At 35.6% G+C, this 60948-nt stretch overlaps 3 protein-coding genes across 6 annotated transcripts; 1 reads left to right on the top strand and 2 right to left on the bottom strand.

Annotated features, from left to right (window-relative positions):
- Positions 1-4382: 4382 nt before the first annotated feature.
- LOC131161974 (THO complex subunit 5A) lies at positions 4383-23892 on the top strand. 2 transcript variants are annotated; one of them, XM_058118053.1, is made up of 8 exons: positions 4383-4699; positions 7738-8028; positions 19682-20018; positions 20736-21103; positions 21202-21461; positions 21744-22341; positions 22420-22554; positions 22944-23892. In XM_058118053.1, the coding sequence occupies exons 1-8, from the start codon at positions 4484-4486 to the stop codon at positions 23208-23210; spliced, it is 2472 nt and encodes an 823-aa protein (XP_057974036.1). In that variant the 5' UTR covers positions 4383-4483; the 3' UTR covers positions 23211-23892. The 2 variants fall into 2 exon arrangements, with proteins under 2 accessions (XP_057974036.1, XP_057974037.1); XM_058118054.1 differs by having other exon boundaries at positions 20736-21073.
- A 791-nt stretch (positions 23893-24683) lies between these two features.
- On the bottom strand, positions 24684-35381 carry LOC131161328 (bZIP transcription factor 46-like). Of its 2 annotated transcripts, XM_058117017.1 has the most exons (5): positions 34476-35381; positions 33034-34357; positions 30122-30193; positions 29986-30015; positions 24684-25176 (listed from the first exon to the last, which is right to left on the bottom strand). In XM_058117017.1, the coding sequence occupies exons 2-5, from the start codon at positions 34171-34173 to the stop codon at positions 25102-25104; spliced, it is 1317 nt and encodes a 438-aa protein (XP_057973000.1). In that variant the 5' UTR covers positions 34174-34357; positions 34476-35381; the 3' UTR covers positions 24684-25101. The 2 variants fall into 2 exon arrangements, with proteins under 2 accessions (XP_057973000.1, XP_057973001.1); XM_058117018.1 differs by lacking the exon at positions 29986-30015 and having other exon boundaries at positions 30095-30193; positions 34476-35375.
- Positions 35382-48561: 13180 nt separating this feature from the next.
- Positions 48562-55587, bottom strand: LOC131161329 (protein DCL homolog, chloroplastic). 2 transcript variants are annotated; one of them, XM_058117019.1, is made up of 3 exons: positions 54884-55587; positions 53823-53937; positions 48562-48932 (listed from the first exon to the last, which is right to left on the bottom strand). In XM_058117019.1, the coding sequence occupies exons 1-3, from the start codon at positions 55294-55296 to the stop codon at positions 48756-48758; spliced, it is 705 nt and encodes a 234-aa protein (XP_057973002.1). In that variant the 5' UTR covers positions 55297-55587; the 3' UTR covers positions 48562-48755. The 2 variants fall into 2 exon arrangements, with proteins under 2 accessions (XP_057973002.1, XP_057973004.1); XM_058117021.1 differs by lacking the exon at positions 48562-48932 and adding an exon at positions 50124-50605 and having other exon boundaries at positions 54884-55447.
- Between the last annotated feature and the right edge of the window lie 5361 nt (positions 55588-60948).

Genomic DNA, 60948 nt, shown 5'->3' on the forward strand with positions numbered 1-60948 from the left:
TAGCCAAAACATATATATGATCGTAGCCTATAGGCTTACCGATCTTGATTTCAAAAATGGACTGATATAAACAGAATCCCCTTACCTTAACCCGAAATCCAACTATGAACTCTATGGTCCTCAAAACTACGAACCAAGACTCTGAAACCTACAAACCATAGTATAGTGCATACTTACAATCCGTACCTCTACACATGTACAGAATCAGAAATGAAAATCGAGCCTTACCTCGATTTTGGCCCGAAACCCGAAAACGCTCGAATCGAGATTTCGATCGGCTAGAAACATAGAGAATCCTTCGCTAATCCTCACAGTAACTTTGGATTTGCGATTCCGGCAACAAACAACAAAGTAATCGAGGAGAGAGAGAGAAAGCTTCAATCCTAGAGAGAAAGAGAGAGGAAAACCAAAACTTAGCCAAGAAGCAACCGAAAATATCCTTATAAAGACCTTTGACCCAGAGGATTTCATCGACGAATTGGTGTCCTCATCGACGAAGTCATCAGAGATTTCATCGACAAGGTAGAGATTTCGTTGACGAACTTTGATATTTAAATTTTCCTAAACCTCTCGGCTTTTTCTCCTCGACGAACCTCTAAATTTCGTCGACGAGAAGCCTTCTACCTTCGTCGACGAATTATGGCCTCGTCGACGAAGTCTGCAGAATTCCATTTCCATCCCTTTTTTACATATAAACCCACCTCACACGATTCGGGTTCTTACACCGCTTACTATAGGATTAGGCCTGGGAGAGATTCCCCTCTTTAGCTCCTACACGCCTCGGTACGCTACAGATTGAGAGGCATGAGGACGATTGTCTGATTGACCCAGTCCCTCTCGCTTTCCAATTAGTAACAACTTCATTTACAATGCATTTGTGCTATAAATACTACGAATTCTAATTCGCAATACTTACTAGTCGCTACATGTGACAACTTACGTTTTATTTTGTATAGATGGAGGGATGATTTGAGGGGGCCATTGGTTGTGCAACACACATTGCCCTGGTATAGAATCGAGTTGAACATGCACTGCCCGTATGAGGTATAGTTCGGTTAAAGTGTAGCACATCATAGTTTTTTTTTCTATAAGCTATGTATAGTTCACTTATATATTACTTCTTTATCAGTAGTTCATTTGGACGCCCTACACGAATGACATCATTGATGACCTACCCACCGATTATGCAGTCGAGAGTGACTTGTGGGTAGCCCGAGTGTCACTCATATGCTTTAATATTATCAAGTGGTATCTCCCTGACCAAGTTATGCGGCAGTTTGGCTATCGACAAGGCATTCCTGACCGCTTTTTGACTTCTGAGGTAGATGTACATGGGCAAGACCTACATGACAGCAATCGAGGGTTCACGAACTGGGCCACCGAGCCCGACATGCATGTGACTATGTGGGAGCATCAACGACATTATATTCGAAGGGGGGATCTAATGCGTTTGGATGACCCATACTTTACCTGGTATAGGTCCATCACATGACGCTTCGTCGACATGATCGCTGTTATATATATGAGCCTCGTAAAAAGACTTTAACCCACACTTGGATTTTTTAATTTGTATGTTACAATGTCAAATGACTAACAATTTTTTTCGTATACTGTAGGCTGACACACTACGCGAGGTTGATATACTCTCTCCAGATCCCACTGTTTAGAGTTTATTAAGAGCTGGATTGGACCTTGTCCATGAGGACGACTGATAGATCCATATACCTTGACAGGCCCCGCCTACACGAGGAGGTTGACCAACTCCAGTATGAGGAGGTCGAGCAGCTTCCTCTAGTCGTCTATTGAGTCCGGCCTTCTCGCAGCCCATTGTAGAGGTGGAGTACGTGTTCAGCCCGTCCACACCGTATGCGCCTTCGACAGGGGCCGATATTGTGGGTTCGTCTAGTAGACAGATAGACGCCTTATATGACACCATCTGACTTTGCTGCCACCCCATTGATGTCATACCTATTCGATGACATTCTCGATGTAGAGGAGGTGGATGCACCTGTTATTCACCTCGGTCTCTTCCAGAGCCTTCATATGCGTTATCTCCCCATCCGCTTTGCATGGATGTAGATGATGCAGTACCTATTAGCGGAAATGCTAGATATACAACACGTCGATGGGACTAGACAACAGACGCAGATGAGCAGTTAGGAGAGGGCAGACGCAGACGACAGCCACCTCGAAATTGGAGATGACCTCTATATGGCACGAAGTAGTAGGATCGATTATTTTTATTTCATTTGTATAACATCTATTTTTTTTTTCATTTGTATAGCCTTGTTGCATTATTTATGTATAATTAGGAATATTTATTCATTTTCCACCGCATGTATATGTGAATGAAAGTTGTGTATGACAGGTGTGAATGAAAGTTGTAAATGAATGTTGTGACCATTCCCACCTTCCCGATTAAAATTATTTTCTTTTAATAGTTGCATGGATTTGAACAGGTGCTCTTATGTGTTGTTTCATACGGACTTGTACATGAAACTTTTGAATGAAATTTGTGAACATACTAGTATCGATTGCCAAGGATAAATGTTTTCTTTGAACATGTGCATGAATGGATATGATCATTTTTAAAATGATACTTTGTTGAAATTTTTACATTAATTTGATACTTTGAATGTGTATGAAAGTTGTGAATGAAATTTGTGAACATACTGATATCGATTGTTTATGAAAAATGTTTTATTTGAACAGGTGCATGAATGAGATATGGTCATTTTTTAAAAGGAGACTGCGCCAAAAGTTTTATAATAATGATTCTTTATATAATTGGATGCCCACACCACGCTAAATGATATTATTCATATTATAGAATATGGGTTCAACAACAAATAAAAATTATAATTTAAGTTTTGTAACAACCATTGATAATAAAATTAAAATATTCTACAATTTTTTCTATTAATTATTATGAGTATACATTTATTCATAATTATTATCTCAAGATCACCTTTGGTCGTAAATAAAATGGATGTATTTTGAAATCGTCTCATGACTTTATTATTTAATTTTTGAAATTGTATGATAAATTTATAATTTAATTTTTGTACATTAATGATACATTAATTATATTTTAAGAATTAGTTAATTAGAACATGAGCTTGTAAGTTGTAAGGTGGATATGTATATCAAATTTTAAGCTCCAATACTTATTTGATATTATTCATATTATATAACATTAGTTCAACAAAAAATAAACAATTCAAAGTGCATTGCTGAATATGGGCAATGGGAGTCACTAGTCAACAAATTTATTAAAATAAATATTTTTTAATAAAGAGTGATAAAATTGTGATGACCTTATGAGAGGAGGGAATTTTGGGGGTTGGGAGGTCTAACATGGTCTACAAGGCTAGTGTAGTGACGTTAGGGTTCCAAAGTTCAGCCACTACAAAGTCAAAGAACCTCACTCTCGATCTCTTGACATATCCCTATTTTTTTAAAAATTTTGTTAATAGAATTAAAGGAAACATAAGTATAGTGTCTCGGTACAATAAGTGTCCTGAAGGTGTCCTTGCCGTATCGAAAGTGCCTCAGTCGTCTTCATAAATAAAAATAAATTAATACAATTTTTATACGTGTTCAATATATATCACGGTGTGTTGGGTATGTTTTAATATCTAATTCAACACCGATATTTTAGACTTCAAAAAGTGCCCTTAGAAGATACAACACTACAACTGTAAAAAAAAATCAAATATTTTGTCACCTGCACTTTTAAGATTGGTATCCCAGCAGCCCTTCTAATATTAAGTTCAGTATTGTCATAAAAGCTTGTCTATCAAGCTATCATATGTGGTAAATGACAGAAGACAAGAACCACAAATTTCATCAATTGAGATTATTTTTCAGTGTGGCAAGCAAATCTCGCAGCTTGGTCCAACGAGATTTGACTGGAAAATAAGCTGGTCCTAACGCGTGACAAATCTCGTTGCTTAGGCAAATCTTGTTAGACCAAGCAGCAAGATTACGTCAGCATCAAATTGAGAAATTTTTTCCCAAACATAATATTATTTTATATTTTATTATAAAATAATAATAAACCGAGAAAAAACTCGATAGGAGATCCTCTCTATAATTTCTTCTTGAAAATGTCATTTTTTTTTAATTCAAATTTACATCTAAAATAAAAAAATATTCAAACAGTAAGCAATAAATAATTTAATAAATTTAACATAAGCTTAAGTGGTAATGAGGTTCACCGGATGACTTTGGATAAAGGTAAAGTCTGGGATTCGAACCTTACCCGCTAAGGGCATAATTGTCGTAGTCGTGAGATTAGTCTGGCGTGCAAGCCGAGGAAACTCAAAAACAAATAAAAATTCAATAAATTTATAAATAGCTGCATATTTATTTTTATATTTTTAACGAGTTTTTTCCCATTAACCGGAAAACTCCTGCTTGTAAATCGCTCATAGGAAGGCCGGGAAGCAAACGCTCCGCAGTAACAGGGAGAAGCGGAAAAATGGAAGTGCAGATGGAGGCTGCAATGGTGGAAGATGCAGCAGCAGGCCCCCAAGGCAAGACAGAGAAGTCGGCGTACGAACAGCTGCAACATAGTAGGACTTCAATCGAGGATATTGTGGCCGAGATGCTCTCCATAAAGAAGGAGGGCAAACCTAAGTCCGAGCTGAGAGAGCTCGTCACTCAGATGTTCATTCATTTCGTTATTCTCCGGCAGGTCCTCTTCGCACATAACCGCTCTCTTTGTCTCTCCCTTTATGTTTTTATTTTTTTTATTTTTTTATTTTTTTGGTTCTCGGTTAAACTAGGGCTTTGTTTACTTTTGATTTCTTATAAATATATAGATTTAGACGCTATACTACCCCTTGTGAATTGTCTTGTATGGTTGAAATTAAATAATCCAACTAATTAAGCTGAGAAAATTGGATGCAAAAAATTTCCTGGTTTTGAAGGTAAGTAGTTGTAATTTGCGGGAATCTATCAGATTACAATTGAAATGAAATTGCACAACTAATTAAACTGAGCCAATTGGGTGTAAAAAAATTCCTGGCTTTGAACGTATGCGGTAGTAATTTACCAGAAACGTATCAGACTTGTACAATAATAGCGATGAATTTGTGAGCTGCAAATCATCTCTAATTTATTTGAGCATTAAATGAGTTTGTAGAGAGGCTCTGAAATGGGTCTTGTGGAAATACGGGGAACCAGAGTAGATATTGTGCTGCGGGAGACTTTCTGCTCAGGAAGTTAATCTTGGGATTATTGTATTTGAGGTCGTGTTAGTTTTGTTTTGATTTTTAATCACTTAATTAGTGATTGTTTTTTAAACAAATTCCTTATGATGAATCAGAAGGAAAATAGAGCAACATAATGTATTTCATGTCATCTTCTTGTTTTCTGGTATTGGATAAAAAATATGGCATTTATTCTTCCATGATCCATCTCTTTGTATCTTCCTTGTCAAATCTATCGGGATTAAAGGTCTAAAACTAGCATGGTAATTCCAGTAAAAAAAAAAATATCCTCAACATTGGATGCTAGAATATTGACAATGTTTTTGCGCAATGTTTGATACCATGGAGTTCAAGTCTTGGATTTATAACCGTTTGGAATTTGGCAAAAAACAATGCAGCTCAAATAATGTGAGAGTGAGGAGTGAGAAAATTAATTTATGGTCAACTTTTATTGTCTCTAGCTATTTTGTTTAAGGAATGGGTTTATTCCATTCAAATTTCTTTAAGGAATTGTTTGGAACTACTTATAGGAAAGTAATTTGTTTGGAAAAGTGCTTATTGAAAAATTACTCATTTAAAAATAGTATGAGATTACTTATTTTAAGTACTTTTTTAGATAATTTATTTTTTCCAATAAATATTTTTTAGAAGATACTTATTTTCTTAAAAAAATAATTGGAAAAGTATTTTTTGAAATAAGTACTCATTCAAGTGTAAACCAAACATAACACTACTGTTGACATAAGTAAAAGTACTTTTCTGAAGAAGTATTTATTTTTTAGGATGTTCCAAACATGGGCCAAATGCTTTTGTTTAAATATCTCTCCAGCCTTGGTCTAAAAAGCTCTCGCACTTCTTTTGGGCTTTTAGTGATCAAATTTTGAGATAGTAGAGCAAGTCAGCAAGATAGAGACAATACTCAGTTGATGGCGAAAAAGTTTGGCAGTAGAAGGGGTAGGGATAGACATAGGAGAACCTGAAATATGATAATAAGGATTTAACACACCTTCATTTGTCAGAGTATGTTGCTCAACATTGTGTAAATTGATGAAAATGGATTCATTTTAGCTGATCCCACCAATAAGTACTCATTCAAGTGTAAACCAAACATAACACTACTGTTGACATAAGTAAAAGTACTTTTCTAAAGAAGTATTTATTTTTTAGGATGTTCCAAACATGGGTCAAATGCTTTTGTGTAAATATCTCCCCAGCCTTGGTCTAAAAAGCTCTCGCACTTCTGTTGGGCTTTTAGTGATCAAATTTTGAGATAGTAGAGCAAGTCAGCAAGATAGAGACAATACTCAGTTGATGGCAAAAAAGTTTGGCAGTAGAAGGGGTAGGGATAGACATAGGAGAACCTGAAATATGATAATAAGGATTTAATACACCTTCATTTGTCAGAGTATGTTGCTCAACATTGTGTAAATTGATGAAAATGGATTCATTTTAGCTGATCCCACCTAGTGGGACACTAGGACTAAGACGTAAGTCTTGGTTATTGTAGTTGTGTATATGCATCCGTACAATTTCAAATCCAAGGCTTGAACTCTATTTCCCAAAACTCACCATTAGTTTTTGAAAATAGTGAAGTACGAATCATGTGCAAGCTTTGTCAGCTTCTGAGAAGTTTTTAATGTGCAAAACTATTTTTAAAAATTCTCCTTTCCAAAGCATGCTGCTGTTACAAATAGGCAAATGCTCCTTCCATTGTGATAACAATGGTATGGTATTCTAGGTATAATGATAGATGTCTGGGACCAGGTCATTTTTATTTATTATTCTTTCTGATTTTGTGCTGAGATTGTAATTTTTATAATAAATGACTTGGTACAGATGAATTGTTTTGGTGAATGTGTCCTAGTCTCTTTTTTTTTTAATAGTTTTGCTCATTTTTATCTTTTGTTTCTGCAAAGAAAGAAACCCAATATCAAAATTGAGGAAGGCATGTAAAATTTGTTAGTGCAAGCTGCGTTAATAGATTCCTTTCCAAGCATACCAATGGCATATAGGTATCCACTAATTGCAGTCATGCAATAGTACCTGAACAGACATGTCTCTGGATATTGTTCTTCAAAGAGATGCCTTATTTCTTAGGCTCTGCTTGTGCCACTTTTTCTTCATTTTTTATTTTTATTCCACAATGCCTCTCACTTTTAAAATATTGTTTTTATCATTTTCATTTTTGAATGGACATATCCATGGAATTGGATCTTCTAAGAGGTGCCTTTTTGCTGCTAGTTGCACTTGCACCTGTCTTTTATTTCTCCTGTTGTTCTAATTCACATCTCTAAACTCTCAATTTTTTTTAATATAAAATTTAAAGCCGCGCTTTTTGTTTCTAACAATTGTGTTTAATAGGCACCTCTACATGATTTGATGTTTCTAAGCCTTCATTAAATTGACCTTTTTACACTGATATTATAAATTGATCTGTTTGAATATTTCAGAATATGAACCTCGACTCTTAATCTAGTTTTGCTCAGTTTGATTCATATGGCTTAATATTGTGCTCATGCAGACAAATCGATCTATCTTGCTCGAAGAAGACCATGTAAAAGCAGAAACAGAACGCGCAAAGGCACCAGTGGACTTTACAACCCTGCAGCTTCACAATTTGATGTATGAGAAAAATCACTATGTGAAAGCAATAAAGGCTTGCAAAGATTTCAAGTCAAAGTATCCTGACATTGAACTTGTGCCCGAGGAGGAATATTTCAGAGATGCCCCTGAAGAGATTAAAGGTACCAATCTGTCCAGTGATAGTGCACATGATCTGATGCTTAAGAGGCTCAACTATGAGTTGTTTCAGGTAACCAGTGTTCCTTATTCTAAGAATGAAATCAACACTAATTTGAAATTTTTTCTTGTTGAGTTATTGATGATATTTTAATGGCTGCCCCTAACTTAACTTGCTGTCATTTTTTGTTTTCATAAATAATAAAGAAGGTTAGACCTAATTCCATCCTACTTCTGGTGCCTCTGTCCATATTGTCATGCACATGGACTAGGATAATTATTAATGATGGAAAAGGTGCAGCATAATTTAGGGCTAAATAACTTAGAAGTAATATTTATTTATATATATTCATGTATTTGAAACATGTTTGTTATTTGTTTTAGTCAAGGCTTTCCAGAAGTAGGCATCAATCCTTATGATCAAGACTTGCTGATCTCTCTCATTTTGTGTGATTCATTCCATTCATCACTCCATATTGTGATGAAGTGGTAAAAATCCCTATGTTCCTATCATCATTTGTTTATTGAAATTAAGATGTGTATTATTGTTCTGTTTTTCATCCCAGGCAATGGATAAGGTGTTACAAAAATAACGGATAATTATTGATGGTGCCTTTGGTAACTTCTAGAAGTTGATTTGGACTCTGTTCTTTCCTGCTTTTCTATGAAATCCATATTTGAGGTTTGAAAATTGTAGATAATATGTGTAAGTAGCAACATCACATTTTTTACTCCCAAAGATGTTCACCTAATTACTACCATGAGGTATCAGTTACTTTGTCCGAGGGCTACAAGGAAGAATGAAAATTATCTACTTAATTTATGTAAAAGAGAAAAGGGAAGCCCTGTTTCATCATTGATTGTCACCTTGTTCTTGTGATGGAGGAGAGAGGCTAACTTGATGTGTCATTTTATAATGTTTTGCATGTGATAATTTCCCAGTTATCTATTGCTAAAGGTTTTAGATAATATGCTACTACACAGTGCATGTTGTCTTCCTATCCTTTTCTCAAAACCTTAGGGGGAGAAAATATTTTGAAGATGGTGACCTGTATTCGTGTTTGTATATTTCTTTTCCGAATGCAAAATAAAGGTGCATTCTTATGTTGCTATCCAAAATACTTGCTTTGGAGCAAGTTGCAACAGTTGGAGACAAGTTTTTTTTTTCCCTGACTAGGGGAGATGATTATGAGACTAAATTTGATAAACTCTCGAGGTTTGCTCTTGCTTTGGTTGCTGATATTGAGAGCAAGGCTACAAGAATCAAGGACAACTTGAATACCCGTAACCATGGGAGTTTTATATTGTTGCTTTTGAATTGTTATGACGAGGTTGCTACTTACAAGTAAGGTTGAATTCATGGACTCAATGTGGGGGTAGATACATGATCTTAAAAAGGAAATTTGAAGAAGAGTGGCAAAGATTTAGATGTTCAAACTAGACAGATTTTTGGGAATCTAAGATCTCTAAAGGACCCACAAAATGAGATCCAAGTTTCCCAATCAGGTGTAATGTGCTGAAATTCCTTCACAGCCTTTGCATCCAAATTCCCTGCATAGAATCCAAAAGTTTTGCTAAATTACCTTTACAGTCTACATCCATTTCTAGCTTGGGAAGTATAAATAACCCAAGAAGAGTGTGGTACTAACAAAAAAAAAATAAATTTTGGCTCTCCAGGAACATTAAAATCTTCCCTTTTCCCACAACAATCAACTGTAGCAAATGAAAAGCTAAGCTGTCCATTCCCAAAATCACATAAAAGTCAATACACATCCATTACAGGCAGATTTACAAGCAATTCTTTGCCATCAATTTTCAAAGCACACCACTTTCAAATTCTTGTGGCAACAACTCCACTCCCAAATGGGGTGTCTACACAACTCACACTCCAGAGGCATATTAAGTAAAACGTATCTGCCCAAAAAAAAAAAAAGCAAATGAATGCATACCTCGAGGATCAAATAAAACATATGCATAAGCAGAAGCAACAATTAAAAATTTAAAATACAGAACAGCACTGCGTTAGATGCCTGCTTGTTCTCTTGAATCAAAGTATACACACACCCTTGACTGTCTCCCCCTTTTAGCTATACTGTGGTATCTAATCACAAGAAGTTGTGTATGAAATCTGGGGTTTCTGCTCTGTCTGTGATTCCTGAGCCTTAGTGGTCTAGGACTTCTGCATCGACTTTGATTCTTGTGCCATGAGAGGGCAGTGAACAATTCAATGTCTGGAGTCACTGCGCCTGTAACAAGCGTCAATAACTCTCCAAAATTCTTAGTCCAATGTAAGCCCAGAGCGTGCAGAATAATTGGCATGACCATGCCGAGGAGCTTTAGCATGTTGTTTCCCTTGATGCACTTTTTTATCTCGAAAGCTAGATAAAGATTGTGATTCTATGGGGGGCAAAAGAATAGTGGGAAATGCCTTGAAGCTTGAAATCAAGTAGACTTCTCACACCTCTGTCCATTGGCAACATTTGAATATCTGATCCTCTTCTTCAATTTCCTTCTGAACATTCTATATCCTCCTCCATACTTAATCTATAAATTTAGTCGTACTTACCACATCATCATAGCATTCAAGGGTAATGGTGCAAGATTCCCATGTGTGGGCATCCCTACTCATACATCAGCAACCAGAGTGGAAGCAAAGTTCAACAAGTTATCAAACTGAACCTCATGTGAGTCCTAGGAAGAAAATCCTTTTCAAATTTCAACTGCTGCAGGTTACTCCTATGGAAATATTTTGTGGGGAAAACTTAATGAAACCTCTCCACAGTGGAATTTTGGGTCAACTCCATGAATATACGTCTCAATCTTCCACTAGTTATTAGTGTCAAAGTATTGTGTGAATGGTCGAATGGTTTGACCTTGAGTTCTGTATATTATATATAGACTTTACAAGAATGCTATACATGGAAAGCAAATAAGTTCCAGCATGATTCTCACCCTATACATGTAAACTATAATCTGTCAAGCCCTATACATGTAAACTATAATCTGTCAAAAATATATGCTAACTGTACAGAATAATGAATAGAGAAATAAGTAAATAATTGTGGGCTGAAATAAGGAAAGAAATGTGGACAGCAAGGCTGAAAGAAGTGTGGACAGCAAGGCTTTTGCTGTTTGCTATTCCATTGACAGCCCCGTTCAAATTGATGCGGATTGATCAACGAGCATCAATTTGCTACTTAGGAAACAATGTTGATGATGAGGGAGAGCCTTAGTGAAGATATCAGCAATTTGTAATTCAGTGGAAATTTGTGGAAGAGTGATAACACGAGCTTCAAATGCTTCACGGATAGAGTGACCATTGACTTCAATATGCTTCGTGCGCTCATGATAGACAAGATCGGTCGTGATCAGGATAGCACTCATATTATCGGCATGTAGAGGTATTGGATCGGTCTCAGAAAAATCTAGCTCAGCAAGCAAACCTCGAAGCCAAATAATTTCAGAACAAGCAAGACACATCGCCCGGTATTTAGATTTCGTAGATGACTTAAAAACTCTGTCTTGCTTCTTACTCTTCCAAGAGATCAATGCATCACCTAAGAACACACACCAACCAGTGATTGAGCGACATGTATCTGCACAACCAGCCTAATCAGCATCACTATAAGCAGCAAGGTAAGTAGAATTGCCTGCAGGGAAGAATAAATCAGGGGCAAAAGTGCCCTGGACATAGCGTATGATCCTACAGACAGCAGCCAAATGAAGATGACGAGGAGTCTGAAGAAAATGGTTGACTTGTTGTACAACAAAAGAAATGTCCGGTCTAGTAATGGTGAGATAAACAAGGCTACCCACCAACTTTCGGTATAAATTGGGATTAGCAAGTAAGTCACCCTCCTCTTTGCGAAGCTTGACATTTAATTCCATGGGAGTATCAATGAAAGTGCCCTCTTGGAGGCCAGTTGTAGCCACCAAGTCACTAGCATACTTATGTTGATCGAGTGAAATACCAGAGGGACTACGATACACCTCAAGACCAAGAAAATATGTGAGACACCCTAGATTTTTCATAAAGGACTCTGAGAGATGACTCTTGAGTTGAGCAAGTAAAGCAGAATCGGAACCAGTGATCACAATATCATCAACATAAACTAAAAGAACAACAATACCCATTTCTGATTTCCGAAGAAACAATGAAGTGTCATACTTGCTCTTCTTGAATGAAAATTGTAATAAAGTCATGCGGAATTTATCAAACCAAGCCCTCAGAGCTTGTTTGAGACCATAAAGAGAGCGACGAAGCTTACACACATGTGAAGTCAGAGAGGGAAACAAGCCCGGGGGTGGCTTCATATAAATACACTCTTTAAGATCCTTGTGAAGAAAAGCATTTTTGACATCAATTTGATGTAGTGACCAATCACTGGAATCAGTAATAGCCAAAATCGTACGAATAGTAGTTATGTTAGCCACAAGAGCAAAGGTTTCTTCATAATTGACACCATATTCCTGATCTGATTCCCAAGTGCAACAAGGCGAGCTTTGTAACAATCCAAACTTCCATCAGATCGAACCTTGACTTAGTAAACCCATTTGCACCCAGAGGAACAATGGTGGGAGGACAAGGCTCACTATCCCAGGTGTGATTTGCCTCTAGAGCGGCAATTTCGTCTTACATAGCTTGTCGCCAACAATCATGCTTGGTAGTGTGTGAGTAGGATGTGGGAATATCTAAATTGGACAATGCAGCAGCAAGAGCTAAAACAGAATTGCCAGAACTGGAAGAGGGAAACTCATACCTATCTGGGGGTATAGACAGTCGAGGAGAGCGACTTACTAAAGGCTCTAGAGGTGCTGCAACCGATTGAATCTGGAGTGTGGTAGGATTACATATCGGATGAGCAACCGAAAGACACTGTGGGTGGGAGCATCGCGTATACACAATTTCTGTTTTAAAACGAGAACTGACTTGATGGCGATCCAAGAACTGCTCCTCAAAGGAGGGGAGAATCATAGTAGAAGAGGAGGGCACAAGAAAGAAATGTTGATTTTCAAAGAAAATAACATTCCTAGAAATGCGTGTACGAATAGGATCATAGCAAACAAATCCCTTTTGACACACATTATGTCGCAAGAATGCACATCGAACAGATTGGGCAGATAATTTATGTCGCTCATGATGAGGTAAATGAACAAAACATACACAACCAAAGGTACGGAGGTTATCATAACTAGGTTACTAGGCAAATAAGCGAAAACAGGGAGACTCCATGAGTAGGACTTGGGAAGGTAAACGATTAATCAAGTAGCAGTTTTCAGAGCCTCAACCCAGAACTTGGAAGGAACAGAGGATTTCAGCAAGAGAGTACGTATCACATCTAGGAGATGACAATTTTTGCGTTCAGCTACTCCATTCTATTAGGTAGTAAGCAGGACATGAATGTTGATGAATAATACCTTAGAGGCCAAAAATGCCTGAAACTCAATAGACAAATATTCACTATTGGAATCTGTGCGTAATGTCTTAATAGAAGCAGAAAATTGATTGTCAATGTACGCTAAAAACTCAGTGAAAGTACGAAAAACCTTAGATTTATAGCGAAGAAAGTAGTCCCAAGTAAATCTGCTATGATTATCAATGAAAGTCACATAATATTTAAATTTTTTATGTGAACTAACCGGGGAAGGTCCCCAAACATCACTATGGATAAGATCAAAGCACTGAGAAGCTCTACCAGCATGCAAAGGGAAGGGAAGAGTTTTGTTTTTACCAAGTTTGCAAGAGGCACTCTCAAGGGATAAAGAAGAACGTTCTTTATTACCAAGTAAACCAGAGTTCAATACATGAGATAAGATCTAAGTATTGGGATGGCCTAAACGACGGTGCCACACCATACTAAGATTTGAAACATTATTACAAGAAAAAAACTTAATAGAAGAAATTGGAGAAAGTGCTGGAATAGGCAAAAGTAGTGGAAACAAGCACCCCACTTTAGGTCCCTTCGCGATCGGCTCCCCCGTTACCTAGTCGTGCACAACACAACCATCACCAGAAAAATTAACGGCACAATTGTTATCAACTAATTGACCAACAGAAATAAGATTCGTGGAAAGCTGAGAACAAGAAACACATCAGTGAACTTAGAAGAGGCATCTCCGACAGCAGCTATTGGCAAAGAACTGCCATTGGCAGTCTGAATAGCAGATTGATCAGCATAGGGCCGAACATGACACAGAGTAGTGGGATTATTCGTCATGTGATTAGAGGCACCCGAGTCCACATGTAGAATTGTTGCCTTGGAGCCCCATTGTTGATAATGCTGAAATTAGCATCTATTGCACCATTTTAGGTGTGCAGTAATTCGTTGCAGGAGGTGCATGAATGGAGGAGTTAGCTGAAGAAAAGCCAGGGGCTGCAAAAGAAACTGATCACGACGACTAGTCTCATGAAGACGTTAATAATGGAAAGAGAGGCAACAGGAACATCCATGGTAACCAAATCAGAATATTCGTTCGAAAGAGTTAGAAACCCGGAATAATAGTCTTGGATGGAACGATTGTCATGTTGAAGCATGGCAATCGCATGCTCTAACTAAAAACGACGGGCACCGTCATCTTGATGATATACTATTTTTAAGTAAGTCCACATGGATTGAATAGTGCGATAAGGCCGCAAGTTGGGGACAATATGTGGCTCAACTGAGCCAAGAAGCCAAGACGTAATCTGAGCATCAAGCGTAGCCCATGAAGGACAAGCCATTGAATCCTTGGATTTATCAGGATTGGGTGCACAATCTGTGCCATCAATATGATCCCAAAGATCTTTTCCCTTAAGGAAAAGTTCAAATTGAAAAGCCCACGTAGAATAATTGTTGCCCGTAAACTTGGCACACACAGGTGCGGAGTCCATGCTAAATAAATGAGAAAATTGAGAAGCCCCAAAAAAACAAACTGTGTCGAAAGAAAAATACTACCAAAAAATTGAGAAGCCCAAAAATAAATCAACGCAGGTACAAAGAAAACCAAGATCAACCTGCCTCCACTAAAAATAAATCGTGAACCAAGAAACCTGCTTTGCCGAGAATCACAAGGATAGAGAAGCACCAGAAACAGCAACAGAAAGCTGTTCCGATTGACCTACCTGCACTAAAAATAAATCGCGAACCAAGAACCTGCTGTGCCGAGAATCATAAGGACAGAGAAGCATCGGAACAGCAGTAGAAAGCTGTTCTGACAGCCACTCAGTCACAGAAATACCAAAAAATTTCAGAAGAGAATAGACCCACGACAGCCACAGAAGCGAGAGACACCTCCAAAACCGAGAAGACAAAAAAAATTCGAGGGAAAAAAAATTAGCATTCGGTTGGCTTTGATACCATGTCAAAGTATTGTGTGAATGGCCGAATGGTTTGGCCTTGAGTTCTGTATATTATATATAGACTTTACAAGAATGCTATACATGGGAAGCAAATAAGTTCTAGCATGATTCTAGGCCTATACATGTAAACTGTAATCGGTCAATCCCTATACATGTAAACTATAATCTGTCAAAAATATATGCTAACTGTACAAAATAATGAATAGAGAAATAAGGAAATAATTGTGGGCTGAAATAAGGAAAGAAGTGTGGACTGCAAGGCTTTTGCTGTTTGTTGTTCCGTTGACAATTAGATCTACCTATGACATATAAATTGCAAACCATGACCTTCTTTATATATGAGCAGTGCACAGCTTCAAAGGATTTCTCTATCTCCTTAACCACAAGTCATCCTCATCTAATCAGTAGGGCCCTTAAGAGTAGGCTTCTTCTTGAACTTAGCTATGGTCTTACCATGCGTAGCTTGGTCGTCACCTTGTATTGGAGTTGGTGGCTGTCTGCTGCTTCCATTGATTTCTAACCAACCCAACGGCCTTTAAAGTCGGATCAATTGTCCTGTCCTGATTGCAGATGACATTGCTTTGAGGTACAACTGGTGGCAGGGTAGAGGGTTGGGAGCCCTTTCCCTTTGCCCATGATTTTGCTGCCTAGAACCATCAGTGAAGGGATCTGCAACAAGGCACCATTTTGATTTGAATAACAATATAAAACACAATGGTCAAATATCAGAAAAATAAGATCAAATACTCATGGAGGAATGTAAAGGACATCTCTGAAATTTAATGTCTACTCCACTCTTTCTACAACAACAACAAAACCAAGTCTTAGTCCACTAAGTGGGGTCGGCTATATGAATCCTTTTCCGCCAATTTATGTGATCATGGACCATTTCTTTTGATAGATTCAAGGATACTAAATCCTTACTTACTATCTCCTCCCAAGTTATTTTAGGTCTAATCCTACCCCTTCTACTACCCCCCATAGTAACTAAGTCACTCTTCCTCACAGGTGCACTATAAGGCTTACGTTGCAAGTGTCCATACCATCTGAGTCGTCCCTCCCTTATCTTATCTTCTATAGGAGTTACACCTAACTTACCATGAATATGTTCATTTCTTAATTTATCTTTCAATGTTATACCACTCATCCATCTAAGCATTCTCATCTCAGCAACTTTTACTTTTTGGTTATTATGTTTCTTCGTCGCCCAACATTCCGATCCATATAGCATAGCTGGTCTTATAGATGTCCTATAAAACTTCCCTTTCAATTTTAAGGGTATTCTACGATCACATAGCACACTTGAAGCACTTCTCCATTTTAACCATCCTGCTTTAACTCTATGCATTACATCATCTTCAATTTTTCCTTCAGCTTGCATAACAGATCCAAGGTATCAAAATCTACAAGTGCTATTTATTTCTTTATCATCAAGTTTAACTTTGTCTTCAATATTCCTCCTATCATTACTAAAATTACATTTCATATATTCTGTTTTATTTCTACTTATCCTAAAGCCTTTAGATTCCAAAGCTTCTCTCCATAATTCTAACTCAGCCTCTACTCCATCCCTAGTTTCGTCAATTAATACAGTATTATCTACAAACAACACCATGGAACCTCCTTTTGAATACTCTTAGTCAATTGGTCCATCACTAAAGCAAAAAGATAAGGACTCAAAGCAAATCCTTGATGTATACCTATGGCAATTGGAAATTCTCTAGTTTCTCCATCTATAGTCCTTACACTAGTCATTACTCCATCGTACATATCCTTAATGACATCGGTATAACTACAACATACACCCTTTTTTTCTAAAACCCACCGTAGAACTTCCTTAGGTATCCTATCGTATGCTTTCTCAAGGTCAATAAATATCATATGCAAGTCCCTCTTCTTTCCCCTAAACTTTTCCATTAATCTTCTTAAAAGATATATAGCTTCTGTGGTAGATCTCCCAGGCATAAAACCAAATTGATTTTCTGAGATCTTCGTTTCTAACCTTAATCTCTGTTCAACTACCCTTTCCCATAGTTTCATCGTATGACTCATAAGTTTAATTCCACGATAGTTATTACAATTTTGGATATCTTTTTTATTTTTGTATATAGGTATTAAAGTGCTTTTCCTCCATTCATCTGGCATTTTCCTAGTTTTTACAATTGTATTAAATAAATTAGTTAACCATATAATTCTGTTATCACTCAAGCATTTCCAAACTTCAATTGGGATGTTATCTAGTCCTATAGCTTTCCCATTTTTCATCTTTTTAGTGCAAACTTAACTTTGTTAACTCTAATTTTGTGAATAAATCTTATATTTTTAGTCTTTTCCTCATTAGACAATTCTAAGTTTAAGCCTTCTATTTGGTTAAACAACTTACTAAAGTAACTTCGCCATCTTTCTTAAATATCTTCATCCTTAACCAAGACAATATCATCCTCACTTTTTACACATTTTACATTCCTAAGTCCTTGCTCTTCCTTTCTCTAGCTTTAGCAAGTTTAAATATATCTTTTTCCTCTTCTTTGTACCTAATCTATCATACAAACTATTAAATGAACTATATTTAGCTTCACTAACAGCCCTTTTTGCATCTTTTCTTGCCTCCTTATATTTTTCAAAGTTATCTTTGTTTCTACATGTTTGCCACGTTTTATACCAAATTCTTTTTGTCTTTATGATTTTTTGTACATCTTTATCCCACCACCAACTCTCTTTGCTATTCGAGAATCTTCCACTTGATTCACCTAAAATCTCTTTTGCTATCTTTTTAATAGAGTTAGCTAATCTATTCCAAAGAGTATTTGTATCTATCCCATCCTCTAAGGTCCAATCCCCATCTTTGATCATTTTATCTTTAAATTTTATTATATTTTCTCCTTTTAGGTCCCACCATCTAGTTCTCCTACACTGGTTTATTTTATCCTTTTTCTTCCATTTTTTAATACATATATCTAACACTAAGACTCTATGTTGTGTGGTAAGGCTTTCACGTGGAATAACTTTACAATCCTTGCATGATAAACGATTTACCCTCCTAGTTAAAAAAAAAATCTATTTGACTTCTATTTTGTCCACTTTTAAAGGTTATTAAATGTTCTTCTCTTTTCTTAAAGCAAGTATTCATTATACTAAAATAATATGACATAGCAAAGTCTAAGATCATCTCCCCAGACTCATTTTTGTCTCCATATCCATATCCTCTATGTATCCTCTCATAATTTTTATTATCTCTTCCAACGTGTCCATTCAGATCTCCTCCTATAAATATTTTCTCAGTCCTTGGTATGCCTTGTATAATACTATCCATATCTTCCCAAAATTGCCTCTTAAGATTTTCTACTAAGCCAACTTGAGGAGCGCACTAATGATATTTATTATCTCTTGTCTTAATACCATCTTGATTTTTATAATTCTATCCCTTACTCTAGTTACATCCATAACGCTATGTTTTAAGTTTTTGTTTATAATAATGCCTACTCCATTCTTATGTTTTTTTTTTCCAGTGTACCAAAGTTTAAATCCTGATTTATCGATTTCTTTAGCTTTCTCCCCCACCCACTTAGTTTCTTGAAGGCAAATTATATTAATTCTTCTTCTAATCATTGTATCCACAATTTCCATACTTTTACCCATAAGTGTCCCTATATTTCAAGTTGCTAATCTAATCCTAATTTCCTGAACTAATATCTTTACTTGCCCACGTCTAGAATGATGCTAGAACCCTCGCATATTTGACACCGTACCCGGGCACCGACATGGCGCGTCGCTTCAGGGCGACGACCTAGCCCACCCTCGCCGACTTTTCGCTACACCCGGATGGTTCAAGTGCAACGCGTCGCTCATAGGGGACGCCCCAACAAATATTTGGTAAGGACTCATATCATAGTGATCTGACAAATTTTACGCTGGCTGTGAGCTACCTAACGCAACCCTCCTCCTTAACCCGGGCTTGGGACCGGCTGTGTGTGAAAAAATTAGGACATTAAGTGCATCACAGGCGGAGTTTAATTCCACTCTTTCTTTCTATTAGAAAAGTTAAGGATCAAATGGGCCCCAAATCCTGTGCATCATGTAAACTTAAGCTTTAACACCTTCAAAAAATAAGCTAACTAATTTGATTCTAATACTTTTGTACTAACTTAAAAAAAATAAAAAACAAAAAAAAAACAAATTACCTCTAATATAGTTGGACAATGGGTTACTGTGGTTGTTGCCTTCAGTGGTCTCAGTGTGCAGTGCTGTCGTTTGTTTATCTTGCTTGCTGAAATTTAATATATTTCAGATTATTGTAATTGTTTGTGGGGTTCTTTCTTTCACTTCATTTGATGGAGTCTTTTTAGATTATTGCTGGGGATTGAGATTGAATTATTCTTTCTGTCAGCGCAAAGAACTATGCAAGCTTCGCGAGAAACTAGAACAACACAAGAAAAGTTTGTTGGAGACCATTGCAAATCGAAAGAAGTTTCTGTCGAGTCTCCCCTCACACCTCAAGGCTCTTAAGAAGGCATCCTTACCAGTGCAGCACCAATTAGGTGTCTTGCATACAAAGAAGCTAAAGCAGCAGCACTCAGCTGAGTTGCTTCCCCCTCCTCTCTATGTGATTTACTCACAGTTCTTGGCCCAAAAGGAAGCATTTGGTGAAAGTATTGATCTGGAGGTAGTAGGAAGTGTGAAGGATGCTCATGCTTTTGCCCGCCAGCTAGCACATAAGGACATGGGTAATTGAATATAACTTGTGCACTGCTTATAAATTATTACTTAATTTTTGATGAATTCTCTGGTTCTTAATTTTCCATATTCTGGTTTCTGCACTGATGATATAAATTGGAGGCAGGTTTGTCTGAAACTATGCTAGTATTTTGATATGCTTGTGTCTGTTTGTGTACCATTTATATCTTCACCTTTCATGTTGGAACATATCGTCCTTAACTAAACAATTTGGTTTGTTAATTGAATTGAATTCACTAAACCACCATTTTCCCCGCTCAAAAAACTAAAATAAAAGAAATAAAATAGAATGACCTTCAATTTTAAGGCTCACTGACCCAAGCTTATTTCATTCATCTGGCGACTAGACCGTTGACCTGAAGTAGTAGAGTTTTTTATAGATGTTTGAGAAGTAGTGGGGTTAGTTTTAGGTTGATCAGTTCTCAGTGCCTGAAGCAAACCCCATCAAATTTGTCTTGACTGGATGGGAGGGTCATGGTGGATTTTCCATCTTGTTGATGGAGTGTTTAACCCTGCTGTTTGACTAGATTTTCTATATGATAGCCCCATTTTGGTTCGTAAAATGAACATTGAGTTGTATGCTTCTGGTCTACAAAAATTGGCCCCAACACTGCCCTCCCCCCAAAACAATCGGCAGCCTCAGAAAAAAATAAATTTTTAAAGAAAATATGAGAAAGATGAAGAATACTAATGCAGATTGTTGACAGGCACTCCTTCCAATATAGAGAGTTCCAGATTGGAGGATGATGCACCTGATGAGGAGGATGATGGTCAAAGAAGGAGAAAGCGGCCAAAGAAGGTTCCGAGCAAGCAGGGTGTTGATCATGCTGGACTATATCAAGTTCATCCACTTAAAATCATACTCCATGTATATGATGATGAGGTTTCAGATCCTAAGTTGGCCAAACTTATCACACTGAAATTTGAATACGTATTGAAGATGAATGCTGTGTGTGTTGGTATTGAAGGTTCTCCTGAAGGACCTGAGAATAGCATCTTGTGCAACTTATTTCCCAACGACACTGGCCTTGAGTTTCCCCACCAGGTATCAGTATTCAGTCGAAGTGCAGTCATGGTGATTTCATGTTTCCACCACTCACGTTTTTTATCCTCTTTTATTTTTTATATTTCTTTGCCAATTTTTTTAATTATAATTTCTAAACAATGTTGCAGTCAGCTAAGCTATTTGTTGGTGACAAGCCTGCATTTGATGAGAGGAGAACTTCTCGACCTTATAAATGGGCTCAGCATTTGGCAGGAATTGACTTTTTGCCAGAGGTGTCACCATTGCTCACAGATTATGAAACTCTACACAGTGAAACATCTAAAAGCACTGCTGTAATTTCTGGACTTTCGAAATATCGCCAGCAGAATCGAGTGCATACAGTAGTGCAGAGAATTCGTTCTCGGAAAAAGGCTCAGATGGCTCTTGTGTGAGTCACTGCTCTGTATGTTGGAATCTTGGAGTGTTCCCAAATCTGAATATTAACTATTTTTCTCTCACTTGGCTGGAACAGCTATTTATATTTGTTCACAGTAATACATGGATGTTCTTAAGGTTGTCAAGGGATTTCAAAATGTGCCTTTATATTAATTTTAAGTTCGCACAAGAATCTTTATTTTTGGGAAATTTTCATTTTGGGCTCTCAAACAACTTGTGCTGTGCTAATGTGTGTTTTATGTTGAAAATTTTGAAATCTTTGGTTGGCTTACAGGGAACAACTTGATTCACTTATGAAGCTTAAATGGCCCTCTCTGACCTGTGAAAGTGTTCCATGGGCCTTGCACACCCCTTTGTGCAATTTGCATTGCTGGTCATCTGTGGGCCCCCAACCTAATGAGGTTTTATCTTTGCCTGTTGCTGAAACAGAGCAAATTCAGGATCCTTTGGACATTGATAATGGCCGGTTGGGTGCTTCAAAAGAAGAGGTGGAGAGTGCAAGGGAAGATGGGGAGCTTATATCTTTAGTTCCAGCTGCTGCTGCTGTTAATGATGTTAAGCTCCCTCCATCAAAAGGATCTGAGCTTGAACATTCCAGACACCTGGCCTTAATTTCAAAGATCATGATGCCTCCAGTCAGCAAGACTAAGTCACTCAGTTTCAGAAAATATGGTGAGGATTCTGATTTCATGCTGGATGTTGAGAGTGATCAGGATGAGCCTGTGCGGAGTGAGACAGAGATAGGAAATACAGCTGTTGGATGTTATGGGCTTGTTGAGAAGTCATGGGTGGATTATGGGGTCAGGGAGTTCTGCCTTGTTTTAACTAGAAGAATGGAAGCCAAGGAGAGAAATGTGATGTTAGAAGCCAAGGTAGCTGAAATTAGTTGTTTTGCTTTAGTCTTTGTTTATTAACTTCTTCATGGTTTGTTTCATTCTCTTTCACATCAGATCAGAATCAGCATGGAGTATCCTCTGAGGCCACCTCTTTTTGCATTGAAGCTTGCTGCTTTTTCTTCTGTAGAAAGCAATTCAGATGGCGATGATTCTAAGTGGTACAATGAACTTCGTGCCATGGAAGCAGAGGTAAGCAATTGAAGGCCTTCATTGTATACCGGCTTGTTGCAAGAAAATTTGTTCGGACACAGGAGATATGACATGCCGTTACTCTCCAGTTTATCAAACATAGTATCTCCCTCCAATTTGATGACAACGCTCAAAATTTCAAGCAGTATTTGGGAAATGAATTTGGATAAATCCATTTGTTCTTTGCAATTTTATGGAGTTTTCCTTCCAAGAAGAACTATTTTCAAGTTGTTTTGTTAATTGTTTGTTTAATATCCTGATAATTTAGTCTACACAGTAAAAATGATGCATTTGACAGTATACTTAAAATTGTTTTGTTTATGTTTGTCCATGTTGCATAGACGTTCTAAACATTTCTGTATTCACATTCTCCCTTTTGCATCTTGTAGGTCAACCTTCACATTTTAAAGATGCTTCCTGCTGATCAAGAGAAGTATATCTTAGCTCATCAAGTTTGTTGTCTCGCAATGCTGTTTGACTTCTACATGGATGATGCATCTTCACCCCCTGAAAATAGAAAGAGCACTTCCGTGGTTGATGTTGGTTTATGTAAGCCTGTTGGTGGTAGTCTTCTTGCTAGATCTTTTAGGGGAAGAGATCGCAGGAAGATGCTCTCCTGGAAGGACATAGAGTGCACTCCTGGCTATCCTTACTAAGTATTGGTTTTGTGGGTTGCAAAGGTGGTGAATTTAGTGCTGGCACTCCCTGGGAAAGTTTTAACTTAATTAGAAGGATTTTATTGGGTGCAAGATGATTGGGACACTGATGTGACGATGACTAACTGCCTGAATGCTTGGAACGCAATGCTACCGTTACGGCTCCGAATCTATGTATTACAGACATTGAGCTGAAGTTTTTAACAGTAGGACTTGTCACCTTGATATATTCAATTTGAGGATATGAAGTGTTCTACTCTCTCACTGCCGCTTGTTTTGGCCATGAATTTGAGGCCATCAAATGTTCCAAGCATGGAACTCGCATTGGATGCTCTTACCTGGTGTGATTAGTTCTTTTAGTGAAGATTTTAGGGTGCTTATCTTGAATGCCAAGGAACTGTTAAACTGTCTTGGGAAATCTCATAAAAACAGGAAGTTTGCTGCCCTTTTAGTAGGATCATGCATATCATCAAGTATGGTAAATGAATTCGAGCCAATGTTATGCATGTTGTAGGACTAATTACTCTTAGTGTGTACTGTAAAAATTTTGGGTATCCATTTCAAATTTTGGGCGATTCTATCAATCTATGCTTGCAAAGCTAGGTTAGAATTGTGATATGTTTCTATGCATACACGAACATTATTCTGAATTGCAAAACAATTACCAACAGTTGTAGCCTCATGGATCTAGTATTGTCTGTGCTTGCTTGATTAATACGAGTACTTTTTCTTTTGAAATTTGTTTTTCAAGTGTTCGGTTACTCTAGGAAAAAAAAAACTAGGTAAAAAACACCTTCACAAACTCCAGTTGCAATGTAACGGGGTGCATACAAAGCAAGTTTAAATGCCACAAAGAGAAGGCCCATTCATTTTTGCCACATAACTCATTGTTGTTTTTCATCATCATATTGGATGTTGAAATTATTTTTATATTTGAGTGAAAAAATAAGTTGTTTTTGTACTGTAAAATCTATTTTAATTTCTATATTTTAATTAGTATAATCAAAGATTTATACTAATTAATTTTATTTATTCGAAGTTCTCATCCAAACTAATTAAACGATTATGAAATAGAAGACAGAAATTTGAAAAGAAGAAAAACTTTTCTGCCTTACGTATTATCCTACCTACAAAATTTATATTATTTTAAAATTACTTTAAGCTAACTGTGCACTTGAAGCCATATTCGCATTGCTGAACAATTTTTTTGAGATTTTTTAAGAAATAGCCTCTTAACAAATAATTATTAATACAGCCTAAAATGCCAATTCAACTTTTCATATATATATATATAATGGAAATTTACTAATATTTTAAAAATTAATTAGGATGACAAATAATTGCATAAAATCAATAAATAAAAGTCTTAAATTATATTAATTAAAAGTATAGAGATTAAAATAAATTTTGCTTAATAATATAGGTACTAATTTATAATTTCACTCTTTAAATATCAAAGAATGCAGCACATCATTAGGAAAATCTGAAAATGTAAGTGCAATTTACATCTCTATATCAAATGTCCAATGGAGAATAGTGATGCTCGACCATTTGGCTAATACCTGTTCCTGCCTAATCACAATTTAGGGCAGAGCAGGCAGAATGGAGCGAGGTGGAAATATTATTTTTGACCAATAATGTTAAGAGAATGGGACACATCTCTGAAATTTATATCAAACAATAACATATAAACCACAAGTTTCTTCCCTGCCCTGCCCACTAGCTGGAACAGAAGCAACCTGTGATTACAGAAACTGGAAAGTTTAATCTATGACACACTAAAGCTCTTCCTGATCTACAGCTCAAGGACGCATTGCCTCTAAAATATGTACAGCCACCTGCTATGCTTGTAATTTGATCTCGGTCGTGGAATAACGATGCTGCTAAAACTTTACCATGGCCCAGTTTGTGTTCGTCTCAAGCATCGTCTTTTACCTCCTTGTTGCATGTTCATCATCTCCAAGACCTGCATCCCCAACCAAATGCAAGAGAATAGAGGATTAGTGGGTAACATTTCCAATGTTGAAGTTTCTCCAAGAAGAAATGTAATTTTGTGTTTCTGAATCTCAAAAAAGCATTAGAAGAAGCAAACCCAACAAGCCAAACCCGATTCCATTTTACATCAATGATTCTACCATTCATTCACACAAATTTTCTCAGAAACTAGAACCTTATATTAAATTGAAAAATGACAAAACAGATGACATTTGTACTGCCATTACTTCTGACTCCCTATTTTGCAAAAAATGAGTACTTTCTCAGATGCAGATGAAACCTTGATTCATTCACACAAATTTTCTCAGAAACTAGAACCTTATATTAAATTGAAAAATGACAAAACAGATGACATTTGTACTGCCATTACTTCTGACTCCGTATTTTGCAAAAAATGAGTACTTCTCAGATGCAGATGAAACCTTGATTTTGGTTTATTTAATGTTCATTGACCAAATCAAATTGTTAAAGAGGTTGATAGTTTTTAATACAATCCAGCTGGAGAAGTAGTCTCCAACATTGGGTAACGGTGAGGTTCTTCAAACTAGTTGTTCAAGGGATGCATTCCAATCATGACCCATTGCCAGAATAGTTGGCTATGGGTTACAAATTTGTGACCTTGGTCATTTTATATTTTTCTCCAAACAGAACTTTTATCCAGTTATTTTATTTTTTGATCCTTTATAGATGACTCCGCTACAGGTTTAAGGTGGATGCAAGTCTCTAGGTATTGTACGGTGAATAATATTCAAAACCTCGTACTAGCTCCCAATTAAGGCTAACCAACAAGAAGTCAAAACTTGTGGAAATAATGCCCTAAGGCAAACGAAAAACCCAAGCAAGTCCAGGATCAGGCTAATCAAGTGTCCTAGCTACAAGGCAAACACACAACATAAAATAAGTTAACTGACATCATGAATGAGGGATGAGAACTCTCTTTTTGAATTAATAACTTTGACTCTGGATCACTTCAGAAATTCCAATAAAACAGGCTGGTTGCCATTAGAAATTCTATGACGGATTGCCCTAACACTGTTGTAGTCTATATATTGCATCTTATATTTATACATCAAAAGTGAAGGATGGTGATAGACATAACAGGAAATGTGCACAGATATGGAATGCCATAAACCTTCAATGTCGGACACATACGGAGGAGAAGTTTCTGACAAAAGAAAGGAGAAACACAATCCTAGCTTACTAGAAGTTCCCCATGCTCTTATCTTTTTGATTTGTTCCTCCATTACAAGAGAATTTGTTAAAAGAAAAAAGTGTAATTCAAATATCTAACAATTTACGTTACACAGGAACATCATTAGTATTTAATATACAAGTGACAAAAAATCTGGACACTTCAATAATTCAACCATTTACTATGACCTTTTTGAATGCCTAACCCAGCATCTTTTTTTTCAATGATACTTTATATGTTTAGCTAACCAGAGAAAAGAAATCTACCATATTGCTGCACCCCAAATATGATGATTATCAAATTCCCATACACATGTATCCTACAATCATGCCCAAATTCATGTAACAAGCATTACACAGATATAAAAAGGGAACGTTGGAAAGTATTAGTCTCGAAATTAAACTCATTAAATAGGTAATCTGGCCACTGGGTGGATAAAGACGACTGGACCTCAAAATGGGTGTATAAACACAATGGCATTGTTCAAGACTTTGAAACCCCTGGCAAGTTCCTACTGATTTCATTTTATAGTTTACCTTCCATTCTGTAAACTAGCTTCAGAATAGCAGAACATAGTCTATATTAACCACACCCTAGGTTCTTGTTGTACATTAACACCTTCCTTCCTTTCATAATAAGAGCCAGTTTGACAGGAAGCTTTTGAAACACAGTGCATACAGGTAAATAAGGAACAAGATGAATACAAAGGTTAAATTAAACAAGCATCCCACACCCAAAAGTTGATCCATATAGATCTTTCCTGCAACTCCTTAAGCACTTATTAAACGATACAAACATTTCCAATGAATTTGCCCCAAAGCATTGACAAAAAATTAACATAGGCAAATGCAGGAAACAACCTCCTTAATCTGAAATAATAAAAGATGAGGGATTTGCACATGGTTTTATTGTAGCTAGGGAAGTTCTATGGTAGATTCTAGAAAAAAACACGGAAGGTGTAGTATGTATATGAATTTCATTAGGGATACGTACGTTAAGAGTAATGACTAGTGTTAGCACTAAAAGTGGGGAGTCTAGGGAATTTTCTATCACAATAAGCATACATTAAAGGTCGACTTTGAGTCCTTATCTTTTTACATTAGTGATGGATGAACTTACTAGCAGCATCCAAAATGAAGTTTCATGATGTATTTTGTTTCAAATGATATTGTCTTGATTGATGAAACTAGATGTTGAAAAAAATCTAAGTTAGAATTATGGAAAAGCAATACTTACACCCCCTAGATATCAAAGGTGTAACAAAGTTAACATTTGCTAACTAAAGTAATAAAAATACTTCTATATCCTTTCGTTCTAATTGCACTCCATCTTACTTGGTAGCAAGTAGCAACTTCTTGATGACAAAAATCAAACAACTGTAGGATTGTCAAGATTTGTTGAGAAGTTTCAAATATCATTTAAATTCCCTATGTATAAAATGCATTAAATTTTATGAATATATAAAAAATTATTTTATTTATTAAAATTAAATTATTTCTTTAGTTAAGTTCTTTTGGATAGTACAATGCTATTCATAAGATATATATTATGTGAATAAGTAAAAATTACAATGTAATGAATATATAGTATATGCTATTTTATTAATGTGTATTATACTACCCATGTAATGCGGATATAGCATAAAATTTATTAATAATATTATTCCTTAGGTTTATAGGGGTAATTTTCTTTAAAAAAAAATTTAATCATTCATATGCCATATGCATTACAATATCCGTTAGATTAAACTATTTTTTGTTAACAGAATGAGTTCTTTACAACTATGAATATAGTTTTTTTTTTGGTGGGGGGGGGGGGGGGGGGGGTTGTAAGTGTCACTTTTAGAAGTTTAAGGGAGTATTTGTAGTGAATGTATAGTTTAGGGGGTGTAAGTATATTTTCTCCTTAGATTTTAAGATAAGAAAAAATATGATAGAATATATGAAATGTAATTTTAATCATAATAGGAGGTGATGGGGATCAAAATGCACCTCGAATATCTTTCGTGGATATTATGACACGTGGACGACCACCCGAAATCCACCATCGGATGTGAAATTTATTTGCAGCAATTGAAGCTTCTCTTGGACGCTAACTTGAAAAGAGGGAGACAACTTGCAAGTCAAAGAGTCTTGGTTTTTCAAGAAGCATGACAACTTGCAAGTCAAAGAGTCTTAGGTTTTCAAGAAGCATTTATTTCATTTTAAGTTCCTAGACTCCACAATTATAATTATTCTAGTTCCTAGGCACCTATTTCCTATGACAAACTATTTCCTAGGAACCTCATTATGTATGCTTGAAATGTTTTATTTTACTTTTGCATTTTCTTTAATATCTTAAGAAGCCATGTGCAAGTCATGCGCATGCTCATGTAAGGCTATAAATATGTCATCACTTGTTGTAAAAGGAGACTTTGAATTATCAAATTAAAGAAGCCTTTGCTTAAGCTTGTGAAGCTTGCTCCTATCCTTGTGAGTGAGTAGTGTGAGGCTACATTCTGTCTCTCCGGAGATTGGGTGGTGAGAGACCACGACAACATCAGCATCATCATCAACACTACACGTTCACCACTCTTTCACAGCTCACAGCCACAACCTTCCTCATGCTTCATTCTTGTCTCTAGATTCCTAAGGATCAACAAGCTTGTTCGTGGTGCGATCGAGTACTCATGTGTCTTGGTGTTTGTCATTCCGAACATTTTAGTAAGCTCATTTCAATTCCTTGTTTGTGACCATCTAAAACAGCCCCTACAGGTACCTTGTAAACCTTGAAACTCTACCCAAATCTTTGATTGAAAAACCTTGCTCATTCCTAGATTTTCAACATGAAAATGCTTCCTAGTACCGTGCTTAGGGATATTTGATTCGTATGTTACGACTTGTGATCTAAGACTTTTAATATAACATCTTTTAAGTGAACTTGATTACTTGAATGAAATGACCAACTAAAGGCTTTTAACCAAATCATATACGTTTTCAAAATATCAACAACTTGTAATTATTAGAATATGTTTGTAATGTTCATGCTTGGATAATTCAATTCTTCCATAGATTATGATATTGTGTGTGTGCTACAAAAAGGGTCAACTGCAGGACTAGGGCTACTTAGAACCGTCCTACATTAGGAGGAATATGGAGTAAAAATTAAACTTTGATGGTCAACAAATTAATAGTAATAGTAGATCTTAATACCTTGGATCAGGCATACATGTGCATGCCTGCGCACATTATAAAATTAAAAAAAAAAAAAATGAAGACAACTTCATGACAGTTCTAGAAAGTGCACCATTTTTAAGGAAACAATTTAAAAACTCTTTCAGGATGTGCTCATCCAAGCAGCTATTCAGCATCTACGATTTTCTATAGTTGTAAATAACAGTGTTCATCTCTTAAATCAAATACGTAAAAGTAAGAGCAAGAAATCCAGGTCACAAAGTGAATGCAGGAAAACTTAAAAGCATGATAGAAATATGTCTTCATTCGCATTAACCATGGGACACTAGTCATGACAAGTTTATCAAAATATCAATTTTGTTGTGTTCGACTATATTGATTTGTCATAATTTGTCGAAAGGCAAATCTATAATACCTGATTTTTCTGCATTTCCATAATTTCTTCCTGCAGAAACCAGAATACAGTCAATGAGGATTCACTGCTATCCCTTGAAAAAAATGAACTAAAGACAAAATTTTCATACATGTGCAAGCCATATCCATAAAAATACCTGTTTCTTTTGCAATTCTTGGTTCTCCTCCTTTAGTTTTGCAACTTCTGCCTCCAATTCCATTGTATAAGCCTTGCAAAAGCAAAAAATGAACAATAAAGAGAGAGAAAGACTTACCAAGAAAGTTACCATTGAACGCACAGCTAGAATACCATAACTATTCTATTGTTTCAAGGTTGACATTATAAAGATTGAGCTAGTCAAATGTTTATAATGGTATTGAAATGTGGCTGTGTTTTTAGACAACAAGAAATTTTATTAAGAAGAAAGAGAGAAATTATGAACTAAAAGAGACAAGATATAATCAAAGGCGAGATGAATAAAGGGATAGAGAAAATCAAAACAACTTGCTCAAAAAACCCTTCTTCAGACCCACGGCGTCCTACTTGATGGAGCATTACAATTGTCCACTTCTCTCTGCTGCCTTGTTTCCTGACCTCCAGAACTAGTCATGTCCATACCAGAAGTTATTAGGCCTCAAATTTTCCTCATTTACCTCCTCCCTGGTGTAAACAGGTATTGGTAAAATACCATCTCCTTAACACAATAACACCATTATCTTGATCCCTCTGAGCTTGATAGGAGCCTTCAACAGAGACCTTCCACTGTCATCTATCAAAAAATGGGAACCCGTCCGACTCTACAGTATACATTTCCGATGCATGAAAAACAATCTAATAATAAACCATTGCTGCACCCAAAGTCGCTATCATTTAACTTCCCACCTTCAACTCATCTCTTCAACTTTTGCTAACAGTCCTAACACCACCTTCACTCCCTAGAACCATTCACTGAAACCAGCTCGTAGTCCACAAGAGAAAAATCCCATCACCATTTCTCGCATGAAATTTTTTCGTGCACAGCTCAGAATTACTTCCTCATTTCACAGCTCAGAATTACTTCCTCATTTCTTAAGAAATTTACACACTTCAATACCCAACCAGCATCTTGCACACCTAAACCCTAAACTTATGAACCACCACCAATGTGCCTGGCAATGTCCAGGGAACTCTTTTATACGCCCACCCTCCCCTCCCTCCAAATAGCTACCTGACATCCTCATCCTGTACAACATGATTCACTGTATACTTCCTGAAATTATTATGATCAGTCTCTCTTTGTGTGAACATGAACATCCTTTTTCCCCAGTAGGCAAGCTGTTCAGACGGAGATTGTTGCCAAAACTCATAAGCATTTGATCTCTCACTGAAGAATCTCATAGCCACCATCATGATTTTTTTTTTATTTTTTTTATTTTCTTAAACTAGATTTTCCATCATCTCAAAACAAACTGGTTTGTTACAACTTCTCACAAGCTGTAACTTATTATAATATTTCATCTCTTGCCATATCAGAATGTTATCATATAGTTACCATTCCGTCACATAAGGAAACCAACCTTTCATGTAGGTTGGATTACATCATGCCTGGGGATGACCAAAGCTGAATATTAGTGATGAGTAAACTCTATAAAGTGACAAAAGGATGGCACTCATTACTATTTTCATTTGCATCCTTGGTGTTGAATTGTAGGATTTGAAGCCCTTCTTCAAACAAAGCAAAGCTGTGAAGCAACCTTGATGTGGAACAAGGTTTCACAAAACAATGACCATGGCAAAAAAAAAAAAAAAACTCAAATTTAAGAACTTTCTGCTCCTAAAATTTCCAGCACAAGTTTCTTTGTTATCATGGAATTTAAATGGCCCCTCTCATAATGCCCTTAACCCAATGTAAACAATCCTTCGCAGCAGCATAGAATCCAATGTCACAGCAGTAGCAGTATTTGCATGCACTAACATTCTCACCCTTCCACATCATGCAGTACATCCCCGATGAAGCTGCTCAAGAACACCTGTTTTCAGACGAAATCATTTGTGGAATGCCAGATCTTTGTGCAGTCTCATGGATTTTTTTATTGGAGGAAGAAACCTAGACATTCATACAGAAGACAGTCAATAATAAGTCATCCAGAAGGTTACTGCAAGGTAAATCCAGAGTGACTATCACAATTCAGTGTCTGCACTACTTGCTGTCAATAGCAAGTGCAAGAAAAGAAACTTTTGCAGTCTTCCTTTTGTTTGTGCATCCTACTTCATTCAGGAACTTAAATTATATGTTCAGTATTTGCAGGATCCATGCTCAATAGAAAATATTGGCCCTATAGCATGCAAAGTTACTGATAAATGAGATTCTTCAACAAAGATGTGGCCAACAGGAAAGGAAGTGCAATTTCTATTAACGATAGTATGGGGAAAAAGTGAATCAGTTTGACAAGTTGGATGCATCATGTTTGTAGAGACTAGTAGTAGTAATTGAGCAAACATGGCTTAAGTTTTGCTTTTAAGTTATGGCTTCCAACAGACTACAATTTCAGAGCAGAAGTCCGATACATGACTGAAGTATCTACAATAATAGATAATGAGTAATATAGTTTGAAGATTCAGAAGCAAATTCAGGGCACTGTAGACCTCTCATCAAGTCGTGCACATGTGATGAGTAGAGAGTGTAGATTCTCTAGCCTACATGTTACAACTTGATAATTGGGTTTCAATTTCCTACTCACACAGGGTCAGTAACTGTCTACTAATTATGGGGGAAATATATAATCAACTCTCCCCAAGGAAGTTTAGGTTAATTCTACTCCGAGTACAAATAAAACTCTTGGACAAATTTAGAATAATTGTAGGAAGACCTTTCTACAAAACGAACAGTCTAGAGAGAGATATCATCCCTTGAAAACTGTAATTTATCCAACCTAATAGGAATAACTGAAAATTGGGTGTCTATTCTGTAAGTGTTCATTAGACTATGCATATATGCACATACAAACCAGAACAACAGCTCATAGAGATTGCCAAATTAAATATACTCATAAGGTACACAAGGTGCAATAATAATTCAACAAACAATACCTGCTTACGAGCCCTTGATCGTGCAGCTGACTCTCTATTCTTTATCATTCTCCTCTGCCTCCTCTCTACAACCTTCTCAATAGCACCACTGCATTTCCTTCCACGTATACCTCCATTGAACATGTAAGGAACTGGAGACACAGAAGATGTATCCCCATTACTCTTCCCAATCCCATCCGATGAAAGCTGGTTTGCAGGAGATCCTGCAGCAATGGTAACAGCCCCAGGCCCAATACCAACCATGCCCATCCCTCCACCTTGTAGGGCAGTGCCCTGGACCAGATTGCCATTTATAGCCGAATCTGCAATTCCAACAATTCCACCCCTAATCCCTGTACTTCCCAGCTGAGCGCTACTCGGTAAAGGTACTGGAGATGTGTAAGCTGAAGCTGTTTCCTTGGGGAACAATTGTTGTTGCTGCTGCTGGTGCTGTGGGGCTGGTTGTTGCATCAGCTGCTGCTGCTGCGATCTAACCCCATTTACATTCAATGGTAAATTAAGGGATTGCATAGTAATTTGATTATTAGTCTCTGGAATTCGACTGCCCATCAATCCAGAATTCCGACCCACGTTTTGAAATCCAATGCCTAAGGCCGAGTTATTATCACAACCATAAAAGCCAACGGGTTTCCCCGCCGATTGGGCATCTTCCCTCACTACACCTGCCCTAACCAAGAACTCCTCCAAAGTCATCTCCCCCAAAGTCTGCTGCCTCTGCTGTAAATTTGGAGCTGCGTTGTTGCCGCCCCCTTCCTTTCCTCCACCATATTCTTTTGATAGATCTTTCCAAACCTCGTCCACAGTCTTCTGACTCAGTGTCCTTGGCAACGTTAAGGAGCCCTGCCTCTGCAAATACCCACCTGGGCCAGGGATACCCCCTCCTTGTTGGCCACCACCTCCACTTGAAGACCCCACAGTCTGCTGAGTTTCTTCAGCACTCCAAATGTTCTTCAGCAGCTCATCCATGTTCATTGACCCGAAATCTTTTCCAGAACTACCGATGGTACTCTGAAACTCGTCGAAGGTCAGGGAGTAGATCGAAGGTTGTCTAGTCAGCGGCAAATTTCCCGCCAGCTTTCCGCCGCCGCCGCCTTCAACCGCCGGCGGCGGAGGCTCATTTCCAAAATTCTTGAAGTTCATTTTATTCCTCCTCGTCTCGTAAATTCTTAATGGAACAGTGTTGGAAGCTGATCTGAGCTAACAGCGTCATACATCCATCAAAACCATCCCGACAATCAAATCTAATCTCTCTTCCGTCTTCTTTCTTACTTCCTCCTAGTTACCGTCTTCAAATTCGCATCCAAAATCAAACACCGGGAGATAACTGATATTTTTCAAGGGAAAAAAATAGAGAGGAATTAAACTTTCCCACCAATAAATAAGAAACTAAAATTAAGAAATCAATGAAAAAATCATAAAATCCAATAATTCACAGTTGCTACCTTAACTCGCAAAGCAGAACTCCAGCACCCAACCGTAAAATCCACGTTCGAACGAAAACTGAGCTCAAATTCTCAAAATGCTAACCCACCCAAGTGCACTTCAATCACGGACTATTCGTTGATTCAACACTCACAATCCAGATTCACAGAAAAGAAGAAAAATATAATCACCACAAAAAGTTCATCATTAAAAGGGAAATTTAAAAATAAAAATAACCGCACACAACACGAATTAATCACCAGAAAAATACAATTAAATGGAGTTTTGATTTCTTAAAAATGCTGAGAAAAACAAAAAAAACCAAAGTAGAAACAATGATTTTTTACTTTTTTTTTTTTTTTTTTAAAATTTGGAAAGGAGGGGTGGTCTATAGACTGTAGCCGTTTCTTGGAGGGGGTTGCGTCTTCTTCGGGAATTAGGGATTTGGTGGAGCGACAGGTGGCGGACGGCGAGACCGTGCGACTTTTATGCACTGTATTTTAGTGGGCTATTTCAGGAAGTATGGGCCGGCCTGACCAATAATTTATTTAATAATAATATAATTGGACCAGGACCGTCTGCATCGGAGACGTGGCCCAATGGGGGAGGAGGAAGGATGCTGATGCGACGTCTAGCCAATTGGGGCTCGATAGGTGGGAGCATCGCAGCCGTCCACGTAGCGTGAAAGTATGAGTCAGATGCGGGCGGTAGTTGTCTCTTTTTTGGGACCGTGACGTGGGGAGTGGGCAGGGGAAAAGCAGAGGGCACAGTTAACAGTGACCGGACGAGAGGCGGAGGGAGAGGGCGGTGAGCTTTACCGCTCCGTCGGGGATGGCAATGAATCCGGCAGCGATGGAGGACGCGTGTCCCGCTCCGCTTTCGGCCGTCCCATCTTAAATGCTATCTCTGTTTACCATTTTCCCACCGGCAGTTTTTGACTATTGTATTTATATATATATATATTTACTTATTTACGAGTTTATAAAGGAAAAATTTATATATATTTTTTGTGTTTAAGTATTTTTGTATTATAAATTAACCTTTTAGTTCAATTTTCAAAATCCCTTTGTATTATTTAATTTTTTTTATTTTATATATATATTTATAAATTTTAAAAAATAGAGAACTATGAAGCACATAGACCTGGCAAAGCGGATCGGGTCGGTTTATCCGTGGCGGATAAGGCGGATTATCGGGTGAAAAAATCATAATCCATATTCGACTCGTTTAAGTGGCGGATTAGGCGGTTTCGGGTCGGATAATTCATGGCGGATGAGCGGATAATCCGCCATTCTCAAATATAATTTTATTAATAATTTATTTTTGTCATAATAATTTAAATTGTATACTAAAACTTGCAATTAGTTTGTGTATTAACTTTTTTAGTAACTATATCAATCATTCAATCATTTATACTAATTAACAACTCCTAATTCATACAAGTAAAGCTGTAAACAGTAAAACACAATAAATTAATCTCAATCCAACTCAAAATAAAAACTCAAACTGTGTGACTCGTGTGAGTGTGAGTCTAAAATCTAAACATTATAATTGTTCTTACAGCATGTGAGTTTCTTTAAATACAACTATTTTCAAATCGTGTGAATCTCTCAAAATAAAACTATCAACAAACTAAAAAAAATCTCAATCCATCCTTCAAATAACTTCAAAATTATTTGAATGCCTTGAATTAATTGAAATGCTTTCATTTGTGACATCAAGCTTTCATCTTCTTCTCCTCGTGTGCCTATCATGAAAGAATTCAAAATATAATTTAAGTTATTAATTGAATAACATAAATTGAACTTATTAATTAACATCTCAAAAGTTACAAGTTATCAAACTGGAAAAAAAATTACAAATAATTTATTCAACACTACAAGTTAAAACAACAAATAAAAAATAATTTATCGACTACATAATTTTCAAAGATAAATAGAAGCACTAGCTGCACAACCTGTGCTAGTGTAGTAATATTCAAATAAGGTCAAATAGAGCAAGATGATACACTAGATGAGGTACGACCTGCTCTTTCAGCTTGAGCAATATCTTCAGCAAGTTCTTCCTTATCTACAAATTCTTCAACTGCATTCAAATTTTAAAATATAAATAAATATTGCATAATACATAGTATTTATAATAACATAGAAATATAATTAAATAAGCATACCTCCTCGACTATACAGCCAATCACGAGTTAAAATGATAGTTTCAGCATTATCAGGCGTAAGAGAACTACATGACATATTTATCACTTTTCCTCCAATACTAAATGCTGATTCCGATGCAACAGTTGATATTGGAATTGATAAGATATCTCTTGCCATTCGAGAAAGAATCGGATACCTATATTCATGACTCCTCCAAAAGTCCAAAATATCCAATTCTTTATCACAATCTACCATCCTCTCTCTAAAAAAACATTTCTAGTTCTGACATTGGAGCTTCTTCATCTTCCTTAGCAAAAGCTTTAAAACCCTAAAAACAAGTATATAACAATAGAAATATAAAAATTCTATAGATGTATAATAAAAGTAAATAAAATTTGTACTTAAAAAAAAATCTTACTTTTAGTGTCACGTCAACTGATGTTGCAATAGGTGTCATATGACCACGATCATGACTAATAGATGCTTCAAAGGAAGGCATTTTATTAGAAGTCAAAGGGGAGTGGTGCTTCACATACTCATCAAAAAGTGAATGCATCTCACGCTAGATGTCGTTTACTCGATCTTTCCAAGACATTGGTTGCACTTCTTTTAAACAAAAAGATACAAATTGTATCTTGAAACGAGGATCCAGAATAACAGCCATTGCCAAAATTTTACTATAATCTGACCAGTATTTGTCAAATTTCCCTTGCATTTGAGTAGCCACATTCTTTAAAAAGATATCATCACCCAATGCTGCATTAAGTAAAGTTACTTGTACCTTCCATACTCCTTGAAAGTACAAATTTGCAGTTGAATAAGATGTCCCAGAAAAAAGATTTGTCAAGTCATAAAAAACCTTCAAGAAACTAGCAATTTTCTCAATTTCCTTCCATTCATCATCGTTTGGGCAAAACTTGAAATTCTCCTCACTAAACCTGAATTGGCAAATAGCATCTCTATAGTATAAAGCACTTTCAAACATCATATAAGTAGAATTCCACCTAGTAGGACAATCTTGGCGAAATCCTCTCACACGTGGCACTCTCACCTTTTCACAACATTCATGAAATCTAAACTTTCGGTGTTGTGAATGCTTCACATATTTGACATAATCTCGTATTTTGTCCACAGCGAAATGAGATAATTTTAGGCCATCTTGGACAATGAGATTCAATATGTGAGTGCAACAACGAACATGAAAAAATTTTCCTTCCCTTACCAAAGCATTTTTCAAGTTCAAATTAGACTTCAAAAACTCTACAAAACAGTCATTGGATGTAGCATTGTCCAATGTTATGGAAAATAGCTTCTTGTCTATACCCCAATTCACCAATAAGTCCATGACTTTGTTACTAAGTGCTAGACCAGTGTGTGGAGGAGGCATGCTTGAAAAACTCAATACTTTCTTCTGAAGCTTCCAATTTTATCCACAAAATGTGCAGTTAAACATAAATAGCCATCAGTATTTAACGAAGTCCATAAGTCCGAAGTAAGAGAAATTCTACTAGAATTATTCAATAAAAGCTCACGAATGTGCTCTTTTTCCTTGAAAAAAACCCTCATAACATCAGCTTTTGCAGTATTTCTTGTCACAAATTTTGTCTCTGGATTTAATTCTAAAGCCCATTCATGAATTCCTTCATACTCAACAAAAGAAAATGGCAAATTGTGTCTCACAATTGCCATTGCCAACTTCCTACGTTGTACAACTTGATCAAGTTTTCGTGTATGCAAAGACAACTTTCCATCACCTTGACTCATTAGCATTTGTTTCAAATCACTATTTTTCTTTCCCATGCATTTTTTCATATGACAATGTAAGTTTGATGTCCCAGAGTTCTTACTATGGTAAAGATATTTCTTAGGACAATACTTACATGAACATATTGTTTATCTCCACTTTCAATCAACTCAAAATCTGTCCAAATACTAGATGTTTTTTTCCTAGCTCTTTTACCTGTGGAGTTGTTTCTTTTGTAGGTTCTGTGTTTGATGAATCTGGCAACTGAACTTCTTCTTCACTCATTTCATCATTTTGATCAATTGAATTTGCTATTGACTGAGACATTTTTTTTCCCAAATCCTTGTAATGCACTGCAAAAAATTATGAAATGGGATTAAATGTTTACATTGCCTAGCGAAAGATTAAATTCATCTTGAAACAAAAACAATGCTACTATGCAGGCCTACAACAATAACAAGGTAGAGATGTCAAAGTATTTAAAATGACAAAGGCCTACAACAATAGCAATGCAGAAATGTCAAAGTATTTAACATGACAAATAATGTAGTTGCTAGAAGTATTGGCTTAGAGCTAAAAATTCATATTTTCATTAGCCTTCACTAACTTGAACATTGGTTTTTTTTTCTATAAAGGAGGAATTAAATAGAATTAAATTTCTTCGGTACCAAGGCTTTAAAGAAGGAATTAATGCTTTTACTAAGGACTCCATTATCAAAGAATTGCACTCAACCTATTAGCTAAGACTTTAGTAATAATCTCAAGGTTGATAGATGGATTAAGAGAACTTTATTTTTATAGGCCTATATATATTATGTTAATTTTTTTTTATGACAATAACACGTTTTCTATGAACAGAACAATTTGAATATTATGATTGTTTGAGCAACAAACACTAACCATGCATAGGATTCATGGGAAGAGCATAGATTTTTAGGACATAGATTTGGATATGCGTTACTTTGAACAAACCATAATACAAAATTGTGTTGATTTTATTTCAAAAATCCACACAAATTCAATTCCATGTTCCAAAATCCAAGCTCATAACACTATCCAGGCATGTTATGGTTTATTGCATGTTTAGTACACAAGAATATAATGAAATCAAGCGACATGAAATCATATTTATTACTCAGTTTTGTCATTCTCTTCATTTACATTTTTCATTCCATCCAACTCTTATCAATTTACACGACAATATATTTAGTAATGTTTTGCAATGTCAAATTGTATTTCCTGTAAGTGTATGTTTTACAAAAATGAGTTTTTATTTTCAAGAAAGCTAGAAAAGGATTTCTTCTATTATTGTTTTCCAGCTCTTCTGCACAAATACTAGAAAACTACAAAGCAAGGTATGTCATCTTTTGTAATTCTTTGAAAAAATAAAAATTATTTTTCACAACTGAGGTCCTTTAACTTTTTCAATGACTGGATTGCAGTACCAAAAATGCCCACAACGGGAAACATCCATGCATAATTAGGGGAAAACATAAACACTGCTGTGGCAAGCCTAAGTTACAATTTGCAAATACCAATTCTTTAAACAATTTGCAAGGAATCAATATTTAATATATTTAAAATTAAATAAAAATAGAAGCATGGCTCATGGATGCATGAAGAAGAAAAGTAAAAAAATAAAATAAAAATACAATAAACAGTAGCATGGCTCATGGATGCATGAAGAAGAAAAGTAGAAAAATAAAATAAAAATACACAACACAGTGACAGTGGAGAAAAATAAGTCCGAAGTAACAGCAGTCGTGCTGTTGTGTTTCTTCACTGTGGAAACACTTCCACTTCCACTGTGGAAGTGTGGATTGTGGAACAGACAAATAGGGGTGGAACTGTGGAAGCCTGGAAGGCATAAACCAGAGCGGAGCTCAGAGGGAAACCAGTAACCAAACTACCTTCTGAGTTCTGAGTTCTAAAGCCCCCTCCTGCTGGTTCGAAGCTCCTCGCACCTGCTGGTTTGAAGCTCCTATTGATTCGAAGCGCAAAGCTCCTGGAACCTGCTATGGCGATTGCAAAGACTGGTTCGAAGGATCGAAGAAACTCATGACTCAGAGGGCCGAGGGAAGAGGGCTTCGAAGGGTCGAAGAAGAAGGGTCTTGTGCGGCGGCAGCGACGCCTAGACTGGTTTCCACTTCTCCTTGTCTGAGTGATTCAGTCTCTAGTGTCTGTGGCTAGGGCTCGAATGGAGGAATCGCGAATGGGGCTGACCTGGGTGGGGGCTGGAAGATTGGGAGCCTGAGGGTGGGAGTCTGGGAGGGCCGAGGGACTCAATAGTCAAGAGGGGCAGTGGGGCACGCATGTGGGCCGTGGGTGCTTGGGCCGGGGCATTGACCATTGGGCCTTTGAATTTTGGGCAGTGCTTCAGTGTCAGTGGGCTTAGGGGCAGTGGGTTGTGGCTTGTGGGCTATTTTTATGAGTTAATAGTTAAGCGGGTTGGCGGATATCCGCCGGATAAACCCGACCCGACCCGCTAAGGGGGCGGATATGAAAATTAAAACTCATATTCGACTCATTTAACAAACGGATGATCATGAGTCGGTTAGAACGGGTCGGATACGGTTCGGATTAACGGATTTTTATCCATTTTGCCAGGTCTAGAAGCACACACATAATATATGTCTATGACTAATTTAAATTAAATTAATTATTCAAAAACTAGTAACGAGTTTGGAGCATCAAGTATATTCAAGTTTAATTTAAGTTTGACTCAACTTTCATAATTTTATTAAAAATTTAATAAATAAGTTTGATAATTGTAAACTGGTTCGACTCCCTTGAAATTTTAGTAAACAAACCTAAATAAAAGTATTCAAGTTTAAGTTGAGCATACATCGAGATTAAGATCAAATTGAGTCAAAAATTTAATTATCAAAGTTTGAACAATGTAAAGTTTGGTTCAACTAGATTCATTTGCAGTATTAAAAGTGTATACGAATTTAATGAAGAAGTTTGAACACAATATAACAAATCATTAGCATTCACTTTTTTAAGATTTTACATGTTGATGTTTCATAATGGATCAAGTTTCACATATCAAAGATTTTCAACTTCTCATAAATTCTTGAAAACCTTTTAAACCTAACAAAAATAATAAACTCAAGGGGTTATAAAAAAAATAATTTTAAGAATTGTTGCAAGTGAAGTTTGACTAGAATTATACATTGACAAAAAGACAATGATCCCTCCTGGAGTTTGTCAATAAGACACAAACCTCTCTCTTATATTTACAAATAAAAAAAAGTCAGGGTTTTTTAAGGAGGTATATAGTTTTTGGTAAATCTTATGAGAGATCTATGACATTTTTGAAATATCAGAAAAAGTGTCTATCTTTTTGCCAAATATTGGAGAAATTAGTGTTTCCAAAATAAAATATATGAATGAATAAGTAACAACAATTCTAGAGGGGAAGTGGACCCTAGGAAGCTATAAAAATAGACTCATTCATAAAAATAAATAAATAAATAACAATAACAACAAATATTAACCCCCCCCCCCCCCCCACAAATTTTTTCTTCATTTTTTTTTTCATTTGTCACATTGTGCTTCTCTACCAACTAGCCTAAAAAGTCTTTTCTCGCACTTCCTTTAGTCTTTTTGAGAAAAGAAAAGATATTACCTTTAAAAAGAAAAAGAAAAAAAAGAGTCGAGAGAAAAGGATTAGGAGACAAATGCAACCTCCCCTAGTGAGGAAGGTCCAAGGACAAAAGGGTTTGATATAAAACTATTTTTCCTTAGACTACCCTTTAGTTTAAGAAGAATTTTTTTAAAAATAAAATAAAAAATAAAGAAAAAGATAAATGAAAATGCGCATGTCCAATTGAAACACATGACACAAGAATTCCTAATTCATTAAGATTGAAATTCAAATATTATGAAATCATGGCCCTATGATGTAGAACTCTAGATAGGGGGTTGGGGTGAGAGCTTTAAGTTCTTTTAAAATGGCTTCCCATGTTCTATCTCATGGCTAAAAATTGGCATGAAAGACTTTTTGTGGCTCTCTTTTCTCTAGACTCTAGTGTGCATGTGTAGGGCATGCTTGGAGTATTTAAATGTGGAATTGGGTCCTTGAAATTGAATTCCAAAAAGACAAAGCTAGTTAGTGCAGCACATTGGTAAATTCAAATTTTGGTTTTTTGACTCTTTCTTATCTTAGATGCCTTTCACACTTCCCAAGATTATAATTTAGAATTTTATTATAAAAATCTCAAACTCGAATTGTTCGGACGTTTCTTTTTAGAGTCCAAGGACATGTTGAAAATTTAGAATTCTTATACCTTATGTTTAGAGAGAGTTGGGATCGAAAGTTATATTAGATTTAGATAAGATGCAGTATAAAATTGTATTACAATTTGTCCATATTAACCCAAATTCAAATTTAAAATGCAGCGAATATGCAAGAAAAAATGTAAAGAATTATTTGCATAATGTTTTTTGAAGATAATTTTTGCCCTCAAACTTATAATAAAATTTGACCATTTTACTATTTTTTCTTTGGCTAAATTTTGAGATTGTGTTTGGAGCATGTGCTTCCACACGCAGGGTAATAAACTAGTGCCGACATCTTAAATTAATTTTTATAATGAAGCTACTATTTATTATGTTCCTTAACCCGCACATCCTAATGTATATCGGAGCTTGAAATTATTGTATTGTAGGCACAATGTTTTAATCTCGGGAGAGTAGAAAGGAATGCACGGGATGAGAGGTATGCTCATATGCTCGCGTTCACTGTAACTTCTAACTTTGATTTAAATTTGTATTCGACTAAATCTATCTAAAATTTAAATTTAAATCCTATTCTCAAACACAACATAAGTGTATGATATTATGAAATTTGAGACTTGAATTTGAATTTGTATAAATTTAGTATAATTTTGTAATATATTTTATCCGAATCTATATAATTTTAATTCTAAAATCTGAACATCATGTTTCCAAGGTGAAAAAAAAAAAAACAATGTACACTACTATATTATGCAAGTGAAAAAAAAGGGTGAAACTGAAAAAGGGGAGAGTGCCTTTGACATATATCCCACTGAAAAAGAAAAAGCCAGATTAAGCTTCCTATCTCATTGTCATAATTGTCATTAGTCACATGCTCACGTAACTCATCCAAAACATATCAAAAGGGGATGTGACAAAATATTAAAGGAAAAAATATATTAATTTTGATAAAAAAACGTTAATTTTTTTTAGGATCAAAGTTTTTACTTGGTAAAAAGAAAAAAAAAGAAGGAAGAAAGTTAAAATTTTGTTCATAAATTTGGTATATTTCTTTTTCTTTTTTATTTTTTTTATAATATAAAAATATGAATTCATTGATATTTTCCTTTCCTTTCTCTAATATTTTTCGAACTCCAAACTGTGCCTTAAGGTTTCAAAATTTTCAAGAATCCTTTTTAAAGTTTGTAAAAAAAAAATACAAATATCTTCTTATATCTTTTAAAAAGACAAGTTTTTTAAGTAAATGTTTGTATCTTTTTGACAAATCTCGGCAGAAGCTTATGCTATTTTTGAAATCTTAGAAATTTTTTTTTTATAAATATTTTTAATGAAACTTTTGCCCAAAATTAAAAATAAGCTGTTATTTTCTCAAGCAGGAAATAAGGGATGAGTTTCCGTTGCCACTGGCCCTGCCCTCCCAGCTTTAATTTCTCCCAATTTTTATTTTTTTTTTAAATGACAGCCTTATCTCTCTCTCTCTCTCTCTCTCTCTGGGCTTAGTTTTATTTTCTCTGAGCACCACTAAAAAAGTCAGCCATGGAGTGCATGAAAATACGCCTGTTTGCTGTCATCACTCCTATCCATTCTATTTTCCTTTTTCCAACAATTATTTTTCAGCTTATATACATTTTTTTTTCATCATTTTTCTTAAAATGTATTTTTCATGCCTAAAATTTTTAAAAAAATCAACCAAGATCCTCCCCCACCTTTGCTTTTTAATTTATCTGTCTTGTAACCTTTCTTCACAAATAATTAAAAAAATAAATCTATATGTTCTGCCATATGACTGATATAATTTTCTTTTAAAAAAAAAAAAAATGATTCCTTTGGATTTAAATAATCATAAAAATTATGGCTACAAATTATGGCAGCCTTTTCTATTATAAAAATTAAGGTCGTCTTGGAAATTCCGAGTGATTCCCGAGAATGAGAATAACATATATTGCAATATAAATGTTAATTATATTTCTAAATCCTTTCCAATCCAAAAGTTTGATATTTTATCTTATGTTTGAGAGTATGAATTTTGAATTTTAAAATTAAATTTGTATGAATTTAGATATATTTTAGTATAAAATTATATTTAATTTTTTCTAAACACGTATAAATGTATATCCAAGACCCAAAATTCATGTAAACTATGTATAGGATGGTGAATTAAATTTGAACTCTGAATTGTAGTACATGTTTTTTTTTTTTTTACCAATAAAGTCAAGCCATTTGGTAGAATATAAAACAAATGAAGCACATTTGGCAATGACAAGAATTTGGTTTAGTTCTTTGAGTTTTTTCCATTTAAAATTTTTTTAATAAAATATTAAATAATGGTTTCGTGAAAACTTTTTTCTTATTTTGATGCATTACAAATCTCGCTGCTGGACCATCCAACGAATTTTAAACAACGAGGGTTGCCCGATGGTTGATGCGTGACAGCCAAAACTCGCTGGATGGTTTGCGAGTTTTGCTCAGATTTTTGAAGTCTCCTTCCTCCTCCATTTTCCTCACAAACTTGTAGAGCGGCAGAGCACAGCATCAACAAGCTGGACAATTGGACGCTCGCAACAGGTGACCGTTGGAGGGAGGAGCCGAACGTAGCTTGTAGCCTCATCGAACATTGGGAATGAAGGTATAAAAAAGGAAGATGAGGTATATGTTTTGCTTACTCAGAAACTCTTATATTATTTCATTCAGATTTGCTAGTTTGATTCAAGGATTTGTTAATTTAATTCAAAGATTTGTGAGTTTGATTTTTTAAATTAGTATTTCATACATTAAATTTTGTGATTAGAAGCTTAATCCGAAAACCCTCAAATTTGAGATTATGGTTGATTATGTTTTTTGTATTTTACTTAATTGAATTTGTTATATATTTTATATGTAATTGTTCTTGGGTAATTTGTTGTTAGTTATAAGTTTGGATGTTAGATTTTAAATATAATTTTGTACACATTTTGATAAAATTTTAAATAAATTTATATTTAATTTTATTCTGTTAGTTATACTTTGACCTATGTAGGTGTTTTAAATTTGTTATTGAAAAAAATTAAGGTTAAATTAATAAATTGTGAAAATCAGAATGTTGAAGTGTTCATGAATTAACAAAAATTTTAGTTAAGTGTGTGTGCTGTTAAAATAAAACTAATTATTTAAATTGGGGAAAAATCATGTCATTTTCTATAATTTTATTTTCTTTTAAATTAAAAACTATTAAAAAATAGAATTGAAGTTTTGAAGATTAAAGAGTGTTCTTTTGGTTTTATACGTATAATAAATAGTTTTACTTAAGACTTTGTTAGTTACAATTAGCATATAATGTTGCCTCCTACCTATTCAAAGAAAACATTTTTCATCGGGAATACCAGTATGTTCACAACTTTTATACACATTCATAGTACATCGAATAATTGTAAAAATTTCGGCATAGTCTCCTTTCAAAATCAAGTATATCTGTCTATGCACCTGTTAAAAAAAAAAACATTTTTCATCAAAAATACCAATATGTTCATAACTTTCATTCACAAGTAGAACCCTTAGTGATCCAGTTTAATTTATAAGCATTATAAAATTAGTTTTACTTTTTCCTATTTAGGTAAAGTTAGTCTTCTTTCATTTAATCTGATTTTTTTTTTACAGATTATCAAAAAATAATGTAGGAGGCATTTTTTTTTTTTTTTTTTTAAGAAAACCTAATTTAATTGATAACCCTCACTTATGGCTCAAACCTGAAATTTACTCCTCCTAGTATTTATGGGACTTTTGGGAATTGTTAGAAAAGAAGCTACAAGGTCTTCAGTTTTCTATAAAATACCAATTTAGAGAATTTAATCAAGTGTTGGATTACTTGACTTGTCAAGGCGAGGGAGGCAACACAAGGAAATATTTTGTAAGTGATGTGCCGAAATTTTTACAATTATTCGATGTACTATGAATGTGTATGAAAGTTATGAATAAAAGTTGTAAACATACTAGCATTCCTAATGAAAAATGTTTTCTTTGAACAAGTGCATGGATAGATATACTCGATTTTAAAAGAAAATTATGCCAAAATTTTTACAGTTATTCGATACTATGAATGTGTATGAAAGTTGTTAATATAATAGTATCGATTACCGATGAAAAATGTTTTCTTTAAACAGGTGCATGGATCGATATACTCGATTTTAAAAGGAGACTCTGTCGAAATTTTTGTAATAATTCAATGTACTGTGAATGTGTATGAAAGTTGTGAAATACAAAATGACATTTATTGTAGTTATTTAAAGTCCTAGTTGAAATACAAAAATTATTTAAGTACGATACTTTTTAATAATGTTGGTAAGTAATTATTATTACATTTTTTGTTTTAACATATTAAGGTCAAGGAATGTGCACATTCTTAATGAAGTTCTTTGTTTTTTGTTTTTTATTTTCCAAAACATTTTGATATTTTTTCCAATTTTGTGTAGTAAGAGGGACAATGACAATGGATATTAATTTTATTTCTTCAACATAAAAAATGAACTTTTTTTTTAAAAATTACATTTTGAAGCAGGCAATGCAAATCTCACTAAACCATCTAGTGAGTTTTTATTGTCACGCATCAACAACAGGCAGCCCTAATCGTTTAAAACTCGCTGGACTATCCAGTGAGATTTAGGACGCATTAAACTGGGAAAAAAAGTTCCCACCAAACCGTAATTTAATATTTTACTAAAAAAATAAAAAAAGACAAAAACTCTTAGTTCTTTTCCTAGAACCACGCAATCTGTAATATTTTTTCTCTTAAAGGGCATTTCAATGATTAGAATTTAAGATTTTAATTTTAAGAGTGTTGGGTTCAATCTTTGCAGGGTTAAGGTTGGAAGACAAAAGATGGACAGCTCCTAACAGATGAATAAAAACAAAGAAAAAAAGTTGCATCCAAACTAAGGTAAAAAGGGCAGAGCAAAAATAGAATACTTACGCAATGGCTTGTGGCAAGGAGCTGGTCAATAATAGTAATACTAATGAAAACTTCACTAAAACACACAGCTGGTGAATAATAATAATAATTCCAATCCAAGCTTCATTAAAAAATTGCACAATTACATTACGAATGCAATTTCAACATATTTTAATCATGTCTTGCATTGTACAGAATGAAATATAAAATATAATAAGCAAAACAAATTCAAGATGGCTGTCATATCCAGTTTTGATGTCGGCAGTCAAGTGAATCACGTTAGTCTTACTAAACCAAGTGAATGAAGTGTCTTCAGAACAGTAGCTAGATCAGAACAGTAGCAAAACAAATTCAAGATGGCTGTCATATCCAGTATTGCTACTTATTATTCATTTTGGAATGTAACTGTAGGTGGAACTGGTCTGGTCTAGCTACTGTTCTCAAGACACTTCATTCACTTGGTTTAGTGATTCACTTGACTGCCGACATAAAAAACTATAGAAAATGCCCTCTCCAGGATTACTCGTAATCTTCCAGCCCTGACATTCAGAGACTCCAAATGTGATGCTCAAAGGTTAGTTTTTCATCCAAAATCAAATATTATTTTTTACTAGACGGGCTTAAGTCCTAACATGACTGGTAACTTGACTGGCAAGTTCAGCTTGATGCAAGGCATTATAACCAACACTAATCTATGACTCTGCACGTGTGCCAGGGACAACGAAAGAGAAGACGAAGAAATGGAAATGTTACCTCCTCTCGCTCTCCAGGAGACAATAATCAATAATGTGGCCTTGGCTAGGAAAGAGCCAACCCAGAATTCATGTTATAGCTAGTTGTACACCAAAGTGTGTACCTGAGAACAAAATAATACCTGTTTGCGCATGTGAGAGCAATTTCTGTTGAAGTAATTCTTACGTCAACAGAAAAAGGAAAATTACTCTTCCAAAAGTTCAACTGATGCTGCTAATCATTATTCACTACTAAAAATTGCTGATGCCTTCAGACTAGTGAGGAACCAGATTCCAGCTAAGAAACTACTGAACATCTTTTTACAGAAAAAATTTTCCATAATGTCAATATGACCTGACAATTAAATAATTTCAAATCTCTGCCTTTAAATTATACAATGTTGTAACTCAAGCACAAATAAACCACATGTTTTGATCATCACTCAATGAGGAGGGGGGATTTCCATTGGGTACAAAGGCACAAGGTGGCAGGCAAGCAGATTTTATTACCTTCATCCACTGTGTCTACGCCATCGGAAATGCCTTAGAATGAAGCCATCTGCATACAATGGGTAGTTCTTTCTAATCAATCCCTTTATGCATTTCCAATATGAAAAGTCAATCAGCTTCCCATCCTTCCGAACAATGAACAAACATCGTGATGCTTCAAAATCAGGATGATACCCAATCTGTAGACAGGATACAGTGCATCATTTGGATATCTGACTCAAATGAAAATTATCAAGAATCAAATAAGAGGAGTCTGTCTTGCTAAATTTAGTAGGCTTTTGAACCCACAATAATTTTTTAAGGCCATGTCATCCCCACCCCACAGCCGGGGTCTTCTAGCCAAAGAACTGCTGTATGTTTTAGGTGGTAAAAGATGACACAGCCTGTGCCATCAAGTCCCACAATAAACACGCACACAATCCTCTAGGTAGCATTTTGACGCAGGCATTGGTAGCTTTGGTTGAAGTGTTGAACACATCAAAAGAAAAATCACTCCAGTGAAAAAGACTTCATGTTGCCAAAGGACCACCAATTCAATGAAAAATTTTTATCATTAGATAAGGCCCCAAGAATGCTTGCTAATATCTCTGACAGCCACCATTGGACCCAAAAGCCTAGTGGGCTCAAAGCTGATTCACCTTAAAGCTGAAGCCATTAGGTGACGTCCAAAGAATGATTTTTAATATCTCTAACACATGTTTCCAGCAGTTTCTGAATGTAGAGAAATGCTTTTTAATATCTCTAACACTCACCCTTGGACCCAAAAGCCCATTGGGCTTTAAGAGTAGATAAAGCACAAAGATAAAGCACAAGGCCACCATCACATTATGCTGAAATTTTAATATCAATTAGAGGAATGGAGGCTTGAATATCGAACTCTAGACATATTCCTAGAGAATTTAATACCATGACAAAGAACTGATTCACCTAAAAGCTTAATCCATTATGTGAGGTCCCAAGAATGGTTTTTCATATCTGTAACTGTAACACATGTTTCCAGCAGTTTCTAAATGTTAAGAAATGAATTTGGAGGGGGCCTCTAAAACACACTTCAACATGCCTCTCAAAACATGCTTCAAACCCCATTTTAGCTCACCCCCTGCCGAGCTTGTTTTCATTGTGTGCTTTGAGCCCAAATTTTTAAAATGGACTTGTTTTCAGAAGTTTCTAAATGTTAAGAAATGAATTTGGAGGGGGCTTCTAAAACACACTTCAGCATGCCTCTCAAAACATGCTCCAACCCCCAATTTTAGCCCTGCCAAGCATGTTTTCAATGTCTGCTTTGAGCCCAAATTTTTAAAATGGAATTAAAATCCCATGGTCAAATTGCAGGACTTAAGCATTTAAAAAAAAAAAACAAAAGAACATTAGAAAGCCCATAATTGTAATTAAATTGACCTTGTCATGGTATTAAGGGAAAAAAAAGAATATAAGAAGAAATTATAACCTAAATATCAGGTAGACCTGCATAGATTTTCGGAAGCAACCTGAATCAAAAGCAGAACCTGGAAAAAAAGGGATGAGTGGTGTTTGCTGGTGACGCAGGCTCCTGCGCCGGTAATGTGCACTGCTTGAACCTGCCGTGCATCACACAGGTGGCCCATGCCCCAGTTTCCTCATTTCATGACTTCCACTCCCTGTTGTCCACCAGATAGGCCTTATGTTTAAGATGCCCCTGCTTTCTGCTGTGGATGAATTTTGGGCAATTCTGGATCAATAAATGGCCACCTTACCCCACCAACCCAAGCACTTAAGACCTTGGGTGCTCCTTTTGGGATTCAAGATAGCAAGACAGTACAGTCGTACAGACATGAGTAATGCAAAATCATTGACAGTTGAACTCTCCAAGATCCTGTTACAAAAGACTACAAAGATTATAGCGCTCAACTGGTTGGATCTGTTTCTCTTATAGAACGCTATTTTGGGTGTTCGGAATTTTTTTATTTATGCAGTTAAAGAGTAGAAGTATGCTTAAGATTTAATCCTTGGTTGACTGTAGTCCTGGCATGTTGTTCTTTGTCTTAATATGATTGATGATTTAAGCTTATGAATTGCGCCAAATAAGCAGATGATTGTATGATGAAAGCTTGCTTTTTATTGTGTGCGCGCTTGGTATTTTGGCCCTCCTCTTCCTAAAGAACTTTGAATTACTAGGAATTTGATTTTCCATTCAAGGTAAGATATGTAGGCAGCTTGGGGGTTTAATCCTAAGTGCAAATCCATGGGCCATGGCCAAAAAACTAGCGTCTCAGTTTTGTTATTTGCAGCTGTTGTAAATTGATATCCCACAGTTTGCTGAACTTGGCCTTTACACATAAGCGTTAGACTGAGGTCCTAAAGTTCATTTATTTTTCTTGTTTATTTTACTAACTATTATACCTGTGGCTTTCTCAACTTAAGACACACACATAGGCATCAAGTTATGGTCCAATAATGATGTAAAATTCATACTCTGATTATTGTCTGTTCTGTGTTTGTGGATGTTGCTCCTTTGTCATGGATTTGAGTCCAAGGAAATAGCATGTCTGCATAAAAAGCAGGGGTAAGACTGCATATACTGTGACAACTCTTCCCCTACCCTGGCAAAATGGGGAGCCTTGTGGCCTGGTGACGCTATTTCATGTTTGTAAATGTGGTGGATATGTGATTGGATTGTTTGTTCATTTCATTTGATGTTTAGATTTGTTATTCTGTGTATAATTACATGATTTAGTCTTTGATGTAAATTGTTTGTTCATTTCATTTGTTCCTTAGAGATTTAGAAAAACCAATTTCCCAGAAAGAAGATTGAAAGCGCAAGAGGTGCTCAACAGGCCTTCCCTGGATTCATTGACCCTTTCAACATTTAACTTAATACCCATACTCTAGACTTCCATTCCATTGGCATGTCCTTTTAAGTATTGGAATCAAAGTCATGCTTTTTTATTTTTTATTTTTTCATTTTTACAGAGGTTGCAATTATTCAGTTGCATGGTTGAGGGGTATGGTTCATTATGATTCATACCACTTTGGTGTGTGTTAATCATATATATTGATACAAGGGATTCCTACCACTTGGTCAACCAAGAAGTGGAAGCTTTTGTGTGCAATAGGTTAGGTGGGTTCTATATTTTGAGTTAGGTAAATTATAAATGATCACCTATTTAAGATCCGACCACTTGACTTTATCCAATTTAGGATGGTAGCTTGAGTTAATCTTAGATTGCTTAAACAGGAACCTTAGATTGCTTAAGAAGGGATCCCAACTATTTTAGGCCAAAATTCTTATTTGCCAGAAATTTAAATTTTTGAACAATTTTTAAAAAATATATATATATAAAGAAGAATTTTAAAATAAATTATGGGCAGGATTCACAGTAAGCAACTAACAAGAACTATTTATACTTTTATAGTGATCAATAAGTACATACTAGAAAAGGAAAGCTCGTGTGCATAGGAAAGCAAGCAGCTAGGATAGCTATGAACATATTACTAACAATGCAATAACCGCATATATGCAGATACAACATAAATCTCCAGCTCCCATCAAAGTCTTAGCATCTAATTACAACAACTAAAATGACAAAATATTCCATATTATGATGGCATTGCAGCGGGATAAGGTTCCAAGAAACTTTCAATCAATATATCAATCTACATCCCTATATTTCGAGAAAAATTCATTCTGATTTAAACCTCAACGAAAAGACCCACCATCATCCTTCATATGACGCTTTCTACATGTAGAATGATGTTGACACCTCCAGGCTTGATATACATTGTTGACCCACCAACAAACTGCTAAGGATTTTAGGTGAAGGTGTAATCTGACACGGTATTAGAGCATTGGATCCAGGAGATCCCAGATTCAAGTCTCGTTAATGTATTTCTCTTGTTAAACCTATTATAGAGCATTTTGTTCTGTTTCATTTCGTGCACCTGTTCAAGTTCATCTATTTTCCTCTTCATGTGTGGAAGGACGTCATGCATGAGGATGAGTGTTGAATGGCCTGATATGCATTATTGGCCCATCACCAAACAATTTAATATTCTGGGCGAAGTGATGATCTCACAACTGACACTAGATAATTCAATCTGATGGAACTTCAGGCTCAACAGCTTTTCATCTTTTCCCTAATCCCCTCCTTGGTTAAGTCCAAAAGCATACATCATGTTATATCCATGTTTTGTAATAGTTTCCTGTCTTTCCTCTCCCTTTTTCCATGGCTTTAGCTATTTATATAGCTTTAGGTTGGATTATGGATTTAACTTGGGCCAACTAATAAAGAGTGCTTGATAGGCAACGAGTTCTACATGGGAACTCTCACAAGTCACTCAGTGCTCTTGGTGTTAAAGGCTACACAATTAGGAAACTTTTTTCATTGGAAGGGAAATTGATATTATTCACATTAAATCTAGTCTAGCAGCAAAAAAACTAGTACATGACATAGCAGAAGCAGTAATGTCATGCACTGCATTAAGAAATTGTCCAGTTGCAATAGAATCAACAGCCTGACAATCCATAACCATAGTCCTTCCCCTCATTCCCCATTTAGAAACAGTTTTAAACTAAGTTACAACACTTTGTGGAAATCCAAATAAGTTTTAGGAGATATAATCAGAGGGCTAAATAGATCATAACAGGAACAGCGTCATTATGATCAAATACTGAAACAGATAGTAGAAGACCATGTGTTACGATAAAGGCCTAGCTATCAAGAATTGTTTCCAAGTCCCAATTGAATGGTTTTTGGCACCAGGAGCTAAGTCGGCATGGTTTTGCCAGAAGATTTGTTTGCCCACTCCATTATTAAGCCATTGCGTAATTTGAAATGCGGCCCAACGGCATGTAAACATTGGAGGGATGTAAAATTTAGATAATTGCAAATAAAAAATATTATGTATGTAGTTCTTAGGACTTTACACTAAAAAAGAAGACTAAAAACAGAAGTCGGAATGATTAAAAACTGCTGAAACAAAGTTCCAAAGGAAAATTAGAAGGTGTCATTCTTGATATAAAAATTAAATCCAACTACACTCCCCGGAGAGAGAGAGAGAGAGAGAGAGAGAGAGAGAGAGAGAGAGATTACTGTGATATAATCAATTCCACATCCAATCTTCTTTTCAGACTCTGGATGATAGGGAAGCAATCTCTCAAGAATTGTTCTCTCGTGCTTCGGGATTAATCTGTCACCGCTTTCATATCTGTGACAAGAATCCCATATTCCCATTTGTAAGTGATGTTTGCAAAACATAACAAACTCACACATCTACGCTCATAATCCAGAATTAGCTGCTGTTTTTTAGTGATAACTGATGAGTACTGAGTGATGAGCTTTCAATCTAATATATTCACAATCCAGTAGAGCACTTTCTTCTACAATTTGATCACTGCAAAGCAGTTGATGTTGCCACATGGATTAGGATATAACATCTATAAAGCCACATCAAAAAGGTTAACCATGAAATAGGGGCATTGGTTAGCCAAAGACTTGTCCCTGAATGATTCTTTTTAATTCAAAAGCAGAAACCAGCTAACCCTGCAGGCATTGATATAAAGGATGACATGCACCACTCAGAGATGCATCACAAAGTGTTAGGTTGGTCCTTGTGGCCCAACACAAATCAACAGATACCATGTTCATTTTGCCTTGGGGATGATTACAGCCAGTAATTTATCAGATTCTCATTTAACAAAGCGTTTTAAAAATTATACTGTGTAAACAAGAAGCTGAGCAAAGTTTGCCCAATGCATAAAATTTTGGAAAAGGATAAAACAAAATATTATATGATTTTTTTCTGCAATACAGGGTGAGAAGCATTTATTGTTGAAGTCAATGTGAGTATAGGTAAAAGATAATTCACAGCATTGCATCATGAAGAACTAGAAGTCTAGAACCCCAAATTTCCTAATTTCAAAGCTACCAAAAAACAGTTCCAAGTTGTACGTATTTTGTATATAATATTGATATCAGATAACAAAAGCACGCTCAGTATAATCACTCTGCAGCTTAATTATAATTAAGCATACAGAAAGGCCAAATCTAGGTCACTGTGGTTTTCAAGAATAGCGTGAAGCCGTGACCTAGTTGAGCGCCTAAATTGATGAAAAGAGGGAAAAAGAGATCAGTACCAGAAAACACAAACTTACTTCCCAGAATGAAGAATCATCCTGACAAAGCCAACCAGAGGGACCGTATCTTCCAAAATTCGGTTTTCCCAATCGATGAATTCCTCCTCTTCTTCCCTCTGCTCGTATCTTAACCTCCTTTCTATCTTCTCCTTCTCTTCCTCCTCCTCCTCCTTCTCCTCCTCCTCCTCGTCGACAGAAATTGGGGTGAAATCCTTCACCGGCGGCGAGAATATCGGCTTCCTAAGCAAGTCAGACCCGTAGGCGTCTTGGCTTCCAATTCTGCCGCCTCGTGTTCCAATTTTTACGGCACAGAAACGTGGCCAACGAGACGGCGTCCGGTGGCGGTGGAGCAACGAAGAGAGAGGTAAACGGGCACAAAGAGAATTTCTGAAAAGGCACACACTTGGCGGTGGCATGGAGGCGTAAGACATGGCCGAGCTTCTCCTCAAATCAGCATCACTTCTGCTCTTCTTCCGCTTCACTTCTCACCATCTCTCTCTCTCAGAACGCAGGTACGGCAGTCGCGGGACGCCTGCAGAAACGATGCTTACGGATAATGAAACACGATGGTCAATTTCCAGGAACAGTTGACGATTTTAAGAAAGCTTTTAGAAATTTCAACTAAAGTCGTATTTCCTAAAGAGGGTTTTGGAAATCCCAATTTAGAAGAAAGCTTTTGGGCCAGGTTCCCTTGGGCCTTTAAATTTGCAACGCAGAAAAAATTAACAAGCCCAGCCCTGTGGGATGCCTCAAGCAACTTAAGGAGATTAAAATATTATTAGAACCATAAAAATGCAGCATAATATAAATAAAAATATTATAATAAAACTAAAATTTATTTAATTATCATTTTATTTTATAATTATAGATCTAAAAGTACTAAAAGAATTTTTTTTTTTTGTATATAAGTTTAAAATGATGAAATTATTTTGGGTGATGATGGTGCATAGAATATCTATCTATGGTGTAACTTAAGGAGATTAACAAGTACAGAGATAATAAGAGATTTATAGTCAATGAATAAAAGAGAGAATAAAGGAATGTAACTCCTATAACTTTTTTTTACATTGAAGGCATTTGTTACCGAATATCAAAAAATGTTCTTACTTCTTCAAAAGGGGACTCCATGGTGGAGGTAAGGCATCTCACGACAAACAACTTTTTGCACTATTACTCATTTCTCCATTCTTGCTTAATGCTTACTTGAGTGTCGAAAAGGGCCTTAGAGACCACCAATGGTTTCCCAAGTCTTTATTTTTTTTTCTTTGATTGCAGGTGATATCGTGGACACTGGTATTTGGTTTGATTTTTTACGCCAAAACCGTCTAAGGGTACTGAAGGAGTCTTATGCATAGGATCATAGCAACCTTGCATAGTACCAGCTCTTATCACCTGAATGAGAACCATTCTCCTTTGTTACCATAGTCATTACACCCTACTTGTTCATCATTAGAAAGAATGGTTCCAATGGAGCAATTTTTTGTGGATTTTTGGAATAGATTGGAAGAAATGCTTGGGGAGATTTTGTAGTAGAAGAAATATTCTTCTATGCTAAATCAAGCAACACCTCCTTTGAGCACACCACCAAAGGGAAAGAAATTCAAATGCTGGCATCATAATAGCAAAATTCGAAAATCTCGAGACAAGCAAAGAAACCACCTGATCTTGAAGATGTTGACAATGTAGATGTTGATGAATGTTGTTCCTTAGCATTCGAAGATAAGTTTAAGAAGATTGATCAACTCAAGAAGATGATGAAGGAAATTTGTGATCCATCTTTACCAAGTGAACAATGCATTAAGCTTTCAATTCCTCCTTTTACCAAAAAGGTAATGGAAATGCCTTCGCCTTAAAAATTTAATGATGCCAAGCTTCAACAAATATGATGTTACCTTGGATCCAGTGGAACATTTGGATACCTTCAAAATGCTAATGCAATTGTAGAGGGGCGTCAGATGCTATCATGTGTCAAGCCTTTACAACAACATTAAAGAGGATTCCCCGATATTGGTATCTTATATTAAAACCAAAGTCAATTAGAGTTTCGGTCGATATGGAGTAGCAGTTCATTAAACACTTTATCAATATTTAGAAGATAGACGGATCTCAACTCACCTCATGAGTTTAATCTAAGGTGAAAAGGAATCATTGGAGGAGTTTATATGTTGGTTTACCAATGCTACTTTAGAGGTAAGAAATTTAGACCACAAGATAGTTGTGGCACGATTAATGAAAACGGGTAAGAAACCCCTAACTTATATGAATGGGTATGGCTTGCACATAAAAATATATCAACCTATATAAGATGATGACAATCAGAAGGAGTAGAAGAGAGATAAGGAACTGAATAAGGTAAAAACAACTTAAGTGGAAAAGGTTGGGGAGCAACTTGACAAATTCTAAACCGTGAGTTTCTCATGCTCCAAGAAGGTCAAGTAATTAAGAATCTCAACATTCGATGATTTATTTTTAGTATTTTAGATATAGATTTAGTATTTATATGTGCACATTAGATAACCACAGTAACACGATATGATATAGAGAATATAAAAGGTAATTAATAAGTGTAACTACATAACTTAATGTGGCATCCTCTTTTTAGTAGTATCTCAATGTAGAGATGTATATCTAAAAAGCTTACAAGACTAATTCAATAGGCCTTTACGATTGCTAGAATGACCAAGGATAGATGAGCTCTATTAGTAAAATAGACGAGCTCTAATTGTAAAACATATTATCCTTGCTCATATCAATAGATAATCTCTACTCAAAAAATAAATGAGTTTTTCTCGTAAGTCATATAAACAAATGAGCTCTACTCATAAGATAAATAAACCCTGCCGATGAAATATATGAGCTCTACTTATATCAATAATTGAGTCTTTCTCATAAAACAAGACGAGCCTATTCAAAAAATAGAAGAACTTTGCTCGATGAATATATGAATTCATAAGATAAATGAACCTTACTCATATTAACATATGAGCTCTACTTATAAGATAGATAAGCTCTACTCATGAGATATATATAAGTCCTGCTTAGAAGACAGATGAGTTTTGCTCATTAAATATATGAGTTTTGCTTATTTTGACATATGAGAATTTCTCCTTTCAACATATGAGTTTTGCTCAGAAGGCAAATAATCCTCGTTTATATTAACAAATGGTCTCTACTTGTAAGATAGATGAGTTCTACTCATGTCGACAGATGAGTTTGCTCATACGATATATAAGGTCTACTCACGAGATATATTATCTATAGTCATATCAATAGATAAGCTTTACTCATAAGATATCATAAGATAGATGAGCTCTACTTATATCGACAGATGAGTTTTACTTGTAAGACAAATGAGCCCTAATCATATCAACACACAACTTTGCTTTATAAATAGATGAGTTCTACTTATGACCATAAGTAGAAAATTCTTATATTAACAGGTGAGTTTTGCTTGTGTCAACAAATGAGTCCTATTAATTTTAACAAGTGAACCCATCCAATAGATAGACATTCAACACATATACACAAACATATGTTTAGTTGAGTTGTAAGGAGGCCACAAAAAAAAAAAGTAGTCTACAATTAATATTCATAGGGTATAATATCATACACACACACACACACACAGAGTTATTGCATATGTATAAATCAACGGTGCATGCGTCGATGTATGTTTGGGTTAATTAACCATGGTTAACAATATTCTCAATCTTATTACCATGTTTTCAAGGGCATACATTTTTTTTATTTTAAAAGGGCTAGGCCATAGTAGGGAAGAAGCCTCCACGGCTTTAGGGACCAATAAGATTGTTGGACTTAGCAACTTAGCCAAAAAAAAAAGGGGTATTGTTGGAAGAATGAGACCCTACACCTATTTAGCTTGACAACACCTTGACCTTTGTTCCAACCATCACCTTTGACAATTCACGACCAATTGTCGTCATTTTCTTGTTAAATGGTGCACTAAAGTCTTTGATTCTCTCTCGCTCTCTTAGATCAAAACCAAGTTAAAGATTCTAGGCTCTAGTCACTCTAGTTTATTCCAATTTTGTGAACCTCTTATAGACAACCACATAGCACCCATTTTGACCTCTAAGTTACAATTTAAGGGATTTTAGCTCGGGCTCTAATCACTCTGCTCTATGGGTCCTTAATACGATTGGGTTCTAAATTCTATGTCCTATTCACCCTTGCTTTCTCATTATGATTTTCTTGCTTTTTGCATCCTCTCAATTTTCTACTTTAAGCCACCATTTGGGAGCATTTAAAAAAAAAAAAATTGCTTATAACACTTATCACTTAAAATGAATGCTCTAAAAAAGTGGCATTTGACTTATACTACAACAAACACTTATTTCAATAAGTGCTTTTCTAGAACTACTTTTTTTAAAACTATTTAAGTAATCTAAGATAACTTGTTGGTCACTTATACGTGGTACTGTTTAAGCAGGGTTGATTTTTAAATATAGAAAAATTAAATGGTTATTTTATAATTAAAAAAACATTAGAAGAAAATCATATGTTATTTTATAAACTAAAATTAAAATTAAATTAAATAAAAATTTAATTCTGTTATTAATGCTATTTTTAACATAAATTAATGTGATAATCATTTGTTATAAATATATATTAATAACAAGATTATAGTTAACTAAGAAATAATATTATAATATTTAGATAATAGAAAATATTTAAATTTTAATTATAAAATTAATATAATTACCATTTAGAATTTTAATTATGTAAATATTAATATTTTATTTAAAATATATTTAAAAATACATATTAATTATTATAATTCAATTCCAAATTGAACAAGAACTATTTATTAATTTAAATTAATACTAAATAAATTAAAATTTTAAATTTAATTAATAAATTATTTTTATCATAATTTTATATGATAGTACTACCTTATAAATATACATTAATAACAAAATTATTTGTAAGAACCCGAAAAATATAAAGGGATTTCTGCAGATTTCATCGACGAAGCCAGATTTCGTTGACGAAGGCAGTAGACTTTTCGTCGACGAAATTCAGAGGTTTGTCGACGAAGAGAAGCCGAGAGGTATGGAAAATTCTAAATATTAGACTTCATCGACGAGGCTGCCAACATCCGTGACGAAATTCTTGATTTTTCGTCAACGAAGGTACTTTTCGTTGACGAAAACCGGGCGGGTCAAAGGCTTAAAAAGGGGATATTTGGTTTCTTCTTTACTAAGTCTCTCTCTCTCTCTCTCTCTCTCTCTCTCTCTCTCTCTCTCTCTCTCTCTCTCTCTAAACTCTCTCTACTCTCTCTCTCTAGATTTCCTTGCCGGTCGTTGATAGAATCGGAAATCTAAGGTTACCACGAGGATCGTGGAGGGATTCTCTACAACTTCTGTGGATCGGAATCTCGGTTCGAGCTTTTTTGGGTTTCGGGCCAAAATCAAGGTAAGGCTCGGTTTTCATTTCTGATTCGGTATATGTATAGTAGTATGGATCGTAAGCATGTTTAGTATTGTGATTTGTAGATTTTGGAGTCTCGGTTTGTAGTTTTGAGGGCCGTAGAGTTCGTGGTTTGGTTTCAGGTTGAGGTAAGGGGATTTTGTTTATATTAGTTCATTTTCGAAATTAGGATAGGTAGGCCTGTAGGCTACGATCGTATGTATGTTTTGATTACTTATTTGGGGAAATCTATCGGGTGAAAATACGGGATTTTCGGGTTATAGTTTTTGGGAAAAATTGGGGATTTAAGGTATCATCTCTTATTTGATTGGAAAACCGTTTATGTTACTTAAACTGTATTATTGAGGTGACCATAATCCATATTTGCATAAACTATATACTTGAAATTGTAAACGATATGATTTGCCATAAACCAAATAAGTGTGGTGTGTGTGTATGTTTGTATGTTGTTCCAGATATTTGTGAAAAACAGTTATGTGGCGGCTTATTACCATACGCTGAAATGTATAGGGACGTGAGTTCCAAAGTGATTCTAGGTTTTGTGAAAAACGGCTAGGGGCGGCTAACTACCATACGCCGTAACAGCTAGGGGCGGCTAACTACCGTATGCTATAACAGCTGGGGGCGACTAA

The sequence above is a fragment of the Malania oleifera genome, chromosome 8 (assembly GCF_029873635.1).
Source record: "Malania oleifera isolate guangnan ecotype guangnan chromosome 8, ASM2987363v1, whole genome shotgun sequence".
In the NCBI taxonomy this organism is placed as follows: domain Eukaryota; kingdom Viridiplantae; phylum Streptophyta; class Magnoliopsida; order Santalales; family Ximeniaceae; genus Malania; species Malania oleifera.

Bases quoted from the DNA above. Each gene is read 5' to 3' on its own strand.
- LOC131161974 (XM_058118053.1), top strand. From the start codon at position 4,484: ATGGAAGTGCAGATGGAGGCTGCAATGGTGGAAGATGCAGCAGCAGGC. The intron at 8,029-19,681 runs GTAACCAGTGTT...TCTTTCTGTCAG, and splicing joins TCAACTATGAGTTGTTTCAG to CGCAAAGAACTATGCAAGCT. The intron at 22,342-22,419 runs GTAGCTGAAATT...CTTTCACATCAG, and splicing joins ATGTGATGTTAGAAGCCAAG to ATCAGAATCAGCATGGAGTA.
- LOC131161328 (XM_058117017.1), bottom strand. From the start codon at position 34,173: ATGAACTTCAAGAATTTTGGAAATGAGCCTCCGCCGCCGGCGGTTGAA. The intron at 30,194-33,033 runs GTATTGTTTGTT...TGCTTTTGCAAG, and splicing joins GATCAAGGGCTCGTAAGCAG to GCTTATACAATGGAATTGGA. The intron at 30,016-30,121 runs GTATTTTTATGG...TGGTTTCTGCAG, and splicing joins AAGAATTGCAAAAGAAACAG to GAAGAAATTATGGAAATGCA.
- LOC131161329 (XM_058117019.1), bottom strand. From the start codon at position 55,296: ATGTCTTACGCCTCCATGCCACCGCCAAGTGTGTGCCTTTTCAGAAAT. The intron at 53,938-54,883 runs GTAAGTTTGTGT...TTCTTGTCACAG, and splicing joins ATGATTCTTCATTCTGGGAA to ATATGAAAGCGGTGACAGAT. The intron at 48,933-53,822 runs GTAATCTCTCTC...TCCTGTCTACAG, and splicing joins GTGGAATTGATTATATCACA to ATTGGGTATCATCCTGATTT.